Below are 71,244 nucleotides of genomic sequence, written 5' to 3'. Positions count from 1 at the left end.
CAGAGGGTTTGAAAAGGCAGGGTGTCAGGACCGGAGGGGGGCGAGGGTCGGCCCAGTTCCACTCACCTCTCTGTGACGCTAACTCCACTCTCCATGGCCCTCCTCCATGTCTATGGACTCATTTTTGTTCTGAATGCTCTTTGCCAAGTTTGTCTGTCTGTCTGTCTCTCTCTCTCAGGACCCCCCCCCCCCACTGTATTGGGCATTAATCGTTTTTTTTTAATGGGTTCTTTTGGGTGTCTTTGTTTGGTGGCTGCCCATCAGGGGACAAATCTCAAGGTTGTGTCATACTTTAGTAATGAAAGCACTTCGAACCCAAGTCGCTGGGTATGTGTAAAGCGGAGATTGACGGGTTCGTGATTAGTCAGGACTTCTCAGAGGTCACGGGGAGAAGGCTGGAGAATGGGGTTGAGTGGGAAAGGAGCAGACTAGATGGGCTGAATAGCCTGGCTCTGCTCCCGTGTCTTATGGACTTGTGGTTTCTCTGCAGGCGGTGTGAGTAAGGAAGCCACAGCCCTCGGCTACTTCATCACTCCCTGTCTGGTGATCTTCCTGACCATCATACTTTACTTCATCTTGCCTCGACTGGTGAGTTTAACGGCCCCAGTCTTCCCTCGCCGTTCGGCTCGGGCCAGAGAGCGGAGGTCAGACTAGGAGAGGTCTGGCCGGTTCAGGGAATCAGCTCGGGGCTGACAATCCTGACTGGTCAAACAAGATTATTATGGAAACAGCACTGACGAATACTTCCACGTTGAGTGTGACGGTATTCCCGAGTCCCCACCCGGGACTTGTATGATCGACCGTAGTGAAAACCAGAGAGGAAGCTACTGACACTGGCCGAAACGCCAGCAGTATTTCCCTCTCCTCTTGATCCAAGATGTCCCCCATCCGTCTACCCCCGTGGCCTTGTAGCAATGTCCTCAATGATAGTGAGGTCTGTGCTGGCCAAGCTTAAACCCCCCTGCAGCGGCCCCTCCACACCAGACAGCGGCGTGACCAATCAGAATGCTCCCCGCGGTGCGTCCGCAGAAATTCGCTGGAGTTTTTGTTTTTGGCGATGTGCCAAGTCTCCTCCACTTGCCTTCCTCGCAGTTGGGTAAATCCTCTGGGACATTGACCGGAGTGGCCCCAGACACGGATACAGGGGTGGTTGGGGGGGGGGAGAAAGTGGGCTGCTTAAACCGGAAGGGGGAGAGGGGCTAACGTTGCTGTACGGCAGTCGGTGACTGGGAACACCAGTGCGACAAGAGCTTCCCGGAGGTTTCCGGTCCCCCCGGGCTACGAGTTGGGAGAAGCGGCGGGGAACCTGAGAAGGGAGAGGGGCCGGCGAGAGTCTGGATGGGCCAGCTGGCCTCCCGGCCCTGCTCGGCTCTCCGCGACAGCGCGGAACTGAATCCCGGACCTTTGCTTTCCCCGCGTGCCTCACCGATGTTCGCCGGTTCCCTGTTGCAGGAATTTGCAAAGTACCACTTCGCCAAAAGTCAGCAGATGCCCCCTACAAAAGAAAGCAACACAGAGCTGCTGTCCAGTGGTAAGTGTGCCTCATCTTGACCCCTCCCCATGCACCCCTGTGGGGTCCCTGACCTCCCCCACCCCCTCGTGGATCCCTCTGGGGTCTCTGACCCTCCTCATATCCCCGTCAGCCCCACCATTCCTTCACTAAACTCCTCAATTATGACTTGTTTTTCCCACCCCCCCCCCCACAAAAACACATTTCCACTACGGTCTCCAGTGGGAAGATGGCGAATTTGATCCTGATTTTTAAATCCGGGATAATTTTCCCGGGGGAGGGGCACTGCACTGTATGAGAGTGTCCCCTCCCTGTTAACGGACGTGCGACCTGTTTCCCCCCCCCCCCCCCGTGAGGGTCAGTGTGCATCCTTGACACCCAACAACAGATTCGATCCCAGAAGTGAGTCACAGACTGGGATCGGATCCGCCCCCTTTTAAGTTTTCCTGTTGAAATTTTGCCTCGGCGGGATCTTGCTCTGCACAAAGCAGCTGCCCCGCCCCCTCAGACAAACCACGTGCTAGGCCGTCAAGGGAGGAAGGAAGGAGGGGTCCTTCTCGTGTGTTTGGGCATGAAGTTTATGATCAGAGATTAAGGGAGTTGGGGCTTTACTCTTTGGAGAGAAGGAGGATGAGAGGAGACATGATAGAGGTGTACAAGATATTAAGAGGAATAGATAGAGTGGATAGCCAGCGCCTCTTCCCCAGGGCACCACTGCTCAATACAAGAGGACATGGCTTTAAGGTAAGGGATGGGAAGTTCAAGGGGGATATTAGAGGAAGGTTTTTTACTCAGAGAGTGGTTGGTGTGTGGAATGCACTGCCTGAGTCAGTGGTGGAGGCAGATACACTAGTGAAGTTTAAAAGACTACTAGACAGATATATGGAGGAATTTAAGGTGGGGGCTTATATGGGAGGCAGGGTTTGAGGGTCGGCACAACATTGTGGGCCGAATGGCCTGTACTGTGCTGTACTATTCTGTGTTCTAAGTTAAAACCCAGACCTGGGCGTTGATGGCATCTGACAGATGTGTGTGTGTATCATCAGGAAATTTTCTATGATGAGCACTTGTAGTTCCCACCGGCTAACTGAGGGGGGCTGCTGAGCTGAGTGGCGTCTGGCGTACCCCCGTGTGTATCCCGTAAGGGGACTGGGGTTACAAATTGAGTTGATAGGATGGTTAAGACGTGAGGTAATGTTGCCGCTCTATAAAACCCTGGTCAGACCACACTGGGAGTATTGTGTTCAGTTCTGGTCACCTCATCGTAGGAACGATGTGGAGGCTTTGGAGAGGGTGCAGAGGAGATTCACCAGGATGCTGCCTGGATTAGAGAGCGTATCTTATGAGGACAGGTCGAGCAAGCGAGGGCTTTTATCTCTGGAGTGAAGGAGGATGAGAGGTGTACAAGATGATCATAGGCACGGATCAAGTGGATAGCCAGAGACTTCTTCCCCAAGGTGGGAAAAGCTTAAAAGGGGGAAAGAGGCATAACTTTTAGATGTATGGAGGGGTTTCAGAAGTTGTTTTTTTTTACACAGAACGTTGGATGTGTGGAACAAATTGGTGGTCGAGGCAGATACATTAAGGACATTTAAGAGACTCTTAGGCACGTGGATGAGAGACAAAATGGAGGGCTCTGTGGGAGGGAAGGGCTAGATTGATCTAGGAGTAGGTTAAGGGTTGGCACAACATCGTGGGCTGAAGGGCCTGTACTGTTCTACGTTGCCCCTTGGATCTTCCCAATGGCGGCCCATTTTCCAGTGAACCCCACCAGACCAAAACCAAAGCAACGGCCGCTGCCAGCGGATTTGCTACACATACGTGATGCGCCCTCTGCTCCAATAATGATTGCTCCAAAAATCGAGGATATGCGTTCGATCCTCAATTAGCAAACGTACAATCTTGAAGCGATGAAGCTTAAGCCTACGCAAGCGTAAGCTAAGCTTTGGTTGAGCGGTCAAAAAAAGACGCGACCGCCGTCGGTCCCCGGTACAATGAAGAAAACATGAATACGAGACTTATTCCCTTCGCTTTTACTACGCCACCCCCCCCCCCCCAGTAAACGCACAACACAGAATACAAAGTGGATCGCAAACAGATACCTGGCTCCTACACAGTCTCGTATTTGTTTTTAATCGTCCTTCCTCGCGTTTATCTTCTCTAGACGAGAACAAAAGCAAAGAGAAGATAAAAGGCGAGGCATCGCTGATCAGTCTCGAAGACGGCCAGGACAAAGTGGAAAAGACCTCCAGCCTATTGAAAGTGTTCAGCAAGGTGAGAGGGGAGGGTGGAGGTGACGTGCACCATTCTGTCCGGAGACACCTGCGGTGAGGCTGCCAGTGACTGACCTCTCCTCTCCCCCTGCCCCCCCCCCACAGATCTGGATGACTGCGATCTCCACCTGCCTCGTCTTCACGGTCACCCTGTCGGTGTTCCCCGCCATTACAGCGAAGGTCAGCTCACAGATGGAGGAGGGCCAGTGGAGTGAGTATTAACCGGCGAAGTCGATCGTTTGGTCTGCCATTTGTACCTACATGTCATTGTGGGGGGGAGGAAGCTCTCGGCGTGTCGTTCTGTCGCCTCAGCGCGTCGGGGGCGGTACAGGCGAAAGATTCGAAGGCGAGCTCTGTGCGCCGAAGCTAGTGGGGACTATGCCAGGTGGAGCCCACTCGTGTGACTACCCTCGCTCGGAATGGGGGAGGAAACCGGAGCACCCGGGGGTGGGGGGGGCGGGGGAACCCAGGCGGTCACTGGGGGGATCGTGTGTTCCCTTTCCCCGGGGAAAAGGCAGGAGAAGGGGGCTGAGGGGGATATTGAATCAGCCATGATCTGGCAGAGCTAACACTGTAGGCAAAGTGGCCGAATTCTGCTCCCATGCCTTACGTCTTGGGTAGCAGGATAGAGATGCATCTCTACCAGAGGAGGTGTAAGGGTCTCCTTCCCTCCGCTAGCCTGCAGTTCACCCTGGGGCAAGGTGTAGCAGAGTCACACGGGAGCTATGGCTGCTGGTGGTGGGTGGCTGTATGAGCAGCTGGTGCATATCGCAAGTCCTGACACCAGGCAGACAATCTCTGAAGAGTATTGACAACGGCTGGGTGTCACCTGTCTTATAAAGACTCCGCCCAGAAGAAGGCCACTTCGGTAGAAAACTTTGTCCAGAACAATCATGGTCATGTGACCAGGATCGCCCACGTCAATTGTACAATGAGATCTGGGTGTCCTTGTTCATCAGTCACTGAAAGCAAGCATGCAAGTACAGCAGGCAGTGAAGAAAGCTAATGGCATGCTGGCCTTCATAACAAGGGGAATTGAGTATAAGAGCAAAGAGGTCCTTCTGCAGCTGTACAGGGCCCTGGTGAGACCACACCTGGAGTACTGTGTGCAGTTTTGGTCTCCAAATTTGAGGAAGGACATTCTTGCTATTGAGGGAGTGCAGCGTAGGTTCATGAGGTTAATTCCCGGGATGGCAGGACTGCCATATGTCGAAAGATTGGAGCGACTGGGGTTGTATACACTGGAATTTAGAAGGATGAGAGGGGATCTGATTGAAACATAAGATTATTAAGGGATTGGACACGCTGGAGGCAGGAAACATGTTCCCGATGATGGGTGAGTCCAGAACCAGAGGCCACAGTTTAAGAATAAGGGGTAGGCCATTTAGAACGGAGTTGAGGAAAAACTTTTTCACACAGAGGGTTGTGGTTCTGTGGAATGCTCTGCCCCAGAAGGCTGTGGAGGCCAATTCTCTGGATGCTTTCAAGAAAGAGTTAGATAGAGCTCTTAAAGATAGCGGAGTGAAGGGATATGGGGAGAAGGCAGGAACGGGATACTGATTATGGATGATCAGCCATGATCACAGTGGTGGTGCTGGCTCGAAGGGCGGAATGGCCTACTCCTGCACCTATTGTCTATTGTCATAATACAACTCGGCACATGATGATGTCATACCACATGGCACCAAATGGTGATGTCATACGACATGGCACCGAATGATGATGTCATACGACATGGCACCAAATGGTGATGTCATACGACATGGCACCGAATGATGACGTCTTATGGTCAAATGCGAGAATTGGTAGTGTGTTTATGTGTGGAGAATATTTGTTCACCTGGTTTATTTTCCCTTCTGCAGAAGAGTACTTCACTCCAGTAGCTTGCTTTCTCCTGTTTAACATCATGGACTGGTTGGGACGCAGCATTACCGCTGTCTATATGTGGGTGAGTACTTGCGGCAGACCTCCTTCCCCCTCTTCGCTGTGATAGCGGAGAATTGGGCCATTTGGCCCGTCGATTCTACCCCATTTCATCATGGCTGATCCATTTTCCCCCTCTCAGCCCCCAATCTCCTGCCTCCCCCCCCCCGCCATATCCCTTCATGCCCTGACCGATCAAGAATCTATCAACCTCTGCCTTAAATATACCCAATGACTTGGCCTGTGACAAAGAATTCCACAGATTCGCCACCATCTGGCTAAAGAATGGGAAGTCAAGTACCTGGATGTGAGGGGCATAGAGGGCTATGGTCTGGATGTAGGAGAGGGGAGATGTTTAACAGAGAATATGGTCTAAATGTTAAAAATCAAATTTGCATCGACCCATGAACTTCCACTGGCAGTACCCTGAGAGAAGACGTTTCCCCCTCAGGTTCCCTTTAAATGTTTCACCTTTCACCCTTAACCCATGACCTCTAGTCTCTACTATTGGTCGTTTTCCCTCTGGTTAAAAAAAAGACCTTATCAACCCTGTCTACGTCTCATGGCAATTTTGTTTGTCCCTCAGGCTCCATTCCAGAAGATAGAATCCAAGTTGGTCCAACCTTGTAGCAAGAACTATTCACCCACCCTTCCCAAAGCCTCCACATCCTTCCTCTAGGAAGCCAGAACTGTACGTAAATTCCTTTGCAATTACTGCTTGCCTTGCCTGCTTGCTCGGTGACTCGTAGGCAAGCACGGGCAGGCTCCTGCCTACGCACATCCCTTCTCAGCCTCGCCCCTCTCCTCGCACACACCCAGCCAAAAACCCCCCCGAGGGGAGCTCGGCAGATCAGGGGTATAAACAGCCGACGGTCCTGGGCCGAGGGACCCTTCAGCGGGAGCAGAAAGAAAAGTGGGGGGAGGAGAAGCCAGAGAAAGATTTGGGGGGTGGGGGTGGCAGGTAATAGGCGAGGCCAGGTGAGAGGGGACAAAGTACGAAGCTGGGAGGTGATGGGTGGAAGGTATGAAGATGTTCCCTCGGGTGGGGGAATCTAAGACCAGAGCGCACAGCCTCAGAATAGAGGGGCGTCCTTTTAGGGCGTGTTTGTGCCCTTGAGCAAGGCACTTAACCACACATTGCTCTAGTATCTGTGCGAGTAGGGGCGCCCCACACGGACTTCCAATCTGCGCCTTGTAAGGCGTGAAAATGCCCGACACAGGCCTCTCGTGGTCTGAGTCGACGTTCCCTCCCCCTCCCCCTTTTAGAACAGAGATGAGGCAGAATTTCTTGGTTAATCTGTGGAATTCGTTACCACGGACAGTTGTGGAGACCCAGTCGTTGGGTATATTTGAGGCAGAGGTTGATGGGTTCTTGATTGGGGAGGGGGAAAATCAGCCATGATGGAATGGTGGGGCAGCCTCGATGGCCCGAACGGCCTCATTCTGCTCCTACGTCTTGTGGCCTTAATGCTCTTCCAGTATTTGTTTTGTGAATTTGCCGAGACCATAGGACATGGGAGCAGAAGTGGGCCGTCCGGCCCGTCGAGTCTGCCCCATATTTCACCCGGGGAGTTGAATTAACAATAACAACGGGCAGCACCCAAGGCCAGGATCGGACCTGCGTCTCTGGTGTCGCCTAACGGTTGGGTGCCCCCGTGATTGTGACCGGTTCCTGCTGGAGGATGCGGAGAGTCTGCGGAGGGATACAGATAGGTTAAACGAGTGGGCCAAGGTCTGGCAGATGGTAAATGCGAGATCATCCACTTTGGAAGGAATAATAGAGCAGATTATTATTCAAACGGTGAAAGATCGCAGCATGCTGTTGTGCAGAGGGTCTTGGGAGTGCTTGTGCATGAATGGCAAAAAGGTTGGCCTGAAGGTGCAACGGGTTATTAAGAAGGCAAACGGAAATGTTGGCCTTCATTGCTAAAGGGATTGAATTCAAGAGCAGGGAGGTCATTCTGTAACTGTACAGGGTACTGGTGAGGCCGCACCTGGAGTACTGTGTGCAGTTCTGGTCTCCTTAATTGAGGAAGGGTATACTGGCTTTGGAGGCAGTGCAGAGGAGGTTCACCAGGTTGATTCCAGGGACCTATGAGGAGAGATTGAGTTGCCTGGGACTATACTGTCTGGAGTTCAGAGGAATGAGAGGGGATCTTATAGAAACATACAAAATTTTGAAAGGGATAGATAAGATAGAAGTAGGAAAGTTGTTTCCACTGGTAGGTGAGACTAGAACTAGGGGACACAGCCTCAAGATTCAGGGGAGAAGATTTAGGACGGAGATGAGGAGAAACTGTTTTTCTCAGAGAGTGGTGAATCTGTGGAATTCTCTGCCCAGGGAAGCAGTTGAGGCTTCCTCACTAAATATATTTAAGAAACAGTTCGATAGGTTTTTACATAGTAGGGGAATTAAGGGTTATGGGGAAGAGGCAGGTAGATGGAGCTGAGTTTACAGACAGATCAGCCATGATCTTATTGAATGGTGGGGTAGGCTCAATGGGCTGGATGGCCGACTCCTGCTATTTCTAATGTTCTCGTGTCTCCTAGCCCCGCAGACGAGTCCCTCTGTTGGTGATGGTCCTGCTACGTGTGGCTTTCATCCCCCTCTTCGTGTTCTGCAACGTGAAGGAACGGTTACACGGGTTTACCGTCTTCCAGCATGACGGCTGGTACATCCTCTTCATGATCCTCTTCGCCTTCTCCAACGGGTACCTGGTCACGCTGTGCATGTGCTACGCGCCCAAGTAAGTTCCTGATTGGTGGCCGGAATCGGGGGGGGGGGGCGGGGAGGCGGCGGTGTGGTGCGAGATGGAGGGAAAGGTTTACTGCGCCACAGTAGGTCAGATGTCAGTGATGTGGGTGACAGAATTGTGGCTTTGTTGCAAAGTTTGAGTCAATACGAAGACAGCGGGAGGGGCAGGTACTGGCTACAGCAGAGGTTCCCACCCGTTTTGGCACCACGGACCGGTTTAATATTGACACTCTTCTTGCGGACCGGCCGACCGGGGGTGGGGGGGAGGGTTAAACTCACCTCACCATGTCTTTTGCAGTTAGGGTTGCCAACTTTCCCACTCCCAAATTAGGGACAAAAGTAGCAGTCAAATCCCGGGACACTTTACCCCAGGAAAGACTACAATGACCATGAAGCCTTGCGCCGGTGATGTACGCATGCGCGTGCGTGCCGATTTTCTCCCCCACAAATCGGTTTTGCCTTCATCTTCCCGACTCCACTGTACATACATAATTCTACTTTATATAGGCTGTGTATTTATCATATCATTCCTGCTTTTACTATATGTTAGTGTTATTTACTTTCGGTTTTATGTGTTATTTGGTAGGTTTTTTTTGGGTCTGGGAATGCTCAAAAAATTTTCCCGTATAAATTAATGGTAATTGCTTCTCTGCTTCACGCCATTTCGGCACGAAAAGTTTCGTAGGAACGCTCTACCTTAGCAGGGGAAATACGGGACAGGGGCGGTCCCGTACAGGACAAACCAATTTAGCCCAATATACGGGATGTCCTGGCAAATACGAGACAGTTGGCAACACCGTGTTCAAGTTCAACAGTGAGTGACGGGGAATGAGGAAAGGTGCAGCGGACTCGTATCGTTTCCTCGCGGCCCGGTGGTTGGGGACCGCTGGGCTACAGGACTGAGATTAGCGACCGAGTTGCAAATGGAATACAGTGTCGGGAGGTGTATGGTCACACACTTTGGTAGAAGAAATGGGAAGGGGTGACTATCTTCTAAATGGAGGGAAAGTAGAAAAATCTGAGCCGCAAAGGGACTTCAGACCGAGCGAGCGCCAGAGGGAGCCCCAGCAGACACCAGTGTTGATTCTCAGCGTCGGGGAAAGGGGTGAGGGATGTGGGGAAAGCAGGGGAAATATCTCAGGTGAGGCGGAACCAAGGTTTACCTGGGGTGTTCGGGGCAGTGTGTACTCTGTCGGGTAGACGTTCTGGGTGTTTCTCCCCCACCACATTGGACCAGGGCCCACAGATTCAGGATAAAAGATCAGCTGTTCCAGGCGGAAATGCGGCAGGAATTTTTTTTTGGTGGGGGGGTGGATTTTTTATTTTCCCTGCCCTGGTGGACACTGCTGGCTCAGTGCATTCCGAGAGGCGATGGATGTTGAGACAACTGAGTGACAGGGTGCAGGGTAGAACAGGGAAAGGGCCAGGAACATCTTTTTATTGTTGTATTATACAAAAAAAATAACCTGAGTACATTGAAGTAGCAACACTTACAATGTCTCAAAAAAGACATTATCTTAAAGGTTGAAAAAAAATTTTGTGATAACAAAAACAAAACCTACTGAGCAGAAAAGTGAGGGGGAAAAAAGAACCCATTAGGTGTACAACCCCGGAGCCATGCGTCATACAAAAAGCCTCTAAGAATAAACATCAGACCACCAGCAAGAAAAGGAAATATACTAAAAATTTTACAGTTAGATCATGGAAAAATTCTATCAATTAGTTCAAATGATAATAACGAGCAAATGAGCCCCACCTTTTCTCAAAATCAAATGAAGGTTCAAAGGTTTGACTTCTAATTTTCTCCAAACTAAGACACAGCATCACTTGAGGGAACATAGAACATAGAATAGTACAGCACAGTACAGGCCCTTTGGCCCACTATGTTGTGCCAACCCTCAAACCCTGCCTCCCATACAAGCCCCCACCTTAGATTCCTCCATATACCTGTCTAGTAGTCTCTTAAACTTCACTAGTGTATCTGCCTCCACCACTGACTCAGGCAGTGCATTCCACGCACCAACCACTCTCTGAGTAAAAAACCTTCCTCTAATATCCCCCTTGAACTTCCCATCCCTTACCTTAAAGCCATGTCCTCTTGTATTGAGCAGTGGTGCCCTGGGGAAGAGGCGCTGGCTGTCCACTCTATCTATTCCTCTTATTATCTTGTACACCTCTATCATGTCTCCTCTCATCCTCCTTCTCTCCAAAGAGTAAAGCCCTAGCTCCCTTAATCTCTGATCATAATGCATACTCTCTAAACCAGGCAGCATCCTGGTAAATCTCCTCTGTACCCGTTCCAATGCTTCCACATCCTTCCTACAGTGAGGTGACCAGAACTGGACACAGTACTCCAAGTGTGGCCTAACCAGAGTTTTATAGAGCTGCATCATTACATCGCGACTCTTAAACTCTATCCCTCGACTTATGAAAGCTAACACCCCATAAGCTTTCTTAACTACCCTATCCACCTGTGAGGCAACTTTCAGGGATCTGTGGACATGTACCCCGAGATCCCTCTGCTCCTCCACACTACCAAGTATCCTGCCATTTACTTTGTACTCTGCCTTGGAGTTTGTCCTTCCAAAGTGTACCACCTCACACTTCTCCGGGTTGAATTCCATCTGCCACTTCTCAGCCCACTTCTGCATCCTATCAATGTTTCTCTGCAATCTTTGACAATCCTCTACACTATCTACAACACCACCAACCTTTGTGTCATCTGCAAACTTGCCAACCCACCCTTCTACCCCCACATCCAGGTCGTTAATAAAAATCACGAAAAGTAGAGGTCCCAGGACAGATCCTTGTGGGACACCACTAGTCACAATCCTCTAATCTGAATGTACTCCGTCCACCACCACCCTCTGCCTTCTGCAGGCAAGCCGATTCTGAATCCATCTGGCCAAACTTCCCTGGATCCCATGCCTTCTAACTTTCCGAATAAGCCTGCCATGTGGAACCTTGTCAAATGCCTTACTAAAATCCATATAGATCACATCCACTGCACTACCCTCATCTATATGCCTGGTCACCTCCTCAAAGAACTCTATCAGGCTTGTTAGACACGATCTGCCCTTCACAAAGCCATGCTGACTGTCCCTGATCAGACCATGATTCTCTAAATGCCTATAGATCCTATCACTAAGAATCTTTTCCAACAGCTTTCCCACCACAGACGTAAGGCTCACTGGTCTATAATTACCCGGACTATCCCTGCTACCTTTTTTGAACAAGGGAACAACATTCGCCTCCCTCCAATCCTCCAGTACCATTCCCGTGGACAACGAGGACATAAAGATCCTAGCCAGAGGCTCAGCACTCTCTTCCTTCGCCTCGTGGAGCAGCCTGGGGAATATTCCGTCAGGCCCCGGGGACTTACCTGTCCTAATGTATTTTAACAACTCCAACACCTCCTCTCCCATAATATCAACATGCTCCAGAACATCAACCTCACTCATATTGTCCTCACCATCATCAAGTTCCCTCTCATTGGTGAATACCGAAGAGAAGTATTCATTGAGGACCTCGCTCACTTCCACAGCCTCCAGGCACATCTTCCCACCTTTATCTCTAATCGGTCCGACCTTCACTCCTGTCATCCTTTTTTTCTTCACATAATTGAAGAATGCCTTGGGGTTTTCCTTTACCCTACTCACCAAGGCCTTCTCATGCCCCCTTCTTGCTCTTCTCAGCCCCTTCTTAAGCTCCTCTCTTGCTTCCCTATATTCCTCAATAGTCCCATCTGATCCTTGCTTCCTAAATCTCATGTATGCTGCCTTCTTCCACCTGACTAGATTTTCCACCTCACTTGTCACCCATGGTTCCTTCACCCTACCATTCTTTATCTTCCTCACCGGGACAAATTTATCCCTAACATCCCGCAAGAGATCTCTAAACATTGACCACATGTCCATAGTACATTTCCCTGCAAAAACATCATCCCAATTCACACCCGCAAGTTCTAGCCTTATAGCCTCATAATTTGCCTTTCCCCAATTAAAATTTTCCTGTCCTCTTTGATTCTATCCTTTTCCATGATAATTATAAAGGCCAGGGAGCGGTGGTCACTGTACCCCAGATGCTCACCCACTGAGAGATCTGTGACCTGACCCGGTTCATTACCTAGTACTAGATCTAGTATGGCATTCCCCCTAGTCGGCCTGTCCACATACTGTGACAGGAATCCATCCTGGACACACTTAACAAACTCTGCCCCATCTAAACCCTTGGAACTAATCAGGTGCCAATCAATATTAAGGAAGTTAAAGTCACCCATGATAACAACCCTGTTATTTTTGCACCTTTCCAAAATCTGCCTCCCAATCTGCTCCTCTGTATCTCTGCTGCTACCAGGGGGCCTATAGAATACCCCCAGTAGAGTAACTGCTCCCTTCCTGTTCCTGACTTCCACCCATATTGACTGAAAAGAGGATCCTGCTACATTACCCACCCTTTCTGTGGCTGTAACAGTATCCCTGACCAGTAATGCCACCCCTCCTCCCCTTTTTCCGCCCTCTCTATCCCTTTTAAAGCACTGAAATCCAGGAATATTGTGACCAATTGGGAGCTGATGTATCCTTCCACTTCAACAAAATGGCGCTGCTGGCTAGGGCCAGGAACGTCCTGAGGGATCCCACCCACCCTGCTCACGGACTGTGTGTCCCACTCCCATCGGGAAGGAGACTACATAGCATCCACACCAGGTCCACCAGACTCAAAAACAGTTCCTTTCTCCAAGCAGTGAGGCTGATCGACATCTCCAACCGCTAACCCGCCCCTCCACACCCCCCAACCACCAACACTGTATCATTTCCTGTCAGAGTCACCTTGTGTACAGACACTCCTGTGCCCAGCGTCACTTTATGGGCGATCAATAAGCTATCTTGTGCACTTATGCTCATTGCTCATTGTGCATTAATGAGCTTTTAATGTGACGTCCTTTATCTTGTTTGTTTCTATTTTGGTGCATTATCTGATCCGGAGTAACCATTGTTTCATTCCCCCTTACACTTTAGTACTGGAAACAATGTTAAACAAATCTCGAATAGACGTGAACCGTGCCAGTCACACAGATCTGCGTTTGGTTATATCCATGCCAGCAAAGTAGACAAAGAGCAAACTGCTTCCCAGGACTAGTCAGCGAGTCGCGGAGGGGCTGGTTTGTTTGGGCGGTGTTGTCTCTGGTACTAACTACATTTTCCTTTCTTCCCCCATCCTTTCCACAGGCAAGTCTCCACCAGGGACGCAGAGACGGCTGGGGCAATCATGGCCTTTTTCCTCTCCCTGGGACTCGCTCTGGGAGCCGCCCTCTCCTTTGCCATCAGGATGATGATTTAAACGGATGCGGTGACCCTGTGGGGGTGGGGACAGGTGTCTCACCCACCCCCCTCAGACCAGCAGCCAGAGTGTTAAGGTTTTTACAGGATTCTGTCCCCCCCCCCACCCCTCTCCAATCTCACCCGCGCCCTGACTCCCGTGCAAGCATCCGTTCTTGACGAGCCCCCACCCTCTTGCCACCGAGTCGCGCACAGGGACTGACCCCCCCCCAACAGCCCTAACAGAGGCGCGCTCTTCCTCGCGGCCCGTTTGAGAGATGCCGCCCGTCCCGGGTGGGTGGGGAGGGGGAAGAGTTCTCAACGCCCCACCTGGCCCGCTGTTGGCCTGCAGTGCGAGGACTTATGCAAATTACAACCCGCGGCTGCAGTTCGGAGATCGCAGACCGCTTCTCTCCGCCCGCCGTCTCGTCTCTAGCAGTCCGGTTACGTGTCTCGGGTCAAACTGACCCCCTTGGAGGAGTCTCCCCCCCCCGGGAGGAAAGGGGGTGACGCGGGACACTCACGAGACTGCAGGTGCTGGAATCTCGGAGCGCGAATCGAGCTTGGCGGATCGGGCGGCATCCATGGGGATTGGTGGGGGTGGGGGGGGGGGTGGCCGACTGTTCACTTGACCTCCCTCCGGCCTGTCCGGCGGCTCAGTATTTTCTCGGGAGGGGAGTCGGACAGTTAGCCACGGGAAGCGCGAGTCCGATCCCAGCCTCTCACACTGCTCATCGGGGTAAGGAGAGACTGTCGGCTCCAGCTTGATGCAAACGTCCTCTCTGTTGCTCCTGCCGGCAGGGTTAGACATGAAGGGAACCACACGAAGTTCAGTCCCTTCTGGCTACATTGCTCAGAGGATCAGAATACTGTACTTGTCTTTTTTTTTAATATATATATATTCTAAATTAATAAAAAAGAATTATTGGATTGTGTGCCTTTGTAACTGAATTATTCAGATTCTGATTTATCTATTAAAACATACAGTGAGCATAGAAATCTACAGCACGTTACAGGCCATTCGGCCCACAATGTTGTGCTGACCATGTAACCTACTCTAGAAACTGCCTAGAATTTCCCTACCGCATAGCCCTCTAGTTTTCTAAGCTCCATGTACCTATCTAAGAGTCTCTCAAAAGACCCTATTGTATCTGCCTCTACCACCTTTGCTGGCAGTGCATTCCACACACCCACCACTCTCTGTGTGAGAAAACTTACCCCTGACGTCGCCTCGGTACCTAATTCCAAACGCTTTAAAACTGTGCTCCCTTCTGTTAGCCATTTCAGCCCTGGGAAAAAGCCTCTGACTGTCCACACGATCAATGCCTCTCATCATCTTGTACAACTCGATCAGGTCACCTCTCATTCTCCGTCGCTCCGAGGAGAAAAGACCGAGTTCACTGCACCTATTCTCACAAGGCATGCTCCCCAATCCAGGCAGCATCCTTGTAAAGCAACACTCACAACACGCTGGAGGAACTCAGCAGGTCGGGCAGCATCCGTGGAAACGATCGGTCGACGTTTCGGGCCAGAACCCTTCGTCAGGACTGAAGGGGGAAGGGGCAGAGGCCCTATAGGGAGGGTGGGAAGGAGAAGGCTGGTAGGTTCCAGGTGAAAAACCAGTAAGGGGAAAGATGGAGGGGAGGCAGGAAAGGTGAAGAAGGAATAGGGGAAAGCACAATGGGTAGTAGAAGGAGGCGGAACCATGAGGGAGGTGATAGGCAGCTGGGGGAGGGGGCAGAGTGACATAGGGTTAGGGGAAGGAATTACTGGAAGTTGGAGAATTCTATGTTCATACCAAGGGGCTGGAGACTACCTAGACGGTATATGAGGTGTTGCTCCTCCAACCTGAGTTTAGCCTCATCATGGCAGTAGAAGATCCTTGTAAATCTCCCCTGCACCCTCACTATGGTTTCCACGTCCTTCCTGTAGTGAGGCGACCAGAACTGAGCACAGCACTCCCAAGTGAAATGCATCATTTTGAGTCAACAACCGGTGGGGGTGGGAGGGGGCAGCCCGCGAGAGTGGCCCCCTGTTCTGCTGCCAACATTAGCTTACCCACGACGCTCAGCAGAACAACACACAGCAACAAAACTAGCCCCCTTTCCTCTCACCCGCCGAAAGATATAGGAGCAGAATTCAGCCTTTTGGCCCACTGAATTCAGAGGAATGAGGGGTGCGCCTCATTGAAATCTGTCGATTGCTGAAAGCCCTCAATGTTGAGGATGTTCCCCATGGTGGGGGAGTCTAAGACCAGAGGACACAGCCTCAGAACAGAGATGAGAAGGAATTTCTTTAGCCAGAGTGGTGGAATCTGTGGAGGCCAAGACACTGGGTATATTTAAGTCAGTGGTTGGCAGATTCTTGATTGGTCATTGAAGGGATACGGGGAGAAGGCAGGAGACTGGGGGGGTTGAGAGGGAAAATGGATCAGCCATGATGAAATGGGGAAGGTTCGATGGGCCAAATGGCCTAATTCTGCTCCTATATCTCATGATCCCAGCCACCCTGTGCGGCGTCTGGAAGAATTGGATCAGCCCATGATTGAATGGCAGAGCAGACTCAATGGGCCAAAGGGCCAGCTTCTGCTCCTATATCTTGTGGTCTAACTTTGAGGGATCTCTGGGCGTGCACCCTGGAGGTCAAGTTACTCCAATCTCCTTGAATCCACGTCCCACCTGAGGTGTCAGAGGCCGGAGATTAGCCATTCTTCAGGAAAGGCTGGAAGTTATAGGCCAGGTGAACCAGTGGGTTAGGTATTCTCAGAGACAGGGCACACAGAGTCAGAATCCGGTTTATTATCACCGGCATGTGTCATGAAATTTGTTACCTTGGCAGCAGCTCTTCAATGCAATTGAGTATAGGAGTTGGGATGTAATGTTGAAATTGTACAAGGCATTGGTGAGGCCAAATTTGGAGTATTGTGTACAGTTCTGGTCACCGAATTATCGGAAAGATGTCAACAAAATTGAGAGAGTACAGAGAAGATTTACTAAAATGTTGCCTGGGTTTCATCTCCTAAGTTACAGAGAAAGGTTGAACAAGTTGGGTCTTTATTCTTTGGAGCGTAGAAGGTTGAGGGGGGACTTGATAGAAGGTGTTTAAAATTATGAGGGGGATAGATAGAGTTGACATGGATAGGCTTTTTCCATTGAGAGTGAGGGAGATTCAAACAAGAGGACATGAGTTGAGAGTTAAAGGGCAAAAGTTTAGGGGTAACATGAGGGGGAACTTCTTTACTCAGAGAGTGGTAGCTGTGTGGAACGAGCTTCCAGCAGAAGTGGTTGGGGCAGGTTCGATGTTGTCATTTAAAGTTAAATTGGATAGATATATGGACAGGAAAGGAATGGAGGGTTATGGGCTGAGTGCAGGTCGGTGGGACTAGGTGAGAGTAAGAGTTCGGCATGGACTAGAAGGGCCGAGATGGCCTGTTTCCGTGCTGTAATTGTTATATGGTTAATGTACTACATAATATAAATATATATAATAATAAATAAGTAAATCAATTACAGTTTATGTATACTGAATAGATTTTAAATTATGCAAAAAGTTGAAGTAATATATATTTTAAAAAGTGAGGTAGTGTTCACGGGTTCAATGTCCATTTAGGAATTGGATGGCAGAGGGGAAGAAGCTGTTCCTGAATCACTGAGTGTGTGTCTTCAGGCTTCTGTACCTCCTACCTGATGGTCACAGTGAGAAAAGGGCATGTCCTGGGTGCTGGAGGTCCTTAATAATGGACGCTGCCTTTCTGAGACACCGCTCCCTGAAGATGTCCTGGGTACTTTGTAGGTTAGTGACCAAGGTGGAGTTGACTAGATTTACAACCTTCTGCAGCTGCTTTCAGTCCTGTGCAGTAGCCCCTCCATACCAGACAGTGATGCAGCCTGTCAGAATGCTCTCCACGGTACATCTATAGGAGTTTTTGAGTGTATTTGTTGACATACCATCCGGGAAACGGTACCGCAGCATAAAAGCCAGGACCAACAGGCTCCGGGACGGCTTCTTCCACCAGGCTGTCAGACTGATGAATTCATGCTGACACAACTGTATTTCTATGTTATATTGACTGTCCTGTTGCACATACTATTTATTATAAATTACTATAAATTGCACATTTAGACGGAGACGTAACTTCAAGATTTTTATTCTCATGTATATGGAGGATGTAAGAAATAAAGTGAATTCAATTCAAATATCCCCCGTCGCCAGTGTTTTGGAGGTGCCATTAATCACAGTCTTCGGAAGCAAGCCTCCCCTCTGTGTTATTCTGAATTTATTTTTACAACCTACGCTTATGTGGCCCTGTCGTTAAAGAAAGGAAGTGCTTCCCATGTTTTACAGCGCAAATGGCGCGTTTATCTCTGCAAGATAAGGTGAAGGCTGTAAACTAACTCGGCAGCATATAGCGACTTGCGTAACATCGGCTCTGCCTCAGCTTGTAATGTAACAAAACGGAAATAAAACTTGCAAACATGAGGAAACCTGCAGATGCTGGAGATCCAACCAAAGGAGAACCACCCCCCACCCCGCCCCATCGATCTCCCTCCTGGCACTTATCCTTGTAACCACCACTAAGCACATCTTTCCCTCCCCCCCTCTCTCTGCATTCCGCAGGGATCGCTCCCTACGCGACTCCCTTGTCCATTCGTCCCCCCCATCCCTCCCCACTGATCTCCCTCCCGGCACTTATCCGTGTAAGCGGAACAAGTGCTACACATGCCCTTACACTTCCTCCCTCACCACCATTCAGGGCCCCAAACAGTCCTTCCAGGTGAGGCATCACTTCACCTGTGAGTCGGCTGGGGTGATATACTGCGTCCGGTGCTCCCGATGTGGCCTTTTATATATTGGTGAGACCCGACGCAGACTGGGAGACCGCTTTGCTGAACATCTACGCTCTGTCCGCCAGAGAAAGCAGGATCTCCCAGTGGCCACACATTTTAATTCCACATCCCATTCCCATTCTGATATGTCTATCCACGGCCTCCTCTACTGTCAAGATGAAGCCACACTCGGGTTGGAGGAACAACGCCTTATATTCCGCCTGGGTAGTCTCCAACCTGATGGCATGAACATTGACTTCTCAAACTTCCGCTAATGCCCCACCTCCCCCTCGTACCCCATCCGTTATTTATTTATATACACACATTCTTTTTCTCTCTCTGCTTTTTCTCCCTCTGTCCCTCTCACTATACCCCTTGCCCATCCTCTGGGCTTTTTCCCCCCTCCCCCTTTTCCTTCTCCCTGGGCCTCCTGTCCCATAATCCTCTCATATCCCTTTTGCCAATCACCTGTCCAGCTCTTGGCTCCATCCCTCCCCCTCCTGTCTTCTCCTATCATTTTGGATCTCCCCCTCCCCCTCCCACTTTCAAATCTCTTACTAGCTCTTCTTTCAGTTAGTCCTGACGAAGGGTCTCGGCCCGAAACGTCGACTGTACCTCTTCCTAGAGATGCTGCCTGGCCTGCTGCGTTCACCAGCATTTTGTGCACATTGCTTGAAAAAGAAAACTTTGCTGACAGCAAATCAAAAAAACACACACGCACACACACACACACACACACACATGCACACACACACATACACACACACACACACGCACACACACACATACACACACACACACACACACACACACACACACACACACACACACACACACAGGTATGTAGCAGGAAAACAGCGCAAGATGGCAAATGTTGACAACCAGATATAAAGTTATCGTACAGGAGTTTAAACTCCGCGTCAGTGAAGGTGCGGAACTGTCAGGAGAGATGGTGAAGGAACAGGTGGGATTATCTGGTGAAGAATTAGGTCTGGATTATGAGTGTGATTACAGTGTGATTTCAGTGTTGCAAGCAACGACATGGCCTAAAATTTTGGACTGAGTGTGGTGAGAAACGGTCAGCGGACGGGGAAGCAGGTGTTTTGTCTGTTGATGAGTTCGCTAAGTTAGTTTCTGATGAAAATCTCATCCCCAGCAGGGCACGACCGCTTTGTGCTCCAAGACAGACCACCAGTGACTGGGCAAAATCACGAGCCCCAGCCACTCCAGATTTGTCTGCGGATGCAGTCCAGTGGGGGGACGGGCAACAGCCTACGAGTCAGGCTCACAGGGCCCCTCGGTAAGTTTGCAAGAGCAGACCCGTTAGCAAACATTCCCAGCGGCAGGGAATCCAGGCTTTGGAACTTGAACTGGTAAGCCTTCAAAGGAAAAGAGCAGGGAGGAAAGGGATTAAAGCATTACAGACCTTTGCCTCGAAAGGTCGAAATGAAGCCTAAGAACTAGGCTGAAAAAAAACCTTCTACTCTCAAATGGTCTAAATGAAGCCTAAGAACTAGGCCAAGAAATAACTACTCCCCAAATGGTCTAATTGAAGCCTAAGAACTGGGCCAAGAAAAACCCTACTCCCCAAACAGTCTAAATGAAGCCTAAGAACTAGGCCAAGAAAAACCCTACTCCCAAAACAGTCTAAATGAAGCCTAAGAACTAGGCCAAGAAAAACCCTACTCCCAAAACAGTCTAAATGAAGCCTAAGAACTAGGCCAAAAAAAATTCCTTTTCCCTAAACAGTCTAAACGAAGCCTAAGACTAGGCCAAAAAATACTCTGCTCCTCAAATGGCCTAAACGAAGCCTAAGAACTCTCTCCTCTCTCTCCCTCTCCCTGCCATGGGACAAAGAAAATTAACAGTTTGACACAGACTAGATGGGCCAAAGGACCTTTTCTGTGCTGTGCTGTTCTCTGACTCCACTGAGGAGATGATGGCGCTGAATGCTGAGCTGTCATGGATAAACAGCAGCCTGGTGCACAATTTGCTGTTGTTTTTAAGAGATATATTACCATGGGGCAGGAGGTACAGGAGCCTTGGGCCCCACACGACCAGCTTCAGGAACAGTCATCACCCCTCAGCCATCAGGCTCCTGAACCAGCGTGGGTAACTTCACTCACCTCAACTCTGAACTAATTCCACAACCTATATAGATAACAGGGAGCAACAAGCGAGTGTGTAAATCCGGCGGGAGCAAAGGACGTTGGGAATGGTGAGGGTGGAGCGCCGGCGGGAGGAGTATGGGGACAGGTGGCAGAGAGGGAGTGCCAGAGGCAGGGGGTGGTGTGGGTGCAGACACACCCAGCCCTGAGTCACCAGGCAAGGTCATTTGATTCCAAACAATTGGTTTATTGATCATTACAGAATGCCTTTCTGGTGTTTCCCACTCCCTCCCCTCTCCCTTCCCATTTTCCCGACCGTGATTCCCCTCTCCCTGTCCCCTTCCCACTCTCAGTCCACAATAGACACAGTAGACCATATCAGAATCAGGTTTATCAACGCTCACATATGTCATGAAATTTTTTTTGTAGCAGCAGTACAGTGCAATACATAGAATTACCACAGTACCGCGCAGAACTCTTAGGCACCCTAGCTATATGTATTCCAAATGTTAAAAGGCCTGAACAGATTAGATATGGCAAAGTTATTTCCCATGGTGGGGGAGTCTAGGACAAGAGGGCACGACTTCAGGATTGAAGGACGTCTTTCTAGAACAGGGACATGGAGAAATTACTTTAGTCAGAGGGTGGTAAATCTGTGGAATTTGTTGCCACGAGTGGCTGTGGAGGCCAAGTCATTGGGAGCATTTAAGGCAGAGATAGATAGGTTCTTGATTGGCCAGGGCATCAAAGGGTATGGGGAGAAGGCAGGGGAGTGGGGACGACTGGAAGAATTGGATCAGCTCATGATTGAATGGCGGAGCAGACTCGATGGGCCGAACGGCCTACTTCTGCTCCTATACCTTTTGCGTAGTGCTCTACTTGTCAATGTGGAGCGGAGAGCGAGTTTGTCAATGTGTACGTGCACAGATCGTCTCCTTTTGCACAATGGTTGTCAGACTTTGTCTGTGCGTGGGGTACTTTCCACAAATACGATGCTTTCCTGCGGGGAAATGCATCCCCGGGCCTCACATACGGACGTCGACTGTGAGATTCCTGAGTCTGCATGGCTTGACCCCGAAAGGGTTAACCTCTCTGCGCCTGAGGTCTCCCTGCCCTGTTGTTGAAACAGGCAATTGTTCTTGCGGCGGAAACACTAATAAATCCATACCAGTGACGAAACATCGCAGATAATCTACGTGCAGTCAGCCAAGAAGTGTTAATGATCGAGTTTGAAAGCAAACTTCACTAAATCAACAACTGCACCTTAGTTTTCCATTAGCTCTTGGGCCATTAACAACACACCGCAGCCTAAATATCAGATGCTTCTGTAAACTACTCTATAGACTGCCTAGAATTTCCCTATCACATCACCCTCTATTTTTCTACGCTCCGTGTACCTATCCAAAAGTCTCTCAAAAGACCCTATCGTATCCGCCTCCACCACCGTCACCGGCAGCCCATTCCACACACTCACCACTCTCTGTGTGAAAAACTTACCCCTGACATCTCCTCTGTACCTACTTCCAAGCACCTTAAACCTGTGTCCTCTCGTGCTGCTCATTTCAGCCCTGGGAAAAAACCTCTGAATATCCACACGATCAATGCCTCTCATCATCTTGTACACCTCTATCAGGTCACCTCTCATCCTCCGTCACTCCAAGGAGAAAAGGCCAAGTTCACTCAACCTATTCTCATAAGGCATGCTCCCCAATCCAGGCAACATCCTTGTAAATCACCTCTGCACCCTTTCTATCGTTTCCACATCCTTCCTGTAGTGAGGCGACCAGAACTGAGCACAGTACTCCAAGTAGGGTCTAACCAGAGGCATTTATAGCTGCAATATTACCTCTTGGCTCCTAAATTCAGTTCCACGACTGATGAAGGCCAATGCACCGTACGCCTTCTTAACTTGCACCCCAATATCCCTCTGATCCTCCACACTGCCAAGAGTCTTACCATTAATACTATATTCTGCCTTCATATTTGACCTACCAAAATGAACCACCTCACTCTTATCTGGGTTGAACTCCATCTGCCACTTCTCAGCCCAGTTTTGCATCCTATCGATGTCCCACTGTAACTTCTGACAGCCCTCCACACTATCCATAACACCCCCAACCTTTGTGTCGACAGTAAATTTACTAACCCACCCCTCCACTTTCTCATCCAAGTCATTTATAGAAGTCACAGAGAGGAGGGGTCCCAGAACAGATCCCTGAGGCACACCACTGGTCACCGACCTCCATGCAGAACATGACCCATGTATAACCACTCTTAACCTTCTGTGGGCAAGCCAGTTCTGGATCCACAAAGCAAGGTCCCCTTGGATCCCATGCCTCCTTACTTTCTCAATAAGGCTTGCGTAGGGTAGCTTATCAAATGATTAACCGGATACAAAGGCCGTTGTTGTTTCCATTCCAGGCGGTACTCGCTCCTCCACGTAGTTTTAGATGTTTGTCAAAGTCTTAGACGACACGCCGGATCGAGGAAACTTCTAAGAAAGTTAGGGCGCTGCCTCCTGTCCCTCGTCGATTACGTGCCGGGCCTACGGCAAATTCCGCGGAATGCTCAGACTGAGGAAATTAAAAGTTGCCGACTCTCTCCCCACCCCTGATCCTCCGCTGAGGACTGGCCCATGAAGTCAGCAACCCGCTGCTTGGTCTTGGGGGCGTTGGGTGAGAGGCTGTTGTTGCTAATTATTCTTCAGAAGTCGCCGGCAAATATCGTGTTGTTTTAAAAGTAAAATGTTTATTTTAAGAGTTTTAGAACTTTCTCCTGTTACCCCGTGGAACTTTATATATTCTCCCGATTAATTTAGAGTTGGATTTATTAAATTATGATTTAATTTAATTTAAGCCTTATTTTAAGTTTTCTCCCCCAGCAAATAAAAGTTTAGGGATGTGTCGGGCAGTGACACAACAAAAGTTTAGGGATGTGTCGGGCAGTGACACAAACAAAAGTTTAGGGATGTGTCGGGGGAGTGACACAAACAAAAGTTTAGGGATGTGTCGGGCAGTGACACAAACAAAAGTTTAGGGATGTGTCGGGGGAGTGACACAAACAAAAGTTTAGGGATGTGTCGGGGGAGTGACACAAACAAAAGTTTAGGGATGTGTCGGGCAGTGACACAAACAAAAGTTTAGGGATGTGTCGGGGGAGTGACACAAACAAAAGTTTAGGGATGTGTCGGGCAGTGACACAACAAAAGTTTAGGGATGTGTCGGGCAGTGACACAAACAAAAGTTTAGGGATGTGTCGGGCAGTGACACAACAAAAGTTTAGGGATGTGTCGGACAGTGACACAAACAAAAGTTTAGGGATGTGTCGGGCAGTGACACAAACAAAAGTTTAGGGATGTGTCGGGCAGCGGTAATAAAGATACCGACGAGGATGGGATTCGAACCCACGCGTGCAGAGCACAATGGATTAGCAGTCCATCGCCTTAACCACTCGGCCACCTCGTCACACACGCACCAGCTCGGGGCTCCGCGTTCCATGAACGTGCGCGCCGTCACCCGCCGACGTCACAGCGGCAGCTCGATACATTGTTGCCCGGTCGCAACATTCCACCCTTTGAAGGGCCGTCCCGGTCCCACCGGGCCGTCTCCGTCCTAAATCACCGACAGTGTTCTCTAGGGTATTTCGCTGATGAATCTACTTCGATACAGCGCAGAAACAGGCCTTTCGGCCCGTCTAGTCCGCTTCTCCTCCCTTGGGCGGGGGGGGGGTCAGACACCCTGAGCCAATAGGCTGGTCCTGGACTTATTTCCATCTGGCATAATTCATATATTATTCTTTAATTATTTATGGTTTTATATTGCTATATTTATACTCTATTCTTGGTTGGTGCAACTGTAACCAAACCCACTTTCCCTCGGGATCAATAAAGTTCCTGAGGAGACTGAGGTCCTGTAACATCTGCCGGACGATGCTGAGGATGTTCTACGAGTCTGTGGTGGCCAGTGCGATCATGTTTGCTGTTGTGTGCTGGGGCAGCAGGCTGAGGGTGGCAGACACCAACAGAATCAACAAACTCATTCATAAGGCCAGTGATGTTGTGGGGATGGAACTGGACTCTCTGATGATGGTGTCTGGAAAGAGGATGCTGTCCAAGTTGCATGCCATCTTGGACAATGTCTCCCATCCACTACATAATGTACTGGGTGGGCACAGGAGTACATTCAGCCAGAGACTCACTCCACCGAGATGCAGCACGGAGCGTCATAGGAAGTCATTCCTGCCTGTGGCCATCAAACTTTACAACTCCTCCCTTGGAGGGTCAGACACCCTGGGCCAATAGGCTGGTCCTGGACTTATTTCATAATTTACTGGCATAATTTACATATTACTATTTAACTATTTATGGTTCTATTACTACTTATTATTTCTGGAGCAACTGTAATGAAAACCAATTTCCCCCAGGATCAATAAAGTATGTCTATCTATCTATCTATCTTCGGACTGTTATCCCGCCTGATCCCATCGACCCGCACCCAGATTCTAGCACTCCATCGACCTCCTGTCACTGTACTTTTGCAAACCCCCTTAAATGTTGCAATCCACCACTCAAACCACACTCTCACCAGCCTCTGAGTGAAGATACTGTACTCCCCCTAAATATTTCACCTTTCACCCTTAATACCAGTTTTACCCAATCTGAGTTGCCCCTCATAATTCTGTATACCTCTATCACATCTCCCCTTAACCCATGACCTCTGGTTGTCGCCTCACCCAACCCCAGTGCTCACATTAACCCCATCTATACCCCCTCAAAGTTTTGTATGCCTCTGCTCTCCTAAACTTCAGGGATTAAAGTCCTGACCTAGTCAACCTTTTCCCTGCTTCCAAACCTTTTCAAGATACTGCACAGTGGGATGGGGAAAAGACAAGAATTTTATCGATTCTTCAAACAGGGATTAAAAATTCCCTTGCAAGAAGAAAGCACTCAAAACAGTGTCAAATGAAACAGTTAACTGTTTACATCCTCTATCTCGTTGCCCGATGTTATTTGGTCTACTTATATAAATTAATTTACATAAATTGGTATAAATTATGATAAGATATATACACACAGAATAGAATGGAGACGAGGAGGAATTTCTGTGAAATTCTTTGTCACAGGCGGCTGTGAAGGACAAGTCTTTATGTATATTTAAGGCAGAGGTTGATAGATTCTTCTTTGGTCGGGGCACGAAGGGATAACGGGAAATTGGGGCTGAGAGGGAAATTGGATCAGCCATGATGAAATGGCGGAGGAGACTCGATGGGCCAAATGGCCTAATTCCGCTCCTATATCCACAGCCGCAAAGCAACAAGTTTTACAACATATGCCAGTGATATTAAACCCGATTTTATTTAAGGAAAAAAAACAGACTCTTACACTAGTGGGACCTAGTCCATTAAGTCCCCCTCTTCGGTGCCTTCTCCCACTATACCTAGATAGGCTTCTCCCCTCTGGAGCGTAGGAGCTGAGGGGGGGGGTGATGTTATAAAGGTGTATCCAATATGAGGGATACTCGCACAGACAGGGTGAATGTTATCATCCCTCCGCCCACCCTGCCACCCGCTCCCCCGGAAAAGGAATCTGAAACTAGAGAACATGGATTTAAAGTGAGAGAGAAAAATGTAAATGGGACCTGAGGGGAAACGGCTTTTATTTCTATCTGTGCAGGGCATATATTTCTCTCTCTCTATCTACCTATCTATGTATCTAACTTCTTTCTATGTATGTTCTACCTATCTATGTATCTATCTTCTATATATCTACCTATCTATGTATCTAACTCCTATCTATGTACGTACCTATTTATCTGTGTATCTAACTTCTATCTATGTATGTATCTACATATCTATATATCCAACTTCTATTTATGTATGTATCTATTTATCTATGTATCTAACTTCTCTCTATGTATGTATCTGTTTATCTATGTATCTATCTTCTATCTCTTGATCTATCTATTTATCTATGTATCTAGCTATTTATGTATGCATTTCTATTAATGTATGTCTATAGAGAAAGGTTGAGTAGGCTAGGACCCTGGCAAACTTCTATAGATGTGTAGTGGAAAGTGTATTGACTGGCTGCATCACAGCCTGGTATGGGAACACCAATGCCCTTGAATGGAAAATCCCACAGAAAGTAGTGGATTGGACCCAGGACATCATGGGTAAAGCTGTCCCAACCCTTGAGTACATCTACATGAAACGCTGTCGTAGGAAAGCAGCATCCATCATCAGAGATCCCCACCCCCCAGGCCATGCTCTCTTCTCACTGCTGCCATCAGGTAGAAGGTACAACAGCCTCAGGACTCGCACCACCAGGTTCAGGAACAGTTACTACCCCTCAACCATCAGACTCTTGAACAAAAGGGGATAACTACACTCACTTAAGGACTTTTTTATCTTGTTATTTCATGCTCGTTATTTATTGCTGTACTGAGCCGGGACGCATCCAGACAAAATGCTTTTAAGACCATAAGATGTTAGAGCAGAATTAGGCCATTTGACCCGTCGAGTCTGTTCCGCCATTTCGTCGTGGCTGATCCAATTTGCCTCTCAGCCCCCAGTCTCCTACCTTCTCCCCGTATCCCTTCATTCCCTGACCAACCACGAATCTATCGACCCCCAGTAACCTTGCCTCCGTGGTGGTGGATAAAAATTGGCAAGGGACGACAGGGGACATGCTGGACTCCTTTAGCCTCTGGGGGACGTGGAGGCATTGGTGAGATATTTCAGCTGCAGCGTCCACGCTCTTGGACCAGGCTCGGCTGTTGGTGACGTTCATTCCTAGGGACGTGACTCTCTCGGCCTGAACACCACTGATGTAGACAGGAATGTGTTCACTTCCCCACCCCACCCACCCGTTTCCTGGAGGGAAAAGCTGCTCACTCGATTCCATGTTACTCAGCTCTCTGCCGCCTTCCTGTGTTCTGACTCATCGTAGCTGGAGACTGTTGTGACTGACTCTGATTATGGTGATACTTCCCTCAGCCCCTCGAGCAGGAATCATACTCGAGACACTCTTGGAAGAGGAGGCCTGCTCCACCCAATATTACACAACATTTTTCATGCGCCAAAAGATCACAGCTCAAAGTTCACCGTGTACAACCCTGAGATTCGTTTTCCTGTAGGCATACTCAGCAAACTTATAGAACAGTGACTGTAAACAGGATCAATGAAAGATCAGCCAGAAACTGTGCCAATGCAAATATAAACAAATAACGAGAACAGGAGATAAAGAGTCCTTAAAGTGAGATCATTGGTTGTGGGAACATCTCAATGGATGGGCAAGTGAGTGTAGGTATCCCCTTTCGTTCAGGAGCCTGATGGTCGATGGTAACTGTTCTTGAACCTGAGACTCCTGTACCTTCTACCTGATGGCAGTGGTGAGAAGAGAGCATGGCCTGGGTGGTGGGGATCTCTGATAGAAACATAGAAACATAGAAAATAGGTGCAGGAGTAGGCCATTCGGCCCTTCGAGCCTGCACCGCCATTTATTATGATCATGGCTGATCATCCAACTCAGAACCCCGCCCCAGCCTTCCCTCCATACCCCCTGACCCCTGTAGCCACAAGGGCCATATCTAACTCCCTCTTAAACATAGCCAATGAACTGGCCTCAACAGTTTCCTGTGGCAGAGAATTCTACAGATTCACCATTCTCTGCGTGAAGAAGTTTTTCCTAATCTCGGTCCTAAAAGGCTTCCCCTCTATCCTCAAACTGTGACCCCTCGTTCTGGACTTCCCCAACATCGGGAACAATCTTCCTGCATCTAGCCTGTCCAATCCCTTTAGGATCTTATACGTTTCAATCAGATCCCCCCTCAATCTTCTAAATTCCAACGAGTACAAGCCCAGTTCATCCAGTCTTTCTTCATATGAAAGTCCTGCCATCCCAGGAATCAATCTGGTGAACCTTCTTTGTACTCCCTCTATGGCAAAGATGTCTTTCCTCACGTTAGGGGACCAAAACTGCACACAATACTCCAGGTGTGGTCTCACCAAGGCCTTGTACAACTGCAGTAGTACCTCCCTGCTCCTGTACTCAAATCCTCTCGCTATAAATGCCAGCATACCATTCGCCTTTTTCACCGCCTGCTGTACCTGCATGCCCACTTTCAATGACTGGTGTATAATGACACCCAGGTCTCGTTGCACCTCCCCTTTTCCTAATCGGCCACCACTCAGATAATAATCTGTTTTCCTATTTTTGCCACCAAAGTGGATAACTTCACATTTATCCACATTAAATTGCATCTGCCATGAGTTTGCCCACTCACCCAACCTATCCAAGTCACCCTGCATCCTCTTAGCATCCTCCTCACTGCTAACACTGCCACCTAGCTTCGTGTCATCCGCAAACTTGGAGATGCTGCATTTAATTCCCTCATCCAAGTCATTAATATATATTGTAAACAACTGGGGATGACGATGGATCACAAACAAAAGTAGATCCGCAGATGCTGGAAATCCAAAGCAACACACACAAAATGCCAGGAGGGAACTCAGCAGGCTGGGCAGCGTCTACAGAAAAGAGTGAACAGTTGACATTTCAGGCCGAGACCTTCCAGCAGGACTGGAGAAAGGAAGATGAGAAATAGATTCATTTCTGATGACAGATGCTGCTTTCCCACGATGGCATTTTTAATTTCATTTTCATTTTTAAATCTTTTTATTAATTATTATTGAAAATCGGCAACAAAAAAGTACATTAAAAAATCAAGTCAATATATCAATATGTATAATAAGAGTCAAACTATTAACCAAGCTAAACAGTATATCAATAATAATAATTTTTTAAAAAACAAAATGTTAAACCTTTTTTTTGGAAAAAAGAAGGAAAAAAGAACCCCTACTAACTAAAACAGAAAAAAAACCCAGCTAACAAAAAAAAACAAGAAAAAAAAACCCAGCTAACAAAAAAAAAAGAAAAAAAAAACCATTTGGAGCACAAACCCAGAGCTATACGCCATACAAGCTTCTATAAAAAAAGACATCAATCCGCCAACCAAATCCATTTACAAAAGAATCAGAAGGGAACCATCTTAATTAAATCAAATCAAATGATAATAGCGGGCAAAAGAGCCCCACCTTTTCTCAAAGTCAAATCGAGGATCAAAAGTTCGACTTCTGATTTTTTCCAAACTAAGACGTAACATCACCCGAGAGAACCATTGTATCAAAGTGGGAGCAGAGGCATCTTTCCATTTCAATAAAATAGCCCTTCTGGCCAATAATGTAACAAACGCAATTACATGTTGGTCTGATATAGAAATACCGTGAATATATTGAGGGATTATACCAAACAAAACTGTCAATTTATTAGGTTGCAAATTAATTTTTAAAGCTTTAGGAATTGTAGAAAAAATAGATTTCCAAAACTGTTTCAATACAGAACACGACCAAAACATATGTGTCAATGTAGCTGTCTCAGTTTTACATCTATCACACTGACTATTAACATCAGGAAATATTTTAGATAGTCTCTCCTTTGTCAAATAATAACGATGTACAATTTTAAATTGAATTAGAGAATGACTGGCACAAACCGAAGAAGGGTTAACCAACTTCAAAATTCGCAACCAATCCTCTGTAATCAAGGTCATGTTAAGCTCTCTTTCCCAATCTTGCTTAATCTTAAACAGAGGATAATTATCCTGCTGTAATAGTAAATTATAAATTTTCCCAATAAAACCTCTCACTAAAGGGTTCATTTTTAAAGATAACGTTTCATGCAGATGTGCTGAATGGTCAGGAGGGTTTTACAGTGATGGACTGGGTCGAATCCTCTACTTTTTGCAGGATTTTCCATTCAAAGGCATCAGTGCTCCGACACCAGAATGTAATGCAGCCAGTCTATACACTTTCCACCACAAAGGTAACTACAGGGCAATTCTATAATGACAATTTATTGAAGAAACCCCTGGTTTCCTCAGCTGCCTAAGTCTAGGGACGACAGCCTCCGGCCCCACCAAACCCGTGGGTGTGAGGTGCACTCCCACGCCAAACCCCTGTTTTGTGTCGATGCTGTGTCATTTGCTACACTACATTGATTGGCCTTATCTCAAAGGATAACAAGACGGCCTACAGGGAAGAAGTCATCACCCTGACACAGTGGTGTCAAGAAAACAACCTCTCCCTCAATGTCGCAAAAACAAAGGAGCTGGTTGTGGATTACAGAAGGAATGGAGACGGGCTAACCCCTATAGATATCAATGGATCTGGGGTTGAGAGGGTAAACAGCTTCAAGTTCCTCAGCATAAATATCACCGAGGACCTCACGTGGTCTGTGCACACCAGCTGTGTGGTGAAAAAGGCACAACAGTGCCTCTTTCACCTCAGACGGTTGAAGAAATTTGGTATGGGGCCCCCAATCCGAAGGACTTTCTACAGGGGCACAATTGAGAGCATCCTGACTGGCTGCATCACTGCCTGGTATGGGAACTGTACCTCCCTCAATCGCAGGACTCTGCAGAGAGTGGTGCGGACAGCCCAGCGCATCTGTAGATGTGAACTTCCCACTATTCAGGACATTGACAGAGACGGGTGTGTAAAAAGGGCCCGAAGGATCATTGGGGACCCGAGTCACCCCAGTCACAAACTGTTCCAGCTGCTACCACCCGGGAACCGGTACCACAGCATGGGGTGTGGGGGCGAAGAAGATGGAGGGAGAAAGGAGGGAGATAGGGAGGAGAAAGAGAGAGGGCAGAGGACAGGGGGGTTCAGAGGGAGAGAGAGAGAGGAGAAAGAGAATGAGTGAGAAAGAGAGAGAAAGAGAGATAGGGAGAGGGAGAACGAGAATGAACCATCTTTCTTTAGATTCCCTTGTCTTCACTCATTCCCCAGGACGTAAGAAGCATCGGACAGCCCAGTACGTCACGGGCACGTCCCTCCCCACCATCAGTCATATCTACAGGTGGCGTTCCCTCAAGGAGGCAGCATCTTCATCAAAGATGCCCACCGCCCGGCCCATGCCAGCTTCTCACAGTCCCGTCGGGCAGGAGGGACAGAAGCCTGAAGACCCCACACCACCCGGTTCAGGAACAACCTCCTTCCTTCAACTACTCAAAGCTCAAAGCAAATTTATTATCGAAGTACATATATGTCACCATATACAATCCTGAGATTAATTCTCTTGTAGGCATACTAAATAAATTCATAATAGAATAATAACCATAATAGAATTAACAAAAACCACACCAGCTTGGGCATTCAACCAGGGTGCAAAAGGCAACAAACTCTGCAAACAAACAAACAAACAAATAAATATATATATATATATATATATATATATATATATCAAGGATATGAGATGAAGAGTCCGCGAAAGTGAGTTCATAGTTCAGTGAGTGAAGTTATCCCCTCTGGTTCAGGAGCCTGATGGTTGAGGGGTAATAACTGGTCCTGAACCTGGTGGTGTGAGTCCTGAGGCTCCTGTACCTCCTTCCTGATGGCAGCAGCGAGAAGAGAGCATGGCCTGGGTGGTGGGGTTCTCTGATTTAGATCTTGATCCAATCAGCACAACTCAAATCACCACAGTTTAGCAACGCAGTGACCACTTTCATCTCAACTTGGACTTTGTTGTTCCAACGCACACGAAACACCAGGAGAATGCAGCAGATCAGGCAACATCTCTGGAGGGGGATAAACCATCAATATTTTGGGTCGAGACCTATGTTCCCTCTAAACTGTGCGCGTGCACACACGTTTTTCAACCAGCGCACAAAGGAAATTAATGTGCGCACAAAAGGTTAGTTACCTAAAATAATGTAGTAATTAATAATTATACTTATTGAAAATAATCTTTTAGGTAAATGTTTCTGTTAACTAGTTAGTCGGTTTTTCAAATACCACAATGCACGTCACTAATTTACCGTCACCTCACCTTTCCTGTTCCGGTTTGTACCACTGCATCGCGGCGGCCGCCATCTTTGGCAGACAGTGTTCATATCGTAAAGTTTACAAAGATCTGTCTCAAATCCTGTCGATAGCTTACTGAGTTTTTATTGAAAAAAATATTGATTCACTATGTCGAATTCAACAGAAGCGAAGGGCGTGAAATGCAAAAGAACTGCAAATTTGTTTAAAGTTGAAGGGCTTAACAAAATAGTAGAAGTTGCTAAAGTCATTTGGATATGTTAATGAGAACCAAAAGCTATCAATTGGATGGAAATTCTATTAGTCTAGATAGAGTTTGCAAAGAATGGGTAAATGCCAAAGACAGGACAGAGAAAAAAAATAACTGAGTGACTTAAATATGTATGTTATTTTGTTATTCTGTGCAGTTTTATGTCAAATATTTTGTAAACCTACATAAACTGTGCTACGTGTGCATTTAGTGCACACAAACTTTTGTCACAGGAAAAAAAATTGCACAACATAAGATTTTTGCACACAACTGACTACTAAAAATTAGAGGGAACATTGGTCGAGACCCTTCATTTGGTCTCAGATCTTCCAGCATTTTGTGTGTGTTCTAATTAGGTTATAGAAGCATAGGAAACCCACAGGTCCTTTGGCCCATGACGCCGTGCCAAACATGTACTTACTTTAGAAGTTACCTAGGGTTACCCATAGCCCTCTATTTCTCTAAGCTCCATGCACCTGTCCAGGAGTCTCTTAAAAGATCCTATCATATCTGCCTCCACCACCAACACTGGCAGCCCATTCCACGCACTCACCACTCTCTGCGTAAAAAACTTACCCCTGACATCTCCTCTGTAAATACTTCCAAGCACCTTAAAACTGTGTCCTCTCGTGATAGCCATGTTATTTCTTATTTTTAAAAAATGTATTTATGCTCTACTTGTAAAAGATCAAGGTTCAAAGTAAATTTATTATCAGAGTGCATATATGTCACCATATGCTACACTGAGATTCATTTTCTTGTGGGCATTCACAGTAAATACAAAGAAAGACAATAGATTTGATGAAAAAAAAACACACAGGACAAGACAGACGATCAACCAAAGTGCAGGAGACATCAAACTGTGCAAATACAGATAGAAGAAAAAGTATTTCATCATCATTACGTGCTGTGTTGTATGACATCATCATCATGTGCTGTGTTGTATGACATCATCATGTGCCATGTCATATGACATCATCATCATGAGCAGTGTCATATGACATCATCATCATGTGCGGTGCCACATGACGTGGGCGATCACGGTCTTTCCATGGGCATGACTGTTCTTGGCAAAATTTTCTACAGAAGTGTTTGCCATCGTCGCCTTCTGGGCAGTGACTTTACAAGACGGGTGACCCCAACCATTATCAATACTCTGGGGTCAGACAGGACTTGTGATATGCACCAGCTGCTTGTAGACCATCCATCACCTGCCCCCATGGCTTCACGTGACCCTGATCGGGAGCTAAGCAAGTGCTACACCTTGCCCAATGGTGACCTGCAGGCTAGCGGAGGGAAGGAGCACCTCACACCTCACACCATCGCCAATAAATATCAAGAACATGAGATGAAGAGTCCTTGAAAGAGAGTCCATTGGCTGTGGGAACAGTTCAGTGTTGGGGGTGAATGAAGTTATCCCCTCTGGTTCAGGAGCCTGATGGTTGGGGCTTAAGGAGTTGGAACTGCAGTCGGCTTAGTGTAGAACTTGTCTTGCAGCTGAAATCATCAGCAGTACAAGAGAGAAAAATAACAGACTGCAGAGCAAAGTGCAACACCTACAGAGAGAATTAGGAGGTAAATACGAAGATGCAAGATCATAACGAGCTGTGAGGTCAAGGTGGTCGGGGAGAGGAAGAGCTGACCGCATGGTCCCACAACACAATTGGGAAAATCCACTGACGCCTCTACTTTCTGAGAGAGATGGACGCTGCACATTAATACTCACGTCCTTCTACAGGTGCGCAGTGGAGAGCATCCTAACAGGCTGCTTCTCTGCCTGATGGGCAGTCAAAACTATCCAGTGGAATGGACAGGAAGGGTCTACAATGGGCAGTCAAGACTGCCCAGTGGAATGGACAGGAAGGGTCTACAACGGGCAGTCAAGACTGCCCAGTGGAATGGACAGGAAGGGTCTACAACGGGCAGTCAAGACTGCCCAGTGGAATGGACAGGAAGGGTCTACAACGGGCAGTCAAGACTGCCCAGTGGAATGGACAGGAAGGGTCTACAACGGGCAGTCAAGACTGCCCAGTGGAATGGACAGGAAGGGTCTACAACGGGCAGTCAAGACTGTCCAGGGGAATGGACAGGAAGGGTCTACAACGGGCAGTCAAAGCTGCCCAGTGGAATGGACAGGAAGGGTCTACAACGGGCAGTCAAGACTGCCCAGTGGAATGGACAGGAAGGGTCTACAACGGGCAGTCAAAGCTGCCCAGTGGAATGGACAGGGAGGGTCTACAACGGGCAGTCAAAGCTGCCCAGTGCATCACCAGGACCAGAAAGGACAGAGGTACATAAAGGCGCTGGAAAAGGGCCAGAAACTGCATGAAGAATCACACCCAAACCACATTCATTTTGAGAGGACTAGAATACAAAAGCAAGGATGTAATGTTGAGACTTTATAAAGCACTGGTGAGGTCTCACTTGGAGTATTGTGAGCAGTTCTGGGCCCCTTATCTTAGAAAGGATGTGCTGAAACTGGAGAGGGTTCAAAGGAGATTCACAAAAATGATTCCAGGATTGAAATATGAAGAGTGTCTGATGGCTCTGGGCCTGTGTTCACTAGAAATCAGAAGAACAAGGGGTGACCTCATTGAAATTTCTCGAATGGTGGAAGGCCTCGATATAGTGGATATGGAGAGGATATTCTCTACGGTGGGAGAGTCTAAGACCAGAGGACACAGCCTGAGAATATATGGGATGCATCCCAGTGTGCTGAGGGAATTGGCAGAGGTTACAGTAGACGCGTTGGTAATCATTTACCAAAATTCTCTGGACTCTGGGCAGGTCCCGGCGGACTGGAAGACAGCAAATGTCATACCACTTTTTAAAAAAGGATGTAGCAAAAGACGGGCATCTATCGGCCAGTTAGCTTAACAGCTGTAGTCAGGAAAATATTTAGAAAGGAGTGGTTCCATTAGACAGATGCAGCATGGATTCAGAAAGAGCAGGTCCTGTTTGACAAACTTACTGGAGTTCTTTGAGGACATAATGCGTGCAGAGGATAGAGGGGAACAGGTGGATGTCGTATACTTGGATTTCCAGAAGGCGTTCGATAAGGTGCCGCACAAGAAACTTATAAATAAGATACGGATGCATGGAGTGGAGGAAGTGTATTGGCATGGTTAGTGGATTGGTTAACCAATAGAAGGCAGAGAGTTGGTATAAATGGGTGTTTCTCCGGTTGGCAGTCAGCGGTGAGTGGGGTGTCGCAGGGGTAGGTGCTGGGCCTGCAGCTGTTTACCATTTACATTGATGATTTGGAAGAGGGGACTGAGTGTAGCGTAGCAAAATTTGCTGATGACACTAAACTGAGTGGAAAAGCAAATTGTACAGAGGATGTGGAGAGTCTGCAGAGGGATATTGATAGGTTAAGTGAGTGGGCCAAGGTCTGGCAATGGAATACAATGTTGGTAAATGTGAGATCATCCACTTTGGAAGGAATAATAGAAGAGCAGATTATTTAAATGGTGAAAGATTGCATCATGCTATCGTGCAGAGGGACTTGGGAGTGCTTGTTCACGAATCGCAAAAAGTTGGCTTGCAGGTACAACAGGTTATTAAGAAGACAATGAAGTTGGCCTTCATTGCTAGAGGGATTGAATGCAGAGCAGGAAAGTCACGCTGCAACTATACAGGGTATTGGTGAGGCCGCACCTGGAGCACTGTGTGCAGTTCTGGTCTCTGTACTTGAGGAAGGATATACTGGCTTTGGAGGCAGTGCAGAGGAGGTTCACCAGGTTGATTCCAGAGATTGTGGGGTTAACCTATGAGGAGAGATTGAGTCCCCTGGGACTATACTCTCTGGAATTCAGAAGAATGAGAGGGGATCTTATAGAAATATACAAAATTTTGAAAGGGATAGATAAGATAGAGGCAGGAAAGTTGTTTCCACTGGTAGGTGAGACTACAACTAGGGGACATTGCCTCAAGGTTCGGGGAGAAGATTTAGGATGGAGATGAGGAGAAACTGTTTTTCCCAGAGAGTGATGAATCTGTGGAATTCTCTGCCCAGGGAAGCAGTTGAGGCTTCTTCACTAAATATATTTAAGATACAGTCAGATAGGTTTTTACATAGTAGGGGAATTAAGGGTTATGGGGAAAAGGCAGGGAGATGGAGCTGAGTTTACAGACAGATCAGCCATGATCTTATTGAATGGTGGGGCAGGCTCGGTGGGCCAGATGGCCGACTCCTGCTCCGATTTCTTATGTTCTTATAGGGACGGTGATGAAGGGTAATTTCTTTAGCCGGAGGGTGGTGAATCTGTGGAACTTGTAGCCACAGGCGGCTGTGGAGGCCAAGTCAGCGGGTATATTTGAAGCAGAGGTTGATAGATTCTGGCTTGGTCAGGGCGGAAAATGGACCAGCCATGGTGAAATGGCGGAGCAGACTCAATGGGCCAAATGGCCTAATTCTGCTCCTATTTCGAAGTCATCCCCTGCTCCCGTCGGGGAGGGGGCCCACGTGGTCTCCACACCAGGACCACCAGACAAAAGGAGTTACTTTCCCCAAGCAGTGAGGCTGATCAACACCTCCACCCACTAACCACCGCACCACTACCCTATCGATCCCTGCCAGGGCCACCTTATGTACAGACACTCCTGTGCCCAGGAGTCACTCTGTGGACAGACAATCAATCCGTGTACGTGAGCTACCTGAATCAGAATTAATATCACCGGCGTACGTTGTGAAATGGGCTCTCTTTACGACGGCAGCACAATGCAATACATCGTAATGCAGGTGAAACTTTGAATAAATAGTTAAAGTAAATAGTTAGTGCAAAAAAAAATAGAAATTAAAAAAGTAGTGAGGCAGCGTCCATTCATAAATCGGATGACAGAGGGGAAGAAGCTGTTCCTGAATCGCTGAGTGTGTGCCTTCAGGCTCCTGTACCTGGTGTTCGCAATGAGAAGAGGGCATGTCCTGGGTGATCATTTCTTTTTTAAAAAGAAATACTTTATTTTCAAAATAAAACAATGAGATCAACAAAAACATACCAGCTCAAGACATGTATAAAAAAGAAATAAGCAAATAAAAAAAGACATAACATTAGAGGGATGCCTACTGTACAAAGTGCTCAAAAATACTAAACATTGAATCTCAAATGAGGGCTGTGAGAAATCAGCTGGGGGGGCGGGGGCAGAGGGAATTGCTTATCCGCCCCCGGCCTCGTCCAGGTAGGCGAGAAAAGGATCCCAGATAGCCGAGTCCTGGGTGATCCTTAACCTGCGTTCATTTCAAGAGGACTAGAATTATAACAGCAATGCCAGTGATGTTGTGGGGATGGAACTGGACTCTCTGACGGTGGTGTCTGAAAAGAGGATGCTGTCTAAGTTGCATGCCATCTTGGACAATGTCTCCCATCCACTACATAACGTACTGGTTGGGCACAGGAGTACATTCAGCCAGAGACTCAATCCACCGAGATGCAACACAGAGCGTCATAGGAAGTCATTCCTGCCTGTGGCCATCAAACTTTACAACTCCTCCCTTGGAGAGTCAGACACCCTGAGCCAATAGGCTGGTCCTGGACTTATTTCCTGGCATAATTTACACATTACTATTTAACTATTTATGGTTTTATTACTATTTATTATTTATGGTGCAACTGTAACGAAAACCAATTTCTCCCGGGATCAATAAAGTATGACTATGACTATATACTCTAGTCTTATTGAAGACTGGGAGAGGACTCCTGAGACTTTACACGAAGTGGTGGGGCTTTACTTTGGGAGTATTGCGAGCAGTTTTGGGGGATCCCTAATCTTTAGGAGGGTTTGGGGAAATGATTCCAGGATTGAAAGGCTTGGGTCGGATGAAGAGTGTTTGATCTTCCTTTCAAGATGCCCTGGATACCGGGAGCTGAGTAAGTTCACAACTCTTCTGCAGCTGACTTTGATCCTTTAGTATTTATATTTTTAATAGAATGATTATTGTGTTGTTTGAGTTGGGTTTTGCTTTGTGCTGCATCGTAGCCGCAGCCGCTGATGGTGAAGCCCCGTCCCGGTCCCGGTCCCGTGAGCAGACGGAGCCTCGGTTGAAGGAGCCGCCGGGGGAGGGATGCGGCCCGCTCGCCCGCTGCGCTGCTCGCCGTTCCGGGCCGTGCTGGGCGGCCTGCTGCTGGTGGCCGGGCTGCAGCTGCTCTACCTGTCGCTGCTGCCGGGGCTGCAGGGCCGGGGCCGGGGGAGGCGGCGCGGCGGCGGCTCCCCCTCGCACGGCCTGCCCGACCCCGACCCCGAGCCGGAGCGGCGGCGGCGGGAGCTGAGCCGGGCGCTGGAGGGCGGCGGCCAGACCGACCCGTCGGGCCGCTACCGCCTGTACCCGGACGTGACCCGGGCGCCGGTGCTGAGCCGGCGGCCCAGGCCCGGCCACCTCCTCGGGCTCGCCACCCACTGCTCGGCCAACAACCTGCACCACTTGCCCGGCCTGGTGCGCCGCTGGCGGGCCCCGCTCTCGCTGGCCCTGTTCGCCACAGCCGCCGACCTGCCCGAGGCCCTGCGGGCCCTCTACCTCCTCGGCCTGCACTGCCCGGGGGTGCGGGAGCTGGTGGCCTTCACCCTGGTCACGCCAGCCCGGGTGCCGGCCGCCTTCCCCCCGGGGGAGGAGGAGGAGCAGGCCTCGGACCCCGACCTCGATTTGGACCTGGAGCCCGAGCTGCCGCCGCCGTGCCGGCGGGCCCTGCGCCCGGTGCTGCGGCTGCGGCGCCGCTACGCCAACTACGGGCTGGCGAACGCCTCGTACCCGGGCAACCTGCTGCGCAACGCCGCCCGCCGGGCCCTGCCCTCCCGCTACGTGGCCGTGATCGACGTCGACATGCTGCCGAGCGGCGGCCTCCACCGCCGGCTGCTGGAGCTGCTGTCGGCCCCAGGCCCCGGCCCGCAGCCCGGGCCCGCCGTCTACGTGCTGCCCGCCCTGGAGATGCGCCGCAGCCGCCGGGTCCCGGCCGACAAGGCCGAGCTGCAGCGCCTGTACCAGGTGGGCGAGGTGCGGCCCTTCTACGGCGAGCTCTGCCCCCGCTGTCACGCCCCGACCAACTACAGCCGCTGGATCAACCTGGCGGCCGGGCCCGGCCTCGGCGTCGCCTACACGCTGGCCTGGAGCGACCCGTGGGAGCCCTTCTACGTGGGGCCGCGCTCGGTGCCGCCCTACGACGAGCGGTTCGAGCAGTACGGCTTCAACCGCATCAGCCAGGTGAGGGTGGGAGGGTGGCGAGGAGGTGAGGGTGCCCCGGAGGGAGGGAAGGAAGGAAGGAGGTGAGGGTGCCCCGGAGGGAGGGAGGGAGGGAAGGAGGAGAGGGTGTCCCTGTGGGAGGGAGGGAGGGAGGAGGTGAGGGTGCCCCTGAGGGAGGGGGAAGGAGGAGAGGGTGCCCCTGAGGGAGGGAGGGAGGGAGGGAAGGAGGAGAGGGTGCCCCTGTGGGAAGGTGGCGAGGAGGTGAGGGTGCCCCGGAGGGAGGGGGGGAAGGAGGAGAGGGTGCCCCTGAGGGAGGCTGGGAGGGAAGGAGGAGAGAGTGCCCCTGTGAGAGGGAGGGAAGGAGGAGAGAGTGCCCCTGTGGGAGGGAGGGAAGGAGGAGAGGGTGCCCCTGTGGTCAGGAGGTGAGGGTGCCCTGGAGGGAGGGAGGGAAGGAGGAGAGAGTGCCCCTGAGGGAGGGATGGAAGGAGGAGAGGGTGCCTCTGAGGGAGGCTGGGAGGGAAGGAGGTGAGGGTGCTCCTGTGAGAGGGAGGGAAGGAGGAGAGAGTGCCCCTGTGGGAGGGAGGGAAGGAGGAGAGGGTGCCCCTGTGGGAGGGAGGAGGGAGGTGAGGGTACCCCCGTGGTCAGGTGGTGAGGGTGCCCCTGAGGGTAAGAGGGTGTGAAGGAGGGAGAACTGGAGGGGAGTTAGACGTGTGTGGGGGTGAGAAGGATTTGGGCTCTTGTCTGGGAGGAAGTGTGGGACGGTGATGTGTGTGAAGGGGATTGGGGTGGGGAGAGGGGTGTCTAGAGGTTGGGTCTGTGGGTGGGGTGGGTGACAGCCCTGGATGTTGCGTGTGTTGGTGGCAGGCGCGGTGCGGGGAAGGGATCGGACGTCAGTGTGGGAGAGGAATGGGGAGGGTCTCATTGCGGGAGCGGGGAGTGCGAACGGATTGCGGAGTTGGGTGGGTGTAAGGGGAGGGGGGGCGCGGTACAGGGAAAGGGTCTGGGCCACGTTGGGTTGTGTGGACGGTGCCTGGAGGTTCTGGGTAAGCTGTAGGGCTGGCAGATGTAAACACTCTGGGCCCACGCTGGACCGATTACCTCTGCAGTCAACAAGAGAGTTTTAAAAGGGACCTGGGGGGCAAATTCTTCGCCCTCAGGGTGGTCAGTCTGAGATGAAACCTCAGGGAATGTAACTTCTTTAAAAAAAAAACACTTGGACTGTTACAAGGATGGGAAACATGTATCAAATAAGGGCAGGTGGGACTGGCTTGGATGGCTGGCATTGCTGAGTTGGGCCAAAGGGCCTTTTTCTGTTCTGTATGACCCTGACTATTTCCACTGGGGCATGGGTGACAATTCTACGTGGTCACCTTATAGAATTGGGTTTTGAAGATGATGCATGGCCTTTGTCAGTCGGGGGATTGAGTCCAAGAGCTCTGATGACCCTGGTTAAACCAGTCTTGGAGTACGTTATACATTTAGAGGTACAACACGCCTCGCACAGCCTCCCACCCTGACCTAATCACAGGACAATTCACAACGACCAGTTAACCTACTGACCGTGGGAGGGAGCCAGGACACCCAGAGGAATCCCAAGCTCGCACGTGGGAAGGAGCATACAAACCTGTTTTCTGGACACTGGAATTGAACTCTGAACTCTGAACTCCAACGTCCCAAGGTTACAGGGGTGAGGGGGTGGGTGGCAGGAGACTGGGACTGAGAGGGAAAAAGCATCAGCTATGAGTTAAATGTTGCAGCAGACTCGATGGGCCAAATGGCCCAATTCTGCTCTTATATCTTATGCCTTAATTAATCTAGCGCATAGAGCACAAGAACAGGGAGATGGGAGCCACTGGGGTAGACAACTGGTGGGCCAGGTCACATCTATGGAAGTTTGGAGACCACACCTGGAGTATTGGCCTCCAAATTTGAGGAAGGACATTCTTGCTATTGAGGGAGTGCAGCGTAGGTTCACGAGGTTAATTCCCGGGATGGCGGGACTGTCATATGTTGAAAGATTGGAGCGACTGGGCTTGTATACTCTGGAATTTAGAAGGATGAGAGGGGATCTGATTGAAACATATGAGATTATTAAGGGATTGGACACGCTGGAGGCAGGAAGCATGTTCCCGCTGATGGGGGAGCCCAGAACCAGAGGCCACAGTTTAAGGATAAGGGGTAGGCCATTTAGAACGGAGTTGAGGAAAAACTTTTTCACCCAGAGAGTTGTGGATCTGTGGAATGCTCTGCCCCAGAAGGCTGTGGAGGCCAATTCTCTGGATGCTTTCAAGAAAGAGATGGATAGAGCTCTTAAAGATAGCGGAATCAAAGGTTATGGGGATAGGGCAGGAAATGGATACTGATTGTGGATGATCAGCCATGATCACAGTGAATGGCGGTGCTGGCTCGAAGGGCTGAATGGCCTACTCCTGCACCTATTGTCTATTGTCTATTGTCTATTCTGGACCCTTGTGGCTCCATAGCTCAAGTAGGCAACCTGGTCAGGATGGATGAACTGTGTCTCCTCGACAAGTGCAGGATGTTGGAAACACTCAAAAATCTCAGGGGGGTGGGGGGAAGAGTCGGTCAACGGTTCAGGCCCAGAGGGTTTATGTCACTGACTTGAATTTGTTGTTCTGTGGCACCAGTACAATGCCAAGATATGAAAAAAGAATTACCATCAATTTAAAAGTAGATGAATTCTGCCGCAAAGAAACCGCGGGGGTAGTTGTTCATGGGTTCATTGAGGGGGGAGTGTGTTGGAGGGAAGAAACAGTTCCTCAAACATCGAGTGTGTGTCTTCAGGCTCTTCTGCAGAGACTTGGTAAACTCTAGAGGATCTCAGGGTTTAGGAATACCTTGTATTCCGTCTGGGTAGCCGCCAACCTGATGGCATGAACATCGACTTCTCCTTCTGGTTAAAAAAAAAATCCCCTCCCTCCCCTTCTATTCCCCACTCCGGCCTCTTGCCTCTTCTCACCTCCCCCTGGGTACCCTCCTCCCCTTTCTCCTATGGTCCACTCTCCTCTCCTATCAGATTCCTTCTTCTCCAGCCCTTGACCTTTCCCACCCACCTGGCTTTATTCATTTCCATAGATGCTGCCTAACCTGCCGAGATCCTCCAGCATTTTGTTGGTGTGTTTGTAACACTCTGGAGACTTGTGTGTGAAAATCCCAGGAGATCGCAAGTTTCTGTGATTTAACCACCCCATCTAGCACCAGCAATCATTCCATGGTCAAAGTCACTTAGACCTAAACCATAAGATATAGGAGGAGAATTAGACTCATCGAGTCTATTCCATTGCTGATCTATTTTTCCATCCTGCCTCCATCTCCCGCCTTCTCCCCGTATCCCTTCATGCCCTGACTAATCAAGAATCTTATCATCCTCTGACTTGGGAGTCCTTCTGCAGAACGTCCTGAAGGTTAACTTGCAGGAAGAGTCAGTGGTGAGGAAGCTAATGCAACAAGAGCAAGGATGTGATGCTGAGGTTTTACAAGGCACCGGTGGGGACTCACCTTGAGTATTGTGGACAGTTTTGGGCCCCTCATCTTAGAAAAGATGTGCTGGCATTGGAGATGGTTCAGAGGAGATTCACAAGGATGATTCTGGGAATGAAAAGGTTATCATATGAGGAACGTTTGATGACTCTGGGTCTGTACTTGCTGGAATTTAGAAGGATGAAGGGGGATCTCATTGAAATCTTTCAAATGTTGAAAGGCCTAGATGGAGATGTGGAAAGGATGTTTCCCATGGTGGGGGAGTCTAGGACAAGAGGGCACAGCCTCAGGTTAGAGAGGCATCCATTTAAAAGAAAGATGCAGAGACATTTCTTCAGCTGGAGGGTGGTGAATTTGAGGGATTTGTTACTACAGGCAGCTGTGGAGGCCAGGTCGTTGGGTGTATTTAAGGCAGAGGTTACGGGGAGAAGGCCGGGAGGTGGGGCTGAGGAGGGAAAAAAAGATCAGTCATGATTGAATGGTATAGCAGACTTGATGGGCCAAATGGCCTAATTCTGCTCCTATGTTTTATGGTCAAAATATTCATAAAGACTTGACCTCCACAGCTGCCTGTGGCAACGAGTTCCTTCTCAGCTCTGTCCTAAATGGACATCCTTCTATTCTGAGGCTGTGTCCTCTGGTCCTAGACTCCCCCCACTACAGGAAACATCCTCTCCACATCCACTCTATCTGTGTCCTCTGGTCCCAGTCCCCCCCACTATAGGAAACATCCTCTCCACATCCACTCTATCTGTGTCCTCTGGTCCCAGTCCCCCTCACTATAGGAAATATCCTCTCCACATCCACTCTATCTGTGTCCTCTGGTCCGAGACTCCCCCACTATAGGAAACATCCTCTCCACATCCACTCTATCTGTACCCTCTGGTCCTAGACTCCCCCACTATAGGAAACATCCTCTCCACATCCACTCTATCTGTGTCCTCTGGTCCTAGACTCCCTCACGACAGGAAACATCCTCTCCACATTCACTCTATCTGTGTCCTCTGGTCCTAGACTCCCCCACTATAGGAAACATCCTCTCCACATCTGCTCTATCGACGCCTTTCACCATTCGATAGATTTCAGTTAGGTCATCCTCTCATTCTTCCAAATTGGAGTCACTTAGAACGAATTTCTTCCCCATTCCAATGTCTGATTTGAACAACACCTGAGCCTCTTGGCCATGTCGGCATGCTTTTATGCATTGAGTTGCTGATTGGATATTTGCCTTAACAAGCAGGTGTACCTAATAAAGTGGCCACCGAGTGTACATGTACATTGATAATTTACTGTGAGTTTTTTAACATTTCTGAACCTCTGTTCTGCGCAGGCCTGTGAGCTGCATGTGGCTGGTTATTCCTTCGCCATCCTCGACAACGCCTTCCTCATCCACAAAGGCTTCAAGGTCGCCGGCGAGTTCCACCCTCAGAAGGACAACGAGAATCGCCACAACCGCATCCTCTTCCGCCAGTTCAAGCAGGAGCTGAGGCAGAAGTACCCCGAGTCGCCACGCCGGTGCTGATCCGGCACAGTGCCGACCCACGCCTACCGCGCAGTCCCCCGGCGGCTCACTCCCGAGGCTCGGGGCGCAGGACGGGTATCGACCGGCGCAGTTGAGAGTGGGCCGTAGGGGAAAGAGACCTTGTGGCTTTGTGGGGGCGTACAACTTGTATCAGCAGGGCACCGAGCCTCCTGTCCCAGGGAACTTGTGTCCATCGGATACGGTACCGGTGGGGACGGGTCTGTCACTGTGTAACACCGGGGTGCGGTACCGGTGGGGACGGGTCTGTCACTGTAAAACACTGTGGGACAGTACCGGTGGGGGCGGGTCTGTCACTATAAAACACTGTGGGACAGTACCGGAGGGGACGGGTCTGTCACAGTGTATAACACCGGGGTACAGTACCGGAGGGGACGGGTCTGTCACAGTGTATAACACCGGGGTACGGTACCGGTGGGGACGGGTCTGTCACTGTGTAAAACCGGGGTACGGTACCGGTGGGGACGGGTCTGTCACTGTGTAACGCCGGGGTACGATACCGGTGGGGACAGGTCTGTCACTGTAAAACACCGGGATATGGGTCCGTCACGGTAAATCTGGGGACTGGTCTGCACTTCCAGTGAGAACTAACTTGCCGTGGGACAAGTCAAAGTGAACACAGTACTCCTGGTTTAAACATCATGCTTCCTAACACTACACCAAACTTGCAAACTGCTGCCAAGGGGAAAAACCAGATTCTATCCGTCTCAACATGGGATCCTAGCTCTCTGAATTTCAAGCTGTCAGTGTTCGTTCTGTAGAAATTCCCTCTGGCTTGTCAGTACTGTTTTGGTTACAAACCCTGCGGAACACTGGAATTACAAAACTGGGCAAACACATTTCGTTGACACTAGTCCTGCTGTTGTGGAACAGGAATTCATCTGTATTATGTATCTGATCTTATTTTGTAGTGTGTCAGACTTTGATGCAATAAATTAATTTATGGATTAACCTGGGGTCAAGGCTTGTTTACAAGTAAATTTGAGCTCTCTCCCAAGTACACTGTGGCCTTTTGCTGTGCGCTGGCTGATATATTGTCCCAGGTGATCAAAATCCAAAGTAAATATTATTTTCAGAGGGGTTGTAACTGTTCCGGAACCTGGTGGTGCGAGTCCTGAGGGTCTTGTACCTTCTACCTGACGGCAGCAGCGAGAAGAGAGCGTGGCCTGGGTGGTGGGGGTCCTAAACGATGGATGCTGCTTTCCTGCGACAGTGTTTCATGTAGATGTGCTCCATGTTTGGGAGGGCTTTACCCGTGATGTACTGGGCCAAATCCACCACCTTGTGTAGGATTTTCCGTTCAAAGCCATTGGTGTTGCCATACCAGGCCACGATGCAGCCAGTGAATACACTCTCCATTACCCACCTGTAGGGGTTTGTCAAAGTTTTTGATGTCATGCCAAATCTCCACAAACTCCTAAGGAAGTAGAGGTGCGACTGGGTCCACCACAGGTCCTCTGAGCTAGTGACACCCAGGAATTTGAAGTTACTGACCCTCTCTGCCTCCAATCCTCCTATGATTACTGACTCATGGACCTCCGGTTTTCCTCTCCTAAAGTCTACAGCCAGATCCTTGGTCTTGCTGATGTCGAGTGAGGGGTGGTTGTTACGACACTGCTCAGCCAGATTTTCAATCTCCCTCCTGTTTGCTAACTTATCACCCCCATTGATTCGGCGAACTTGTATCTGGTGAGTTTGTGACTATCTTAGAGGAGCCGTGAGATGGTGTCTAGGCTCAAACAACTGGTCGCAAGTAACGTGCAATGTGTTGATTGCATCTACGACCAACACGATCTGAGGAAACCAGAGCACCCAGAGGAAACCCCCTGCGGTCACGGGAAGAGCGTACAAACTCCTTCCAGGCAGTGGTGGGAATTGAACCCGGGTTGCTGGTACTGTAAATTGTTACGCTAACTGCGCCAACGCTGAATTTATCCTCAATTATGGGATCAGCCGTGTAATTAAGATGGGATGGAAACGAACTGTGGATGTCGGAAGTCCGACAAAGTTCTAATATCTCAGGTTGAGTAGCAACCGTACAGAAATTCTAACATGGACCATTCATCAGAACTAGCACGTGACGCAGGTTGGATTCTGATGTTTTTAATTCAAGATTGTTTCGGAAGTCAAGAAACATAAAGCTTGTGTTAGGACTATTTTTATTAAGTACTAATAGAACAAAGAGAATTGGAAACGGGGAGAAGCAGAGGACGAGTAGGGAAAGAAGCAACTAAAGATGGCAGGCCAATTTGTAGATAAGAGTCAACCAATCGGATCGCCAGTATTCAAATAATGCTAGAAACATGCTAAACAGTTCTGTGTATACAGTGCCTATAAAAAGTACTCATCCCTCTTGAAAGTTTTCATGTTTTATTGTCTTACAATGTTGAATCACAGTGGATTTAACTTAGCTTGGCAGTGATCAACAGAAATTACTCTTTCGTGTCAAAGTGAAAGCAGATCTCTACAAAGTGATCTAAATTAATTTCAAATATGAAACACAAAATAATTGATTGCATAAGTATTCACCCGCCGCCCCCCGAATATGACACACCAAATCATCACTGGTGTAACCAAGTGATTTTAGAGTCACATAATTAGTTAAATGGAGATCTGTTTTGGGGGACCTGTGTGCAGTCAAGGTGTTTCAACTGATTGTAGTTAAAAATAGACCTGTATCTGGAAGGTCCAACTGCTGGTGAGTCAGTATCCTGGCAAAAACTACACCATGAACACTCCAAGCAACTCCACAAAAAAACTTATTGAAAAGCACAAGTCAGGAGATGGATACAAGAAAATTTCCACATCACTGAATATCCCTTGGAGTACAGTTAAGTCAATCATCAAGAAATGGAAAGAATATGGCACAGCTGTAAATCTGCCTCGAGCAGGCCATCCTCAAATACTGAGTGATCAAGGGGTCTAGTGAGGGAGGCCACCAGAAGACCTGTGACAGCTCTGGAGGAGTTACAAGTTTCAGTAGCTGAGATGGGAGAGACTGTGCAGACAACAACTGTTGCCCGGGCGCTTCACCAGTCACAGCTTTATGGGAGAGTGGCAAAGAGAAAGCCACTGTTGAAAAAAAATCTCACATGAAATCTTAGCTAGAGTTTGCCAGAACGCATGTGGGAGACTAAAAGGTTCTATGGTCTGAAGAAACCATAATTGAGCTTCTTGGCCATCAGACTAAACACTTTGCCGTAAACCGAACTCCACACATCATCAAAAACACGCCATCCCTACCGTGAAGCATGGTGGTGGCTGCATCGTGCTGTGGGGATGCTTCACTGCAGCAGGCCCTGGAAGGCTTGTGAAGGTGGAGGGTAAAGTGAATGCAGCAAAATACAGGGGAATCCTGGAGGAAAACCTGATGCAGTCTGCAAGAGAACTGCGACTTGGGAGAAGATTAGTTTTCCAGCAACACAATGACCCCAAGCATAAAGCCAAAGCTACACAGGAATGGCTGAAAAACAATAAAGTCAATCTCCCGGAATGACCAAGTCAGAGTCCAGACCTCAATCCAATTGAGAATTTGTGGCCGGCGCTGTCACTCACGATCTCCATGCAATCTGACAGAGCTTGAGCAGTTTTGTAAAGAAGAATGGGGGAAAAATTACAGTGTCCAGATGTGCAAAGCTGACGGAGACCTATCCACAGAGACTCAAAGCTATAATTGCTGCTAAAGGTGCATCTAGAAAGGGGCGAATACTTATGCAATCAATTATTTTGTGCTTTATATTTGTAATTAATTCAAATCACTTTGTGGAGGCCTGTTTTCACTTTGGCACGAAAGAGTCTTTTCTGTTGGGCAATGTAGATCTCCTCCACCCAGTCTGCCAGAGCAGACCCCCCCCCCATGCTAGGGCACAATGATCCCTCTAATTTTTAGTAGTCAGTTGTGCGCAAAAATCTTATATTGTGCAATTTTTTTTTCCTGTGACAAAAGTTTGTGGGCACTGAATGCACACGTAGCACAGTTTATGTAGGTTTACAAAATATTTGACATAAAACTGCACAGAATAACAAAATAGCATACATATTTAAGCCACTCAGTTATTTTTTTTTCTCTGTCCTGTCTTTGGCATTTACCCATTCTTTGTAAACTCTATCTAGACTAATGGAATTTCCATCCCATTGATAGCTTTTGGTTCTCATTAACATATCCAAATGACTTTAGCAACCTCTACTATTTTGTTAAGCCCTTCAACTAGTTTGCAGTTCTTTTGCATTTCACGCCCTTCACTTCTGTTGAATTCGACATAGTGAATCAATATTTTTTCCAATAAAAACTTAGTAAGCTATCGACAGGATTTGAAACAGATCTCTGTAAAGGGCAGGGTGGAAGGAGAAATCAGTGTTCATTCCATCAGATGGAGTATGAAGCGTTGACCGCGTTGTGGTCGCAGAGCAGGGCATGGTGCAAAGTGTAGGATTGGGATGTGAAGATCCTGCTGGTTTTGGCCTGTGGTGCAGGTTACAGTATTTGCAGAATCGCTTGTGCTTCTGATAAGCTGCTGCCTGACTGGGCAGCTCTCGGGAACCGGGCCCATGGGGTCAGAGCCTGACATTTGTTAGTTCGGAGATGGAGGGCAGAACAGGCTCTTTCTAACCCAAAGGGCCACACTGCCCAGCACTAGCCTACTCACAGGACAATTCACGACCAATTAACCTCCTAACCGGTGTGGCTTTGGCCCGCGGGAGGAAACCGCTTGAGGGAACTGCTGGATTCTTCACGGCCCATCACGGGTAAAGCCCTCCACTGCCACTGAGCACATCGACACCAGGGTGCTGTCGCAGGAAGGTAGTATCCATCATCAGGGACGCCCACCACCCAGGAAGAAAGTGCGGGAGCCTCAGGATTCACACCACCAGGGGACAGTTACTACCCCTCAACCGTCAGGCTCCTGAATCAAAGGGGATAACTTCACTCAACCGTTCCCACAACCTATAGACTCACTTTCAAGCACTCTTCATCTCATGTTCTTGATATTTATTGCTTATTTATTATTATTATTATTTCTTGTATTTGTACATTGGCCTCAATTTCCACAGTCATGGAATCACACAGCAGGGAAATCGGCCTTTAGGCTCATCTGGGCCAAGATGACTATCTATTTGCCCTGTAAACCAGGGGTCCCAAATCTTTTAATGCCACAGACGGGTACCGTGGACCCCAGGTCAGGAACCCCTTTTCCAAACTATTTCTGTCTGTATGCCGGACAGACATCCTCGCCCAGGCGACCCAGCCAGGGTCGATCAGACCCAGCTTGTGTTTCTCCCCGTGGACCAAGATAATGGCAGGCTTGTCACTTCAGGGTTTAGGGTATTTTAAACCTTGTTATTTCCTTGTGCAAAAATGGCTGTTGTGACGTGTCTAGTGTGGTCCTGCTTGTCGCTCTCGCCTTCCGCTCCCACCGCTGGCTAACGGTGTTGCGAGAAGGAGGGCTGAATGTGTCAGTCTCTCCCTGCCAGTAGCAACAGCAAGCCTCGTGTCGTGCCTCCTCGCTGGCGACACACGGAAACTGGACCCCTCTCAGAATCAGGCCGGAAAACAGAGAATGGGGAGGGCTGTCCCACTGCAGTATGGACGTGCCCTGGTGCTCGTGAACCAACCTCCGGCGATGGGTAAATAGCCCCACTGATTCATGAGCAGCCTCGGGAGAGATGAAGGCTACGGAAGTAAAACCCAGACAGTAAATCCGGAGTGGCTGGGTATCATTGAACATCCTCCCAGCAGCTCCTGCAGCCGAGCTGGTGACAGACGTATTGCTTCATAAGCTTTCCTTTGGACTACCCCGGTGAGGCTGAGAGGGGGACCTCAAGATCTCTATACCTTCTGCCCAGGCTTGTGATGATAATCGTTGTCACCCGTCGTCTTTCAAGACAGACGGATACCAACCATTTCATTTTGACTATCTGGGGAGTAGATTGCTTTGAAGCCTAGTTTTTAGGCTTCACCTCAAAGTAAGATCCTTTACTTTTAGTTTACACTTGATTTTTTTTTGTATCTGAGTGAGTGGAGATCCCCAGGATTAAATTAACATCGTTTACAGGTTCACTCAACCCTCCTCCTCCTCCCACCACTCTTTTTCATTCTGGCATCTTCCCAGCCCTGAAGAAGGGTCTCAGCCCAAAGCATTGACCATTTACTGTGTCCCATAGATACCGAGTCTTCTGTGTTGTGGTGAGATGCGTCATATGAATTAACGGCAGCCTGCAAGTGTCACTAACTTTGTGTGGAAATTGTCAGTGAGACGCTGTTGCATCTCCAATCGTTAGAAGTTCAATTCCAGCCCTATTTTATTTAGGCAGTGTTTATTTATTGCACATTTCACGGTCTTGTGTGGGATTTCTCCTTTGGAGGGTTCTAGTTGCATCTTGTTTTGCAGCTTGCCTGCAAGACTAATCTCAAGATTGTGTTCCATATACGTAATTTTGATAATAACCGTACATCTTCCCGGTGGAATTCATGAGTTTCCTCCCACAGTTCAAAGATGTACCGGGGGAGGTTAACTGCTCATTGTAAATTGCCCTGTGATTAGGTTAGAGATAATCGGGGTTGTGGTTTCAAGGCTGGAAAGGCGCTATTCCTGAATCAATCTAGAACCAACATTAGCACGCAAACCATGTTCAAAACACACACAGCTCCAGCCTCCAATGGACTTGCATACATTGGTCCTGACGTTCCCAGCAGATACACAGCCATCTGGCCTCATTTTCTGAGTTCTTCAGGCTTCGTTCACTGCTATTGACCCCAGGACCATGAGCTCCAAACTCGCCGATAATGTCTCCTTCCAACTAGCCCACTCTCCGTCGTGCATCCCGCCTACTGCAGCTGATAGTCAGTCTGCAACTGGCTAGCAAAGGAGCTACGATCCAAGTCAATGGACCAAACCTTTCCCCAGTTGGCCACACAGCTCAGGCCCTTCACTGACCGTCAGCACGCAAATTCCCATTCCCCCACACGCCTCTCGACTCCCTCAGAATCAAGTCAGTTGCCGATAAAGATCACAGCAAAGCAACCATTCACACCAATATATCGGATAACACATAAAAAATGCAGGAGGAACACAGCAGGCCAGGAAGCTATGGTAGAGTAGCGGATATTTTGAACTAAGACCCTTACCACTGACAGGATAGGAAAGTGGGAGGGTTTTGTCAGAGGGAAAGGTTAGATTGCCACAATGTGCTCATGGGCCTGTACTGTAATGGGAAGATCTATCCCTCATTTTCACCCACCCTCGAACAACAAACGAGTGCTGAATCATCTTCCCTGTCAACAAACTTAGTGGTTCGCAGGCATGACGGTCAACAGGAATAACACCATATTGCATAATGCATTCCCTGTCAACAAACTTAGTGGTTCGCAGGTATGACAGTCAACAGGAATAACACGTTATTGCATAATGCATTAGGTAATTAATTGCGAGTTGTGCTACTGGATTCCAGGAGCAGGTGATAGAGGGGACTCCCTCCCCACTGACCTGTTCCGCTCCACTGTCTGTGACTTGGCTGATACATTAGGTACACAAAACTTTCAGATACACCAATTAAACAAAATGGAGTCAATACAGAACAAAAGGGTTGGGTTGATCTTGAGATCAAAAGGGCAGCATTTATCATGGGCTGAAGGCTGTATTCACCCAAACCCAAAGGCGTTGCTGAAACTTCAGTTTCTTCCCCCTCAAATCTCAGCTCAGGCCATGACCAAAATCTACTGCCCAGTTATTCAGTTTCAATCAAGACAATACAGCACCCAATGTTTTGAAAATCAGGTCAGTTTATTTCAGTTTAAACTGCACCTTCACAAAAGCCAAATACACTCCACTGCAGGAACAATCTGCAGAATCAGGGTAGTCCAGACGGTGGGCAAGGATGGTGAATTGAAATTTGTGCCTGTGGGAGAAAGAAAAGTACTATTTAATCATTCAGCAACTGCAAAAAGGTCAGAGGCATGGGCAGTTGTTCAGAAGTAAATCTCTGCACTAAAAGGGCTGCTTGCCTGGGACATTAACATTAGAAACGTGAAATAGTTAAAAAGTCAGAAGAGGTTTGAACAGTTTGAACTAAAAACACTAATTCCACCATTCAGTTCAATGCTCAAGGCGCTTTCTGGCACTACAGGGTAAAAACTGACTTGGGACACGAGTTCAGAGCTCGATTCCAGTGCCCGCTGTGAGGAAGTCTGTATGTGACACAAGCAGGTTTCCACTAGGTGCTCTGGTTTCCTCCTAGTCCGAGGCCTCAGAGGTCACAGCATGCACGAGTCCAGAAAGCAGTTAGTTTTCCTTTGTGCTGCATTATTTGAACAGGAGCTTTCTCACTGGCTGAGATCTGCAGATTATCTATATAGTATAGGAGCTGCTCCATATTGGTGCCATCTTAAGCTTTTTCCATTCTGTTTCCATTACTGTCCATTTCCGATTTCATTTTCCTAACTTAATGTGTTGTCCCTCTTTCCCGATGACTGAAAAGAAACGAGGATTGAAAACGCATGAGTGTAGACAAGGGTCAGAGTGACCCTGGCATTAGGAGAGGTCAGCCCAACACTGAGAGCCAAAGGACCTGTACCACTTGTATCCAGTACATTGTACTGGGTGTTTTCTTTTGCAGTGGAGGTGAAGGTAGAGAATCAGATATACCGATCAGCACTAAATCAGTCTGGGGCGGTAGGCTCATCACTTCCCATCAGGCCTTTCACCAGTCCATACGCCAATGACATCAGTCACACCCAAGGCCGCAGTTTTCACTGCCGCTACTCCGTAATATGGGGGGGGATATTCACAAAGTAATAACCAGTCAATGTTCCAAGACAAAATCCCTTGTCAGGCCCCAGGACGTTCATTATTCCTCTCTGTGGGTGCCGCCTGACTGGAGTCTATGCAGCACTTGAGGTGTTACAACATCTGTAGAAGTCAAATAAACTATTACGAATCAACTGATATCTCCCCCACCCCACACCTTTGTACCAACATCCTCCGCTCCCCAACAGCTACCTTCGGTATGTTACCGACTTGGGCCGCTCACTGCTGGGCACAATAAACGCTCACCTTTTAGGATCTGGGCTGTAGTTTGCCCGGGCCAGCAGGAATTGTGCCCCAGCCTGATTAATGTTACTTTAATGTCACAAACACTGGGTACATTTCAAACGGGGATCGAACGGTGTCACTCACCTGTCACAGCACCCGGTTTTTCAGGGAGGAACTCCAAGCCCCATCACTCATGGCCAAGGATCCTACAACACAGAGAGAAGCGAGAGGCAATGAGAAAGAGCCTGAACTTCCTCCCGCGTCTTGGTAACAGATAAACCTCAAGCTTTCAGTCATACTAGGTTAATTGATCACGTGGTAATTGGGTGGCATGGGCTTGTGGGGTCCACCTCACCTCTGTAACGTAAAATGCAAGATGGAGTAGGCCCTTTACCCATCTGGGCCATGCTAACCAAACCAGTGTCCCATAACCCTCTAAACCACGCCTGTATGTGTTGGAAACATGGGATAGAAAAATGAAGGTTAAGGTGAGCTGGTTTTCGCTGAGGGAAGATTTGAGTCACAGAAATGAGAAACAAGGATCTGGAGGACCAATAGCTTGACACACAGCTCTTCACAAGCAAACAGAATGTAATACACAAGACTGGGTGGGGTGGGATCTGACAGAACTGTGAAGTTTTGGGAGAATGTGTGGCAAACGGTGGTAGAGGCAGACCTGGAGGGGGTGACATTGACCTTGGAGCACATTAAAAGGTCAGAGTTGAGGTGAAGGGCCTGTACTGAGCTGTAACGTTTGAGGTTGGACGACACATGTTTAATCAGCCAGCTCAGTAGTTTGCATTGGCGTGAACCGGATGGAAGCAGGATCCAAACTGGCTCTGGGAACAGTGGGTGATGGAGGAAGTGCATCAGAAATACCAATCCATCAGTAATCAGACTGGGGCGGTATGTACGTCATCACATGCAGACACCTCGTTCACCACTTTAACACACACTTCCATGCTATCGAACGTCAGTGCGAAAGCCTCTCGAGGGGGCAGGAAGTAGAAATAAAACATTGCAAGGCAGAGCTCCGGGAAGTAAAAACTACAGCGCTAAAAACTCACAGCAGGGTTGGGCAGATTCTACGGAAACAATTCCACCGAGCTCGGTGTAATTCTCTCATCACCACATTACAAATTTCAAGGTTGTTACAACTAAGGGCGGGAATGTGGAGAAGCTCCCATTGCCTATTAAATGTTGCCTATAGCATGTGCCTCAAATCACCTCTGACAGCCAAGTCCAGCTCCTGGCCTTCATGTGTGGCTTAGCTACTACACCTGGCAGAACCATTTCTACTGACTGAAGAGAGAAAGGCAGGTTGCAGGTTACCGGCACCTAAAACCAGTCGCTATTGGCAGATGGGGCTGGTAGCAGCTCATCTCCGGCCTCTGCCTTCATTGGGAAGACATCGGGAGTAAATGCTGAGGGGAAATAGCGCCAGCTGGGGTCCCAGGTTGCATTCAATGGTGACCGTCAACTCCTGCGACACCGCTGGTATCGGAGTCTGCATCGAGAGGGGAGAAAGCTCCCCTCGTCCTGTTACGGAGGAAACTGTCAAGCAACACCCATGGCCAGAGAAACGTACTGAGCAGTGGAAGTTAAAGGAAGTAGGATGTATGTGCATGGGATGGGGCACAGAGCATACCAGACGGCATAAGTAACCAGGGTCCAATTCCTGTCTCTGCCTGCAAGGAAGCTACAGATAAAAAGGCAGTCTTCCGACATCGGCTAATACTCAAGAGCCAGGGATCCAGGCTCAATTCCTGCCGCAGACCGTACATTATCCTGATTTGCTCCAGTTCCCCCTCACTTTCCAAAGACATCCAGGTTTGGGCCAGTGAGCTGTGGGCGCACTCTGCTGTTCTGGAAGCGTGGGGACACTTCAGGCTACGACACACATGATGTTAAGGGCAACTTTAGAACCAACTCACCTTCTCCAATTTGCCATCCCAGCGAACAAATCCCTGTGAATTAGAAATCAAAAGCAGGTCACCACATGAAAACAACTGGGAGCGTCCACGCTACCTCGCCTGCCTCGGTCCCATCAGACAGTTCAACACGAACCCTCTCTCCTCTTGCCGTGCTGCAGGCACCAGTGGGTTCACCTTTACAGGTTCTGGCTCCGTGCAGCACGTCAGAGACAGCATTTCATCATCGGGACTGAGCCGCTCACAGATCCTCACTATTGCTCAACTCAAGAGCAAGGGGGATTTGAAGGAAAGGCCTAAAGACTCGTGCTAACAGAAACCCTGACCAGCAGTAGGGGCCCCTGGTACGAAGGGGTTAGAGTAATCTTGTGGGCACAACTTCGTGCCAAGACCCTTGAATCCTCCGCTGCTTGCTACGTCGCTCTGCATTTGATTGTGTCTTCCTTATATAATTGTAACGGAGCCTTTATTCTCCCCGTGACCACGGAGGTTTCCTCCAGTATTCCACCCCCCTCCAACATGCTGAGTCTGAAGCCTTGCAATACCCCCAGCACATCCTCACTGATTTCACGGAATGCAATTTTATAGTGCTGTTGCATCCAACTGTTTAGATTTAACTTTCTCACTTTTGCAGCTCAACAATTATTTGCTTGCATCTTATACAAATACTTCTAACACAAGCAACTGCTAACTACGAATTATAGTGCCTCTAGTGGTTTATACAAGGTGCAACTCTGGAAACTGCTCTGCATCAAGTAAAATGTTGTCTCTATCCATTCTTCCAATTGACGATTGAGATTAATTTTTCAGTTTATGCCAATGTTTTTAATCGCCTGACAACCTTGTGTAATTTCCCATTTGCCATGTCAGGTCAGCGCTTAAAAAATATTTTCGATTTTGAATAAGGGGTACACAATCCTAACTTGAATAGGGGTTACTGATTGAGGGATCAACTGCAAACTTGAATGTAATGTTTTAAAGAGCTGACCACTCTGCTTCTCCCTCCCTTCCCTTACTAACGAGACAGCTCATCACTGTTTTTCAATTCCCTGTGCTTAGAATCCAGCTTTCACCACACCCAGACTTAAATTTCTAACCAATGTATAATGAACACATTGTTTACCTGGCACAGGAGTTGTGCTGCATTATCAGCTTTGCAGATCAAGTCCTTTCATTGGCCATCCATCTCTCCCTGCAAAAACATAGTCAGTTTACACTGCTTTACCCAGCAACAAAGTAGTCTTAAAAGCAAAACAACACCTATGGTGAACTGCCACACAGATAACACACACACACACCACCTGCTGAAACCAGCTATTAAGATGACTGAACACCATCTCAAAGGCTCTTTGAGGCCTGTTTCTGCACTGCATCTCTAAATAAAATTAAACATTACCTAAACAAGACACCTAGCATTACACAGATTTGAATAAGGTACAAGATCATGTGAGGTTTATATACCAAAGCTATCATTTATTTACACCCAAGTTTCCTGAAGTCTTTTAAACACCAAAACATTGTTTCAAAACATCATAGGGTACATGGATCATTCCTTCAGCGTGTTGAATTTTTGTATTAATTGTTACTTCCCCTCTAGCTTAAAAGCCTGCTTTTGTTTTATATAGTTATCTATATACACGCAATTTTTAAAGTTAGCTTTCAGGTATTCAGTCTGTATAGGCAGTAGTTCAGTGCGTCCCCTAGTGGCCACAGTGTGTATATGCAGTTGTTCAGTGTCTCCCCTAATGGTCAGTGTGTATATACAGTTGTTCAGTGATACCAATGGCTGTCTGATCTTCGGTCAACTTTATCTACGAATTTCTATGAAGTGTTTTTTCATAGTATAAAAATATATGAAAACATACGCTCGTCATCATTTTAGCCGTAAGTCTTTATTCTGACAGCCACTGGGATTGGTAGCAAGGTAAAAATGTGGAAGAAATAACTGAAGCAAAACACTGGATCAATTCTTACCCAACCTCCCACATAATCAACAGGTACTGCGTACACCCACTTACCCGATCGACCCGAAGACCCAGGCATTAGTCACACCTGTCAATAGACAGTAAGCAGTCAGCAGGCGGCTTTAAACTACCCTGGAGAAGCACTCAAGTTTGTGCTGCATCAGATTTTTATTGAACATCAGGATATTCAGCCGAACGAGATCCCATTAGTAGAAATCATCACGTTAGAGCAGCCAGAATGGATAACTATTTACCACCTTTAACAGCTCACTTCCCCTGGCTAAGGCAGCGACATCAATCCCAGATGTAATTCCACTCTAACTTTGAAATATCTAATTCTACTCTAAACTTGGAAATCTGTCTGTACCAAATGTCTACAGCAGGGGCTTCCAACCCTTTTTATGCCATTAACCAAGGAATCCATAGACCCCCTGCTCTACAGCTTCTATAGATCAGGTTGGCAGGGTGGATAAGGTGGCATATGGTGTTAGCCTTCATTAGCTGGCAGATTGGGTTCAAGAGCAGCGATGGGTAAGCCACACACACACAAAAGATGCTGGTGGAACGCAGCAGGCCAGGCAGCATCTATAGGAAGAGGTACAGTCGATGTTTCAGGGTCCTGACCCGAAACGTCCACTGTGCCCCTTCCTAGAGATGCTGCCTGGCCTGCTGCATTCACCAGCATTTTTTGTGTGTGTGTTGCTTGAATTTCCAGCATCTGCAGACTTCCTTGTGATGGGCAAGCCAGAGACTTTCTGCTGCAATGTTCAACGTTAACATTGACATTTCTATAAGAGGTGCTCATTAGTGAAGCAGGCAATGTTAACGGTTGCCCCTCACGATCCCAGGTAGGTTTCCACAATGAACTCACTCCACTCCCACACCCGGTCTAAGGCAAAGGCAAAGACTGAGATAATGTTCCACTCACCACATCCATGGGAAGTCCACTGCAGCTTCCGGACTCCTGGGCATCCTCTCAAATAAAAAGGGAGAAGAGAAGATCATCAACTTGAACTACAGGGGGTTGTGAAAACCCACAGCAAAGCCGAGAGTCGTTCAGGGTGTTCAATCTTTTCACACGGGGTCAAAGTGAGCTAAGGTTGATCATCACCAAGACTCCAGCATTTGGAAAGGAGCAGCGTCACTATGGAGAACGGACCCGTCAACACCAGCCGCTAGCAAGAATCCGCACAGGGGTCATACCGACCGCCCCCAACAGCACATTAATGGCAGCTCAACTATCTAGAGCAGAGTCATTACTAAGGACGACTGAATAGTAATGAAGCACCGAGCTTGAAGTAACCCCTGAATTCAGGTCCAACCTGCCCGGTACTTTGTCACGCTGAAGGACAGATGGAAGTGGTGCGGTGGAGCGTTAGGCAGTCGCTTTACAGCAATGGCGATCACTGACTGAGGGTTTTAGTTGGCAATGAGTATGTACTTTCCACTGGTGACATGCAGCTCCCAGCCCCTCCCATATTCCAAAGACATACGGGTTAGGGTTACCGATTTGTGGGCGCGCTGTACTGGCACCAGATGAGCTGCCGCCAGCACAAGTCCTCGGACTCGGCTGTGAAGCTAACCCTTCATTTAAGGATTAATTCTGGAAGCACCCTTCAGTTTGAACAATCACACCCTTATGCTTAGCACTCTGGTGTAGTGCTCCTCAAAGTTGAGAGAATTGAAACCAGGGAGGAGAGGAAAAAAAGGTAATACGCTTCCAACAAACAATGCAGCCCCCGAGTTTTAAAAGGTACTTACCCAATCTCCAATGTCAGGAATGCATCAGTTTAATTACCTAAAAAGGACAATAACACAAGAGACTTGGTTAATTATCATCTCTGCTGTCCAAACCAGACGGTCCTCAAAGTTACACAGCCAGCAGGAAAGTGAAACAGGTTATACCCATGGATTAGTCTTTTTTTACCATGGACTTGCGAATCTGCTGTGATCGGCCATGGCCTTCCAAAATTAGAGGAAAAACAATCACCAGAGTGGTTGGGAAATGGGGCAACAGCATCAGACGAAGAGCAGTTTCTTTCAAAAGTACCACACAACTCGGATTAAACCAAGTCATGCAAATGTGCCAGAGTCCAAAATATTATCACTGACATATGTCGTGAAATGTGTTTTGGGCAGTACAGTACAATAAAAATTACTGAGAGCACAAAAAGGGGCACTGTTCATGGACCGCTCAGAAACCTGATAGATCAGATGTACCCAAAACATTTGAGTGAGATTTCAGGCTCCCGCACCTCCTCCTTAACGGTAGTAATGAGGGAGAGGCGGTGGTGGGGCCTTTCAACATGGATGCTACCCTGAGGCACTGCCTAGGATACCGAGGCTAGGCCCTCAGGCAGCCTACCGCCCGTCAAAAAAGCCAAAGGAGAATGAATGGGCCTTTCATTTTTGGTGGTCAGAGAGTAGGTCTACTCACCATCAAGGCAACTGTCCTGCATATCAAACAGGATCTGAAAAGAGGAGATATTGCATTGAGTTCTAGAAAGGCAGCGTCAAGAAAACTAGGCGCTTTTGGGCAGCTGGTTTGATCAGGGCTTTGGTAACAAACAGCTTCACCCGACAGAGCTGTCGTCTGCTCTGATTAATCGTCATCCTTTCAAACCAGAGGCAGAGTGGCCAAGTTAGCAGGTGTCTACCCAACCCCACCTTCGGGTGCAGATTATTTATCAGGCACACAATGGACCCCGAGCTGCTCCGCCCAGTAAACCCCCGAGTTAACCCAAGCCCGGGACAGTTTACCACGTCCAATTAACCCAGCAAGCAGCCATGTCTTTGGACGGCGGGAGAAGACTGGAGGAAAACCCTGCAGTCACATGGAAAACCTGCAAACTTCTTACAGGCAGTGGTGCGAGTAATAGATCTCCAAATTTGGCCACAAAAATAGCAAGAAATTCCTGATCAAGGAAGGAAAGCATCCCTAACGGTTGTGCTGACGCTGGAAATCCAGAGCAGTGCACAAAATCCTGGAGGAACTCGGGTCAGGCAGCGTCTATGGAGGGGAATAAAGACTTGACGTTTTTTGGCCAAGACATGAAGGGGCACTGATGTCCTCCATTTTGTGCATTGGGGCGGTTCTGTGGACTTGCATTAATGGCTTTCTGCCCAGGTAACTTGAGGACAAAGGGAGGCCAGGCATTTCAAACCAAGCCAATTAGAAATTTCTTCTAATTAGTAATGTGTCTAATCCTGTCAGAGAATGCCAGAGGCTAGAAAATTGAATTTACAACGGGGAGAATTTGGAAGCAAGATCAAGGAATCAAAGGACATGAGGAGCTGGGTGGTTCAGGACTGAGACCAGCATGGATCAGACATGATCGTATTGAAAGGGAACGAGTTCTGATCCACTGGAGTAGTTGCATCAGACACACAAACCACTGCAAGGTGGGGAGGGGGGATGAAGTAAGAAGCCGGGAAGTGTTGAGTGGAAAAGGTAAAAGGGATGTGACAGTAGAGATGAGAAGGGTGGGAGTTGAGGGGGAGGTGACAGGCATGAGAATAAGGTAGAGGGCAACGTGAGAGCAATGGGAGGGAAGGTGAAAAGAAGTGAAGTTCATGCCATCCAGTTGGGAGGCCAGCCAGACGGAATGTGAGGTGTTCCTTCAGCCTGAGAGTCGCCCCATCATAGCAGTAGTTACTTTGCTGGCTCTGATTCAGCACTCATTTGACAATAAAACAATGGGGTTTGTTCTGACCCAATCCCTCATCTCAAAATACGACGACCCTTGAAACAAATGGCGTGGACAGCAAGGTGCCAAACGGACATTTCACATTCACTAAAAATCTCAAATCAATTTTACTGTGCTCCCCCCCCCACCCCATCTCCAAAATAGTTACTCCACGATTCTGAGAACAGGTGGTAAATGTAGTCTTTACTCACTGGTATTTCCAGCTTCATCACAAGCTCTTGCAGACAAGGCACCCTACAAAAGACGGGACACTTAGTACCAAGTGACTGACCACAAGAGGCTTTGAAGGTCAATTAGTAGATCCATAACATATTGTGATTTGTTCAGCACTGACAGTCAGACTAGACTATTTTGGGATCATCTGAAGCAATAAAAAGGACTTCAGTACTGAGCAGCAGGACATATTTAATATAGCTGTGGGCTAGTCTAATTGTCGAAATGCTTGTTTGTGTCCTTATATAACTACACCTAATTGCTCAGTGTGTATTCAAGTGGTTGCAGTTATTAAAATGGGGGCGGGGGGAAGACATCTGGTTGATTCAAGCAATGGAAGACAATTCATGCAAGTCTAAAATCTTCATTTGTTACTGACAATTATATACACTGACTGAATGCATGTGGTGGAGGTTATGGAGGGGCTAGTCAGTAGGTGAAGGTGTTGCTGCTTGTGTTGTTGAGAGTTTGGTGGTTGCTACAGTCTTCTTCCTCATGGGAGTAGGACAAACAGTCTATGAACGGTGGGCCAGATCCTTCCTGGTGTTACCTTACTGCATACATGTTCTTGCCAGTGATGTGCTGGGCTGCTTTGTAGGGCCATCCCATTTGCCGTTGTGCAATGTGGTTATCTACTTTTGAGGTGCAACACAGAACAGCCCTTCTGGTCTTTCAAACCTGTGGTCTTGTCATGGATGCTCCCTGATGCTCTCAATTCCTACACGGATTTCTAGCAAAGATATAACCTGTGTAGTACCTCAAAATAACATTTAACCCTACCCCTACCCATCTTTGACAATATCCTACCTTGTAAGAATCGGAGCACAGAGGCCACATCTGGGTACAGAACCTGACGGGGGGAGAAATGGAAGCGTTAAATCGCGAGGTGGCCAGCAATCAGCGAACTGCAAAACCCAGTGCCCACTGCTGTTCTCAGCACCGGTTATCAATCAAATCTATTCAGACTTATGCTTGTCTATGATCGATCATCATGTGAACAGCGAGCAGGGAACTGGGTGCAGCGAAGTACATTCCTTTCGGGGGGGGGGGAGGAGAGAGAACCCAAGGGGCCCACATGTCCCCTTCCCTCACAAGGGTGGGGTTGAGCCAAATTCAGCAGGCATGGACAACAAACTCTGCTTTACTTTGGAGCATGATTCTGTGTCCTCAGGGGTGGGGGAGAACCCCAGGCCCAATTAAAGAGATTCACAAGGCGGAGGAGAATTTATTCAAACACTGTATTGGAATTTACTAGGCGGTACTCACCTCTGGAAAACAGGAATGGAGCAAGGACACCTGTAAAAAAAATAAAATCATACTTAACACAACTGGTAAAAAAAAGAGCAAGCACAATTGTTCTTTTGTTAGGACATCACTTCCCTCATTTAGTGCTACTCAGTAAGGAGGTTTCTGCAAGAGTTGCAGCAAGAGAGAATTCATGCTGGTCATCTTTGTAGCACTGGTCAGCTGAATACAGTCCCCATTCCCTTAGTAATACTGCATTACAACCTGTTGTACTGTGAGCATTCTGGAACCTTAGCCTTTCCTGAGAAATGTTATGTTAAAATTGTAAGAGACATCAGAGAGGCCTAATTGGGAGTATTGTGTGCAGTTTTGGTCACCTACCTACAGGAAAGATGCAAGTTAAGTTGAAAGGGTTTAGAGAAAATTTTCGAGAATGTTGATAGGTCTGGAGGACCCGAGTTATAAGGAAAGATTGATTAGGTTAGGACTTTATTCCTTGGTATGTAGAAGATTGAAGGGAGGTTTGAGAGGTATACAAACTAATGAGGGATATAGATAGGGTAAATGCAAAGTTGGGTGGGACTACAACCAGGGGTCGTGGTTTAAGGGTTGAAAGGTGAAGCTTAAGGGGAACATGACACCAGTGCAAGTGGTGTGTGCAAGCTCGATTTCGACGTTAAGTTTGATGGTATGGAGGGCTACGGTCCAGATGAAGGTCAATGTGAGCAGGCAGTCTAAATGGTTCAGCACAGACTGGATGGGCCAATGGGCCTTGATCCTTGACCAGCACGAAAGGATGAAGAATGAATTTATAAAAACACAGTAATTACAAATAAATCAGATATCTTCTATGTATTAGTACTTCAACAAGGTGACAAGATTCTCTGTAAGTATTAATACATAGATATGACTTTATTTGTAATTACTGTTTATAAATTCATTCTTTATCCTCTTGTGCATTTTTGTGCTGCCATCAAATCTGGAGTAGCAATCACATCCCCTTGTGTACTGAAAATAACATCAATCTTGAATCTCGTCTGTGCTGGACTACTGCCTAGTCCCAGAGTTCCTTTTTTTAATGCCACGGCCCTCTACCATTAACCAAGGGGCCAGTCCCTTTCCCCATCCACACGGTCCTAACAATTCTGCAGTATACTTTTCCAGTGGATGATCAGCACTGCACCCACAGCGTCCCAACATAACACCCCAACTCCTGTCATCAATAGTTGATGATTTATGAAGTAGTAATTCTCAGTGCCCTGTACCACACTAAATCTAATCACCACTTTGACGTGCAGATGAACGGACTTACAGGAGCAGGGTCAGCCCACCCTGGGGTGCAGGGATCACTCACTGTAACAGCATTGGTCCATGGCAGAGCAAAAGATGAGAACCCCCTAATAAATGCTGGGAGAAGAGTTTGCCCACCCCCATCTCAATTGATAAGACCAAATATCCTCACAACTAAACTTAGTTATCATTTTAGAATATTAAGAGCTGTGGTCTGAAGCATGGTCTCAAAGATCCCTTATTTAATAGCATTTTTCCATAGCATAACAAAGGGTGGGGACGCCCATGTTAAAGGCTCAACCCAATAACCTCTCACTGGATTAAATGACCAAGTACAAGATACACAAGAACAAAGAGACTGTGCACTGGAGATCTCACCTGCTGCAACATTCTCCTTACTGGCTGCGCCTAAAACTGAAAATAAACCAGAAGTCAGTTCATGCAAATCATACTGCAGAGATCATATCCTATCCCCAAACAAAAATGCACAGGTACACGTTATATATAATGAAGAAAACAAGAGTCCAAATGATCTGCCAAGTCTTTTCCAGCTTTTTGCAAGTTGTCAGATCAGAAGTTTTGGTCACGTGTCTCAGCTCCAATTTCTCAACTTGGGACTATGTAAGTACCAGCTGTGTACCTTTGCAAAAATAAAACTTGCTCCTGCGTGGGTGCACATCGAAACAAGGCAAGCCGCCCAATTCAGTCTGCTTTGCCTCTAACCGCCGGAGACCCAACTTTAACTAGCATCCCAACCTCCCCCCACCACGACCCCACACGCAGGAGCCCGCTGCAAACTTATCAAAACTCTCGCCTCAGAAACATAATGATCGTAATCACGGCCTTCAGTACAGGTCTGTGAAATGGTGCTCATCATGGAGAGAGAAAACGCGCGCATCGGGGAGGGGGGGGAGAAATTAAACCCACCGGATGGATGTTAGAAGGTAGGCCACGCTGCTTAGGGACGGATGGCCAGAAACGGGAGGGCGACAGGGGCGGATGGCGGCGGATGGCCCGCAGGCCCCGCTCCGGCCGCCGGCTGCACTCACCTCCATCGACCGCAACAAAATGGGCGACGGGCCGCCCGTCGGGCCTTTTATACCCCGCCGCGGTGCATTCCGGGTAACCGCCCTTCCCGCGCTGGGGGATATAGTTTAATTTCTTTTTTAAATATCGCACCTTTAGAACATCTTTTTGTCAACCACCGGCAGTGATGGCAATGAAAAATACTTCTTCACCCTGAAAAAATTTCTGCAGGCGATTTAAAAATTTATCACTTCCGGTTACTTGTTTTTTTTTGGCGCGCAACGCAGAGCCTTATGCGTTAGGAATCCGATTTTGGTTTTATTATCACCGGCTTATGTGCGGCAGCAGTAAAATGCAATATATGATAAATATAGAAAGGAAACATTAATACAGTAATTATATATGTGTCTTAAATAGTTTAAATGAGTAGTGCAACCCCCCCCCACCATACCAGCCAATCAGAATGCTCTCCTTGGTACATTGGTAGAAGTTTTGAAGTGTGGTTTAGTTGACAAACCAAATCTCATCAAACTCTAGATGAAATATAGCCAGCTGTCTTGCCTTCTTTGTATGTTGGGTCCAGGTTAGATCCTCAGAGATCTTGACACCCAGGAACTTCAAACTGCTCACTCTCTCCACTTCTGATCCCTCTATGAGGATTGGTACGTGTTCCCTCATCTCACCCTTCCTGAAGTCCACAATCAGCTCTTTCGTCTTACTGACGTTGAATGCCAGCTTGCTGGTGCAATACCACTCCGCTAGTTGGCATATCTCACTCCTTTACACCCTCTCACCTCCATCTAAGATTCTACCAACAATGGTTGTATCATCAACAAACTTATAGATGGCATTTGAGCTATGCCTAGCCGCACAGTCATGGGTATATAGAGAGTAGAACAGTGGGCTAAGCGCTTTTATGGAAATCTATTGTTGGTTGAGAGTGGGAAGGGGGCAGGGAGAGGGGAATGGTGGTTGGGAAAAGGGGAAGGGTGAGGGAAGCACCAGAGAGACATTCTGTAATAATCAATAAACCAATTGTTTGGAATCAAATGACCTTGCCTGGTGTCTCAGGGCTGGGGGTGTCTGCACCTCACCCACCCCCCCCCCCCGATCCCTGGAACTCCTCCCTGTCACCAATCCCAACCCGTCCCCGCAGCCCTCCACCCTCACCATTCCCAGCATCCTTTGCTCCCGCCATAAATTCAGCTTTATATGTCCTGGGAAACAGGGAAAAACTTGTCTTACATATTGTTCCTTGTTTGCTTGTTATTTGCATTTGCATTTATTTCAGTTCTTACATCCAAGGGAGCAAAAATCTTTATGTTGCGGCCTCCGTCGCTATTTACAAGCAATAAAGAGGGGAAGGGCTTACAACGCTAAAGTAAACATAATTGTACAGTCAGAAACACAATTAGATCAATGTCTTCATGGCTTCGTCTGTCTGAGTAGACAATGGATGCGCCCGCTCGGGGCGCAGACCTGGGCAATGAATATGGAGATACTGGGCTGATGCCCCTCTCGGCCTGGCGGATGTGGTGCAAAGGAACGCGGAGCAGTACGTTTGGCATCAGCTCGGCTGCAGGAGCTGCCGGGAGGTGACGTGATACGTCATCCGACCACCTCAGGGGCTGCACTCCGGATTTGTGTAGGGATTACTCCTCAGTCTTCTCTTCTCCCGAAGATGCCCACAAGGCAGTGGGGTCCATGACCCTGGACAGGGGCCCGTACCGGGTACTGTCAGCCGGAGCCAGCTGACCCCGGGACTCGTGTGAGGCAGGGTCGTCATGCCCTGTAGTATTGATATATGGAGCCACTCCCCACCACCTTCAATGATTAATGTACAGTCAGATATTCAATCAGATCGATGTATGTTCCTCCCCTCCCCCCCCCCGTTTCTCAACAATTTGAAACAGATTCAAGTTCTTTCCTGCAATTTTTGTAGAATAATCAGTAAGTACAGCAGGAAACGGGTACATTGATCTAGCAACTATTGACTACCCATTTAGATGAGTAGTAAATTCATTTCAAATTCTATCTGTCCATCCAGCCACACAGAACAGGCCCTTCCAACCCATTGAGCTGTGCTGCCCTAAACCCTCCTATTTGTTTTGGACACTGTTGTGGGGGCGGGGGGGGGTGACCTCCCGGGAGAACGCCACGGACCGCGTCACTGCCACTGAGCGCGGGTCCGTAGTGCGGAAGGGGAAGAGGGAGAGGAGGGGAGCGGTAGTGGTAGGGGACTCAACGGTCAGGGGGACCAGGCAGGAGATCCCGTGGGGCGTGAGTGGTACGTTACCTCCCAGATCACATCTGGACGGCATCCGCAATATCCTGGAGCGGGAGGGAGAGCAGCCAGGTGTCTTGGTAGATAGGAAGGAAAAGCAATGAGGTCCTGAAGACAGAATTTACAGAGCGAGGCAGAAAGCTGAGAAGCAGCACCTCCCAGGTGGTAATTTCTGGATTGCTGCCTGTGTCATGCGCCAGTGAGGGTAGAAACAGGATGATTTGGCAGATGAATGTGTGGCTGTGAAGCTGGTGCAGGGGGCAGGGCTTCAGGTTCCCGGATCACTGGGATCTCTTCTGGGGGGGGGGGGTATGACCTGTTCAAAAGTGACGGGTTGCACCTGAACCCGAGGGGGACCAATATTCTCGCGGGCAGGTTTGCTAGAGGCTGTAGGGGAAGGTTTAAACTAATTTGGCGGGGGGGGTGGGATCCGGAGTGAAGGGACTCAGGATACGACGGATGGTAAAAGAGCAAAGATAGCCTGCAGTCAGACTGTCAGGAGGGGCAGGCAGATGACAGGACAAAATTGCAGCCAGCAGGGTGAGTATCAGTGCATTAGGTTATGAGGACACGCAGTCCTCTTTTATTGTCATTTAGTAATGCATGCATTAAGAAATGATACAATATTTCCTCCGGTGTGATATCACAAAACACAGGACAGACCAAGACTGAAAAAAACTAACAAAACCACATAACTATAACATACATTTACAACAGTGCAACAATACCATAACTTGATGAAGAAGTCCGTGAGCACAGTAAAGTTCAAAGTCTCTCAAATGTCCCACATCTCACGCAGACAGGAGAAGGAAGAAAAACTCTCCCTGCCATGCCGACCACGGTCCGACTCTGAGTCGTCCGAAAACTTCAAGCTCTGATCAGCTCTCCGACACCGAGTACCGAGCGCCATCTCTGTCCGAACGACTCGACCTCCTTCTCGGTTGCCAAAAGCAGGCAAGGCCGGGGATTTTGAGGCCTACCCTCCGAAAGATTCCCGACCACACGGTAACGACAGCGGCGAACAGGCGTTTCAGAAATTTCTCCAGATGTTCCTCCATGCTTTCACATCCATTCTCCATCAAATCAGAATTGTCCACGGCCCCTATTTAACAGATACGATATCATTTTTCACCGGAGGGCTGCGCACGCGTAGGCGTGCTGCCATCTTCTCCTCCCGCCCAAGTTTTTTGCACTACGGATGCAGAATCAAAAAGGGTCGCGAATACAGTACTCGAAGTGTGATATCTCAATGCACAGAGTTGAAGAAATAAGATGGGTGATCTTGTTACAGATTGTCAGATATGACGTTGTGGCCATCACTGAATCGTGGCTGAAGGATGGTTGTAGTTGGGAGCCGAATGTCCAAGGTCACACGCTATATCGGAGGGATAGGGAGGAGGCAGAGGGGGTGGCGTGGTTTTGCTGGTTAATCAGCCACCTGTGGCAAAGAATTCCACAGATTCACAACCCTCTAGCGAAAGAAATTCCTCCCTATCTCCATTTTCAAAGGACGTCACTCTATTCTGAGGCTGTGTCCTCTGGTCCTGGACTCTCCCACTGGAGGAAACGTCCCCCTCCACGTACTCTGGTGCGTTAGGGTGTGGATTCCCGCGATGGAGAACGCCTGTGCACGGCTAACGCGGGGAGGCTGATGGAGGGGAAGTTGCCGCATGGTCCTTGACAGATTGGGGTCAGGGTCCAGTGGCCTGGAGCACAAGATGACTGGGGGGTGCTTTCACTACCGCTGCGATGTGCCATCGTCTGCCACCGGCTCCACCAACGAGGTCTTGGCTGGATCGCTCCTTGTCGGGAACTTTCCCCTTGACCCTACTGCCATGGGTTGCCCCACCAGGGGCGAAACTCCAGGGAGCATTACCCTGGGGATCTCAGGAACCCACAAGCCTGTCAACCACGACAAGGCAACGATTCTCTGACGAGAGAGAAAATAGGACTGGGGGGACACACCCCTCCCCCCCCCCCATACCGCACCAGTGTTGAGATGGTGGGGCATGTTCAAGTTCAAATAAAACAAAGTTTTTCCGGACAGTCCATATCAAAGTCTCACTTATTATCAAAGTATACAACTCTGAAACTTTTCTTCTCCAGATAGCCACGAAGCCAAGAAAGAGAAGACTGGCAGCACGATCATCCACTCCCCCCTCCCCACTCAAAATAAAAACAAAAACAGAACAGGAACATCCATCCTCAAATCTCCCCCCCCCACCCCCACCCCCACAAAAAGCAAGCGAGATTGGGCAAAAAATGCAGAATATGAAAAAAAACTGTAAGACCGGAAAAAAAAAGTCTATAGTCCAAGTCGCACACAACACATAAAGTAATACTACCACAAATAAATTAAGGAATAATGTCCTGACGAAGGGTCTTGGCCCGAAACGTCGACTGTTGACTCTTTTCCATAGGCGCTACCTGGCCTGCTGAGTTCCTCCAGCATTTTGCGTGTGTTGCTCGGATTTTCATCATCTGCAGATTTTCTCTTGTTTGCAACAAGTAATTTATTTATATATAGGCATCCATTAGTCTCGTGAGAACATGGGTTTGAGAAGGTTTCTTCAAGGATTCAATGATTCAAAGTGCATTTATTATAAAAGAATGTGTGAATTATACAACCTTGAGATTAGTCTGCTTACGGGCAGTCACAGAGCAAGAAACCCAAAAGATCCCAATACACAGAGAAAGAGGAAAAATCATCCGGATCCTGGGACAAACACAAATCATGGGAATAATAGAAACAAATTCTGAACCAAATTGACTCCATTGACCCTAATCCTTGAGAGTGGGAGCAGCCTGGTAAGGCCCTAAGCCTCAGTCTCGTTCCATCGTACAGCAGGGCAAATCGCCTCAAAGCTCGCAGACACAAAGCACAACAGGCCCTGGAGTAGGCCCAAAACCTTGGTCTCATTTCATCATACAGCAGGACAAATCACCTCAAAACTCGCAGACACAAAACACCACAGGCCCCGTAGTAGGCCCAGAGCCTCGGTGTCATTTCATCATACAGTGGGGCAGATCACCACTAAGCACAGCAGCCGGGGTGGGGGTGGGGGGCAGTTTCTCAGCCACGGTGCCGCGGAGAGAGTGTGAACATCGCAGGAGGGTGGGTTGAATCGGTCCCACCCTCGCCCCCAGTCCCGGCACCCTGCCTTTTCAGTTCAAACTCTCCAAACACCGGGTACTGCCTCGCTCTAGGCTGCAGTGCTACGCTCCGGGCCCAGACCTCGCCGCCCAGCCCGAAGCCGTTCTCAACCTCTCCAAAGCAGCTCGGAGCTCCGCGCGATCCCGGGTTAGGGGTACGGGAGTCTCCTCGTAATTGAAAGTCCGTTTGATGTAACGCACTGCACCGCTGCCACGAAGCCACACATTCCACAATACGTCAGGTATTCGGGACCGTAAGCATCAGAGATACAGGAATGGCAAAGCATATTACAAGGCCAGTTGGTGGAGTTGTTGCATCAACAATAGGCAGGATTACGGAGAACCAG

General features: G+C 48.5%; 2 protein-coding genes, 1 long non-coding RNA gene and 4 other non-coding genes across 10 annotated transcripts in view; 2 read left to right on the top strand and 5 right to left on the bottom strand.

The window, feature by feature from the left end:
- Positions 1-14,714, top strand: part of LOC134339527 (equilibrative nucleoside transporter 2-like) — a 36,427-nt gene extending 21,713 nt beyond the window's left edge. For all 3 annotated transcript variants that reach the window (XM_063036124.1, XM_063036123.1, XM_063036125.1), the window contains exons 7-13: positions 491-588; positions 1,453-1,531; positions 3,675-3,784; positions 3,889-3,994; positions 5,646-5,731; positions 8,257-8,453; positions 13,690-14,714. In XM_063036124.1, the coding sequence (XP_062892194.1) occupies positions 491-588; positions 1,453-1,531; positions 3,675-3,784; positions 3,889-3,994; positions 5,646-5,731; positions 8,257-8,453; positions 13,690-13,801 (788 nt within the window). In that variant the 3' untranslated portion in view covers positions 13,802-14,714. The remainder of the gene's footprint in view (positions 1-490; positions 589-1,452; positions 1,532-3,674; positions 3,785-3,888; positions 3,995-5,645; positions 5,732-8,256; positions 8,454-13,689) is intronic.
- A 9,381-nt stretch (positions 14,715-24,095) lies between these two features.
- On the bottom strand, positions 24,096-24,177 carry trnas-gcu (transfer RNA serine (anticodon GCU)). Its single transcript has one exon. It is a non-coding gene; the product is annotated as a tRNA-Ser (tRNA).
- A 14,611-nt stretch (positions 24,178-38,788) lies between these two features.
- b4gat1 (beta-1,4-glucuronyltransferase 1) lies at positions 38,789-45,490 on the top strand. Its single transcript, XM_063036623.1, has 2 exons — positions 38,789-40,035; positions 44,846-45,490. Exons 1-2 carry the CDS (start codon positions 38,905-38,907, stop codon positions 45,035-45,037), a joined length of 1,323 nt encoding a protein of 440 aa, XP_062892693.1. The 5' UTR covers positions 38,789-38,904; the 3' UTR covers positions 45,038-45,490.
- Positions 45,491-52,799: 7,309 nt separating this feature from the next.
- LOC134339557 (uncharacterized) lies at positions 52,800-65,497 on the bottom strand. Of its 2 annotated transcripts, XR_010016428.1 has the most exons (13): positions 65,362-65,497; positions 64,813-64,848; positions 63,166-63,195; positions 62,707-62,749; positions 61,878-61,920; positions 60,417-60,450; positions 59,741-59,777; positions 58,908-58,952; positions 58,034-58,067; positions 57,139-57,207; positions 56,019-56,051; positions 54,229-54,290; positions 52,800-52,951 (listed from the first exon to the last, which is right to left on the bottom strand). It is a non-coding gene; the product is annotated as an uncharacterized LOC134339557 (long non-coding RNA). The 2 variants fall into 2 exon arrangements; XR_010016429.1 differs by lacking the exon at positions 60,417-60,450.
- Positions 53,682-53,744, bottom strand: LOC134339832 (small nucleolar RNA SNORD31). The gene has a single exon (XR_010016457.1). It is a non-coding gene; the product is annotated as a small nucleolar RNA SNORD31 (small nucleolar RNA).
- On the bottom strand, positions 54,948-55,013 carry LOC134339831 (small nucleolar RNA SNORD31). Its single transcript, XR_010016456.1, has one exon. It is a non-coding gene; the product is annotated as a small nucleolar RNA SNORD31 (small nucleolar RNA).
- On the bottom strand, positions 56,126-56,247 carry LOC134339833 (small nucleolar RNA SNORD22). Its single transcript, XR_010016458.1, has one exon. It is a non-coding gene; the product is annotated as a small nucleolar RNA SNORD22 (small nucleolar RNA).
- Positions 65,498-71,244: the final 5,747 nt, after the last annotated feature.

Source organism: Mobula hypostoma, chromosome 30, assembly GCF_963921235.1.
Source record: "Mobula hypostoma chromosome 30, sMobHyp1.1, whole genome shotgun sequence".
Lineage (NCBI taxonomy): Eukaryota > Metazoa > Chordata > Chondrichthyes > Myliobatiformes > Myliobatidae > Mobula > Mobula hypostoma.
This window is presented reverse-complemented; position numbering and strand designations above follow the sequence as displayed.

Bases quoted from the DNA above. Each gene is read 5' to 3' on its own strand.
- b4gat1 (XM_063036623.1), top strand. From the start codon at position 38,905: ATGCGGCCCGCTCGCCCGCTGCGCTGCTCGCCGTTCCGGGCCGTGCTG. The intron at 40,036-44,845 runs GTGAGGGTGGGA...TGTTCTGCGCAG, and splicing joins GCTTCAACCGCATCAGCCAG to GCCTGTGAGCTGCATGTGGC.